This window comes from Fundulus heteroclitus, chromosome 3 (genome assembly GCF_011125445.2).
Source record: "Fundulus heteroclitus isolate FHET01 chromosome 3, MU-UCD_Fhet_4.1, whole genome shotgun sequence".
In the NCBI taxonomy this organism is placed as follows: domain Eukaryota; kingdom Metazoa; phylum Chordata; class Actinopteri; order Cyprinodontiformes; family Fundulidae; genus Fundulus; species Fundulus heteroclitus.
This window is the reverse complement of record NC_046363.1, coordinates 30,745,163-30,814,318: the sequence shown is the minus strand read 5'-3', so window position 1 is coordinate 30,814,318 and position 69,156 is coordinate 30,745,163. Positions and strand designations below refer to the sequence as shown.

Below are 69,156 nucleotides of genomic sequence, written 5' to 3'. Positions count from 1 at the left end.
AGTGTAGTTAAGCATCCAAATTAGGAGGCAGCAACTTCAATTCAAGAGAAGCTTAAAACATTATCTACATTTTAATTAAAAGTAGGAGAGCCTTTGGAGAATTAAAACCCATCAAACATATACAATATTCAGGAGGGCGGGTTCTCCAGATTACCACTGGCAACTGTCTGTTCCTGTTTGAGACCTGAAGAATGTGTATCAAAGCCTTTCAACCCGAGGAAGCTGACCCAGAGATAAGGAGCTACAGAGCGTGCCATTATTTACAGTCTGGCTGCTACTACTCAGAAAACGAATCGCTACTAAAACAAACATTGCACTATCCAGAATCCACTCCAAACTATTTCTTAATTTCATCTAAATATTAAATTAACCTTTCAGCTCTGCTTTATGGAATTTTGGCAGCGAATTAGAGACGAAGCAAGATATTTAATTTTATTTTAAAAATTTAAAAATAGAGAGGGGCAAAACAGTTCAACAGCGCCTCTTCAACATCAGCACGTCTCGTCACTTTGATGAAACCTGATGCGCAAGACATTTACTGTAAATGAAACTAAAAGTGTTTCAGTCTTTGCTATATGTGAAAAACAAAGAAATGAAAATGCAAACACACAGCAGTTCTCTCAGTGAGTATTGACAGATATCTTTTGCAAAGAATTATTCTCAGAATGTTTCGGTACTCTGTCTTCAAAACTAAAGTTAAAAGTACCAGAAGTGGTGAGACTGTTGCTGTTATGCAAGTTTTAGTCGTGTGTCTTTGTGTCTCCTGACCTCAAACCAGCAGCCTGCAGACTCCACCACTGGCAACATGTCAGCACAGATTCCTTTTGGTATTCATCGCCTGTCTGCACATAGTGTAGCAAAACACACATGGAAGGGGGAGAATGCATTAGAAATTATTTCCTTTTTATGCAATAAAAAAATTACTATGTTTTAAATTTCTCTGATTGTGAAACATCAGGGTTTTTTTTCCTCCACAGGGTCACATGCTGGTTTTGATATGTTATTGTTTTGCATGTGTTTGTATTATAATCCTTGATCGTCCTTTATTTGTACCGACCCGGTCTCCTTGCTGTTTTGCTGTCGCTCTCACCCTCTGCTTTTACTTAACACCTTCTGGTTCTAATTTGCTAACTTGAAGGCCTGCATTACATTTGATTCTTAGGTATTTCAGTTTAATATACAGCCAAGGTTCCTTTCGTCACTGCCAAGTTGCTGAGTTACCCCATCTTACCATATCAGTTTGTTTTCTTCCTGTAGCTATATATTGATTTACTTTCTCATGTTGTGTTCTTGCTCTGTTCCTTAATGCTATTTTGACTCTATCTACCTGACTCCGACTTACCAGCTCTGCATTTATTTTCTGCTGTTGCAAACGTCATTCGCGGCAGTTTGCACATTGATTTGTTTCTAAAACGTGGTGCGCTGTTACTAAAATATACTCTGCTCAGCAAAGCAGTAATAGCTGCAGCTGAAGTGACTGCAAATATAAAGTCATGCACCGCCTAAAGGACTGCAATTAACTCACAGAAACTGTAAGAATTTTGAAGAGTTGCTTTGCATTTCTGACATTTTAAGGAGAAGCTTTTGAATGAAAACCACCTGCTGCAGTTCTGTGGAAATCATATACGTCATTTTAACAGGAAGCTCAGAAAAGTGAGAAAACACAAACACATTCTAAACCGCGTGTACAGAAGGAACAAACAGGTATGCAATAGATGAAAGATGAGCAGAGAAGCATGTTAAGTTGAAATGTCATACACTGACTTTTCAAATCAATTAATATGAACCCAAAGATCTCATTAATATTGTGTCTCCACTGCACCTACTTGACTTATGTGAAGCACCAATGTTTACTTTCAGTAGGCTGGAGAAACAAAGCATCTGCTTACTGTAAATATGTTGCTCCTGAACAAGCCGGCAACAGAGAATAGCCTCTTCCTCCCTGGAGACGTCTGTGCTCAGTCAAGCCAGTTTTGCAATACAATGGAAACCAACCTTATTTACCTTACAAACTATTTTTTCCAGCCGAACATATGACCTTTTGAGGCAAGCAGATGTCAATGCACATTCCCTAATTAGGCCTTTAGCTTCACAGTTTAAAAGACAGTAAAACAGCATAGCAAGATGGAATGTACCTATCATCCGTAGGATAAATTTTAGGATTACCTTAAAACAGATGACAATAGGACCATCACAAAATAATCATGGTCTGGCTGGTAAATCATGATTACAAGAATTACAAGAGAGCAGAAACTTCAGCCTTAGTCGAAAAATGTACCAGTCTGGAAAGAGTTTCATGTTTGTTCAAGTCATTGTGTATGTATAAAGAAAGCTTTAGCACTGGGAGACAATGCAAACACGGTGGTGAAGAATGTCCATAAACCACTTAAGAGTAACATGTGCCTCTATTACCCACCCCCGCCACATTAATGTTACTTCCAGTTGCTAAATTTGCTAAATATGCTATATTTAAAGGTAGAGTCTGCGTTTTTTCCTGAAGTTTCCCCAAGTCCTTTTTTTAATTAACTGCGCATGCGCATGACCGTCATACCTGCTCTTCTGCTCCTCAGGGGGATCATGTGAATATAAATCTCCCAAATCCACTCTGGTCTAATTACTTTCTACTGAGACCTTCCTCTTCTTCTCATAAACTTGTACGCGATTTGCTTCTTGCGACTCTCAGCCATGTTCAAAGTATACGGTGAGAGCAGCAAAGCTACAATGAACAGCTAACACTGAAGCTAACCGCTAAGCTAACCGGATACATAAACACCAGAAGTGTGCATGCACAGCCAGCAGACGGAAACCAACAAGGAACGAGCACGCACACTGGCATTACGTGAGCACATCAGAATGATTAGCATGTCAAATCCAACAATACATGGTTATCCTCTTCTTGCCCCTTAGTGGGACAAGAAGAGGATCAATCAAGGAAGCTGCCAAGAGGCCCGTACAAGATTCTGTCAACATGTCAACCTTTAGTTGTGTACTAAATCTAGCCTTTATGGAAAAGAGACCAAAAGAAAGCCACAGGAAGTCCCATTTGCAGTTTCCCATAAGCTCTTTAGTTGATGTAGTCAACATGTGAATGACACATATGAATAAAAATGCAAGCCATGCTTTTCAGATATTTGTAAAAACATGCATTTTGTCTTACTTCATAATTTTATGCTAACTTGAGTGCAGGTCCACACCATAAACCCACAATAAAACATATCAAGGTGTTTAGTTGCACCTGGACAAAATGTTGAAAAAGGTTAAGGTGCATGAATACTGTTTGAAAGGTGTAAACCTTTTACCGCTGAGGACATTAACTGGACTTTAAAAGGCTCCAGTGTTTCTCCGCCCTGAATGGTGCATTTGACTTTTCAGGTTTGAAGCTGCTATTTGAGGAATTTATGGATGTTTTCTTGTTGACAAGGTGAAGCCCTCACAAAATACCAATCTAGAGCTTATCAGATTTAAGAGGCTGACCACAAACAATCTTCAAACCTGATGTCACTATGCAACAGTGTTGTTTTCAACCTGCAGTCAGACAGGTGTAATGATTTAATCAGACATCTCAGCATCTCTATGTAAAGTGGGATAGTGTGACTTACTGCTCTTCCTCTTTACAGATTTATTACAGCCTTATAGCCCTGGCAAGAAGTAGCAACTCAGCCTGATGTGGTCCTAAAGAATAAAACAAATATGACTAAAATACGTGTGCCTGCTGTTTAAGCCAAGCAGCCTTTAAAAAAAACAAGATAAAATCATGGGACATTAAATAAATGGTAAATGGCTTGTACTTGTATAGAGCTTTTACTAGTCTTGACGACCTCCAACGCGCGTCACACTACAGTCGTAGTCATTCACCCGTTCACACACACATTCACACCCTGACAGAGGTGAGCTATATGTTACTAGCTACAGCTGCCCTGGGGCGGGAGGTGAGCTATATGTTACTAGCTACAGCTGCCCTGGGGCGGACTGACAGAGGCGAGACTGCCATACAACGGCGCCACCGGGCCCTCTGACCACCGCCATTAACTGTAAACAGAGTAAGACGCCAAAAACAGGAAGCAGAACAGATATCAAGGCATGTTTCCCTCCCTGTGTGAAGTGATTTTACAGTAAAATTTCCAGAAGTAATTAACATCTACTTCAGTTTATTTTTAAAGTCGATGTGAACTGGACTGGAAAACAGGAGATTTGACTTGCAGGCCATAACACGCAAATTGGTCTGGGGATTTATAAAGAACTTTGTTTTTCACGAAAGTTCCTTTGATTCCCTTCAGACACATTTTTTTTTCTTCTCCAGTCTCTGTGTTTTCCTCCCACTTCACTCTGGCCTCATACACAAAGCACACCACAGTCCTCTCCAACATACAAAAAGATCCACTATAATGAAGCTGCAGCAGCAACACCGCAATCCAAACCCCTGGCCTCTCGGCTGGGGTTTCTGTCACCTGACAAGTGACATCAGTGTCATCTTTTCTCAGATGAGTAGAACAACTAATCCAAGATGAGAAAAAAGCAGGGAGACGTGCTAATCCGACATAAAATTCCCCCTACAGCACTGCGGTCATTAACACAGAGGATTGCGAAACCCTGGAAATTATCTGTTGCTGGATAAGAAAAGAGAAAGCAGAACATAAAAGGAAAGTGAAACAGTTTATTGGGTGTAACCATTTGGCTTTATAGAGACAAAAAGCTAAAGCTTTTCAAACCCACAGTGACTAAGTATAACAAAGCGAGACTTGGTGTGGAAGTAACACAGATAATAAAAATAGCTTATAGATTCTGGTGCTAGTTTTCACATAGGGTAGTAATCAGAAATATTCAACCACCTAAGTCTTTTTTCAATGAAAGTTTTCTGCAAAGAGCAAAATGATACATAAAATCACGACAAAAACCTCAATAACTTGTGTATTAGTGAGTAAACTCTGCCAGAAGTATTACACCCCCACACAATGCTGTTGTTTTTTAAGCTTGCTGAGCACTTTTATGGCCTAAGATGGAGATAAAACACAGTTATGTCTATGAGAACTCTTTAATGATCCTTTATTTACTGCAACTGTGATGCACATTCAAGGTGAGTTGCAAACACGGCAAAGACAAAGCGGAGCAAAGCAAAAGCTGACAAGAATATTTTAATCACACTTGAAGGGGGCTTGGGTGTAAGATCTCTTGACAATCACCATTAGGAGCATTATAAGGATTTTTAAAAAAAGCTGAGGATCTGCCTGTCTGTGGTTGCCAGGCCAGAATTTCATCAAGGGCTATCAACAGCAAAGAAGACACCTCCAGGATTACCTGGTGAAGACTGGTACAAGGGTTTTAGTGGCAACTAGACTTATAATGGATGAGAACAGATGCCATTGCCCAGTCCTAAGATCCACTCGTCTCTTAACTACAAGGAAGATCAAAAGTTGACTAGCACATGCAAGAAGGTATCTGGGTAAGACTACAGAGTTCAGGAAGAGAGCTCAATCTACCGATAAAACTAAGCCAGAACTGTTTGGACACATGGACCAGCTATAAGCCTGGCGTGCAGAAGGCTGGACTTATGACTAGAAGAAAGGTAAAGACTTGAGGCAGGTGACTGATGATGTGTGGCTGTTTTTCAGCACAGCAGGAATCATAATTGTGATGTGTGCCCAGCATCATGGAAACAACCTGGTCATTTTAAAGAGGAACTTGTTGCTCTCTGTTGAAAAAAATCAAGCCTTTGTCATCATTTGGTTTTCCAGCAAGACATTGACCAGAAGCACATCTTCAATTCAACCAAAGCGTGGCTCAGAAGAATATATGAGAAAATACTTGAGTGATCTTACGCACAAGATTTATATCTGACTGATAATGTTTGAGATTTAAAGAGGAATGCTCACCAGATGCAATCAAACTTCCTTGAGCTAGAAGGTTTTTCAAAGTGAAAAACTAGCAAAGACTGCAGTCAAGAAGTGTTGCAACATAGGTTAGCATGATGTAATAAAAGCTTAAGGAGGCTTGACAAAATACTGACGTTGAAGGTTGACCAACAAAGCACGTGTCAATAGTTACATTTCATTTGCCCTTTGCAGTTAAATCAAAATAACTCATATGTATCATAAAATATTTTGCCATTTATTGTCAGTTTCCTTCATCCACATCACTGCAATATCTTTCAAAAGGGAGGATGAATACTCTTAATTGCAACTATAATTGGTTAACATGTAAATGACACTTCTGCATACTTGGTACATATTAAAAATATATATTCTATTAATTAATAAACAACAACAAAATATGATATAAAAAGACTGATATACTTGTTCATTCAAAACAAGAAGCTTATGTGCAACAATAACGTCAAACGTTTAATGTAACACTGTTACACAATGTGGTATTTTCCCTTTTTTATTTTTATTCTTGAGAATATAAATATTGATTTTCCACGTTCTCAAAACAGTCTTATGCATTAACAAATTCCCCTCTCTGTGCAGGGTATCCGTCAGGTGATGTCTGAGTCATATTTGGGTATTTTTGTCCATCATGATCAAACAGGCTAAACTTGTTGTGAGCACGTCATTTGTTTCATCTCCTCCTCTGACTGACACTGGTCATGTGGGGCCTCCTCGACCACACCCAGCTCCCACAGTGAGCTCCCGCATTCAACTCTAGCACATTTAAGAAGGCTGAATAATACTTTCCGGAAGTTTCTACAAAGGAAAAAATAGAGCAGGGGCCTGAGGGTGGCACTGATGCAGCCTACAGATGAGGTGATTTTCACAGCTGCTTTCAAAGAACTAATATGATCTGAAAAGAACTTGCTCAGAATGTCCTTAGATGTGTAGCAGATGGTGTCTATGAAGAGGGTGATGTTGTACGGCATCCAGCAGAGTAGAAAAACTGTTACCAGAGACATGATGAGCACAACGGGTCTTTTCTTCTGCTGGCTATTGGATCTGCATCGCACTATGATGTGAGAGCAGCACACAATTAGGACCAGAACAGGCAGCAAGAAGCCCACTCCAAGGTGGAGTGCACGTGAAACCAGCTGCCAGTCCACTCCAGATTCGGGGGGGTTGTGAGCGGAGAGGGCTTTCCCTGGCATTGAATCAGCCGCAGTCTTGAGAGAATTCCAGTCGATTACAGTAAGCACAATAGAGACGGCCCAGATGAGCAGCCAGGCCATGAAGGCCAAGCTGTCTCTGTGGCAGAAGCACTTGAAAGTATCCGTGGAGGACAGGTAGTGGTCCAGACAGACCCAAACCAGCAGAAAGATCCCAACGTATATATTAATCTGGAAAAAGAAAAATACAGTCAAAAAGAAATCTCCCAATAAATGCTCTAATTTTAGAAGCAGCACAAATAAAAGTCACTAATGATATCTGCATAGCCTCATGGACTTTTATCTATACTATATCTGCATTTGATACAATCCATCAGCATTTTCTCTTACAGAGGCTCGAACATGCTGAAGAGATCAATAGAGACAGCTAGTTTAGAAAACATTTGTCTGACAGATTTCAGTTTGGTCACATTAGGGATAAGGATAAATCTTAAAGCAAGAGATCTTTGACCAAGACATTTAGGACATGTTTTCATCACTTTTGCAACACTGCCAAAATTAGTCCATGCATTTGTTACTATGAGGCTTGACTATTGTAAGGCATTATCAGTAAACTCTAAAATAAAATATATGGACAGTCTGTATCTTAGCAAAAATTCTGCAAGAATTCAAGCGAAGACACAATTCTCCAACTTTAGCCCCTCCTCATTGATTCTCTAAAGAATCCAGAACATAATCTGAAATTCTTCCTCTAAAAAAAGTCCTTGATAATCAATCTCCATCTCACTGTTTATAGGAGATCTGACTGGTCCCCATGATCTAAAAAAAGAAAGCTTTGCTCTCAGACTGCAGGTTTACTGGCTGTTCCCAAGGTTTATCTAAAAGGGAGGCAGATCCTTCAGGTATCAGGCTCACCGTCTTAGAATCAGCTCCCAGTTTTTGTCCAGGTTTACCTTGAGAGTAACTTTAAGCTTTACTTTTTGATAAAGCTTAGATTTAGAGAGGCTTATCTTATCCTGAGCTACCTCTGCAGTTTTACTGCTACAGGCTAAGGCTGCTACTACCACATCTATTACACGTATATAATGTTTGTGATCAATAGCTTAACATTAACTTATGATGTAATTACATTTATGTAAGTGATGTGTCTATTGGGATATAAATCAGACCTTTCTAATAGGCTTGAGACAATCTTTGTTGAGAGTTGGAGCTAGATCAACAAACTGACTAAAATAATTAATTTCTTTTACTTGCATCTCCCAAACAAAACCTGGAACGTTTAGACGTATTAAGGGGAGCTCATGTCTCCAGAGCAGCGAGCCTAGCTGATAACAGTTTTCCTTTCCTAAACAGGACAAAACCAGATGCTGCAGCCAAGTAATTTTCACAAGACACATTCCTTTCACTTTCAGTCTGATATTTTCCCCCGAACCTTACCTTGAAAATAGCTCCACACATCCTGAGGAAAGGCGGTGAGCACAGTCCACAGTTCTCATTGGCATGAGCAGCGTAGAAGGGTAAGGTGAACAGCAGCAGGATGTCCACCACACCTAGTTGGAGAAAGAAGCTGTCCGATACGCTCCAGGATCGAGCCTTCTGAACAAGGACTGCCAGGACAAGGCCATTCCCCAGCAGGCCAACAATCACCATTACAGAGTACAGAAGTGGAATCCACACTGCCTCACTGCCAAAAGATTCCTCTTCTCCTTGGTAGTCTTCATATTCATAGGGGTCACTCTGATTAAGAAATCCATCCAGAGTTACCTTCATTGTAGCCTTCAGAGGAGACACAGAAACAATAGAGAATTCAGAAGTGATATGGCTTTTATACTTTCCAGTCTCTCTCTCTCTCTCTTTCTCTTTGCACCAACAGCGGCTAAGCAGAGCTGAACATTTTTAAAAATATACCTTTGGGAAACCCAACTGACAGTTTATCAACATGCTGAGACTCACACAAAGCTCACGTGGTGAACCGTCACTATGATGCAAGAGTGAAGTTGGGAAAGTGAAAAAACCCAGTTCCATTTAGTCACAGATAAAGTTTTATGACCCACTGAATTATTCAAGGCCAAATATTTCTGAAAGAAGAATCAAAGTGACTTTAAATAAGGTTTATCAACTATATAGCAACATGTCAAAGTTTGGTGTTCATTTTGTTTTGTGATTTTTGTAAAATAGTATTTATTTAGGATAAAATCTATCCCCCCAAACCAAGGGTCTATGAGCACATAAGTCCTATGACCTTATATAAGATATAAGGATTTTGCGCCTCTCCATTTATATTTCTTACTGTTTTCCCCTTGTTTATTCACGTGTTAAATCATATTTCTGTTTATATATTTTTCAACATTAATTATAATGCTATTTTTTTTATGGAGGAGCAAAGCAAGCCTGGGATGAAACTCAAATTCATCAGAAAAAAAAAAACTTCAAAAACTTCAAAAGTCAGATGACCGCTATAGTGTTTACTGAAGCAAGCTGATCAGCTCAAATCGTCTTGCCTCGTGTGACGTCATCAACACAAACGCAAAAAGCTTTTTTCCTCGTCTGTATTTTTTAACGACATGTCTTGTGAAATCCTGCAGTGGAAATCCATCCACGAATAATTACAATCCACCAAGTCAGTTAGTTTACTCCATAACCCAACTTGTTTGATTAAAGTTAGCAGTGTGCAGGTTGGTAAAAAAAAGGGAAAAAAAAAGTGCTGCTAAGCTTACAACCAGTTGCATGTTTGCAGCTTCGACTATTTGCATGAGATATGCGGAGACTTGAATGCAAAGTGGTTAGAGCGCCTTTTAAAAATAGTCTAGAGAGTTTTCTTTCAAATATAAATGCGATCACTTACCAACATCCACTCAGAGGGTTTCCGCTGCAGTCTGTTGAGGCTTCACCTCCGTGCCTAAGCGATTGCACCAAAAATGCAACAATGTGCAGCCAGGGAGACACGGATAGATGGTGAAAATAAAACGCCGCTCAGTCTGACTCCACGCAGCAGCTGTCAAACGCCTGTCAAGTCTGGCTGAAAGAAAAAAAAAATACGCACGGACCTTCAATGTCTCCTCGACTCGATTAAACGTCAGCGATCAGTAGTATTTCTCTCCAAACGAAACCTTCCGTTAATTGGGTCTGGGGTGGATCTGCAGAAACAAAAAAAAAAAAAAAAAAAAAGAAGAAAACACCGTAGAAAGACTGACGTAGAAAAACGCGCACCTGCTGGACTTTGTGCGTCTTTGAGGCAGATCTCGAAGTGACCAATTAAGGCGAACAAGCACAGGCTTTAATTGTTTTTCTCACTTTGCCGCTTTGGATCATTGATGACTAACAAAACAATTTGCTGTTTTGTTCCCCGGTCTGCCAAGTGACACGAAATAACGTGTTGAGTTGTTTTTTCAAAATAAATTCTGTAATTAATTATGTTTACCAAAAAGCATACATGAAAGCTATAAAACCCAAAACAGAAAACGTTTCTTATAAAATATATTTCTTATAAAATATATTTCTTATAAAATATATTTCTTAATAAAATGGCAACAATAACAATATATCAGGAAGTCTCTTAAGGAATTCATGTATTATTTTGAAGTAACCATCCCTCACTTTCCGCCAACTTCCGCGTTGACATCACTTGACGTTAACATGCTATACTGTGGGTGCAGCGGGTAGCGCGACCCATATAAGGAGGCTTTAGTCCTCGACGCGGTCGACCCGGGTTCGAATCCGACCTGCGGTCCTTTGCCGCATGTCTCTTCCCCTCTTCCACCGCCTTCCTGCCAGCCTACTGTAATAAAACGAGCAACTAGATCCGCGAAAATAACAACAATGCGATACTGCACCAACACTTATTTCCCCCCAGGGGGAGCTATTGTATTTGATGAAAACCAAATATTTGTCCCTTCGAAAGTCGACACTGCGTAGCGGGGCAGTTCCAATATTTTAAGCGAAATGTACTTAAATATAAAACAGGACTACTTAAGTGATTGCAGGGGGATTTGAAGTGAGGGATAATCTGAGTAAGGCAATAAATGTTTACCCAGCTGCTGCTATTGCCTGTTATGGACACTAATTGCGCTGCATATTTAAATGCATTCAATATCAGGGTAAAAAAAATCTTCTTTGCATGGATAAAAGGTTGCCTTTACAAATGTGTGATTTTTTTTCTAGGTTCCAAAAAGACTTCAAAAATGTATTCTTCTCTAAACAATTAGTAAATACATGTTGTGGTCTCATTATAGACTGTGCAGTATATAGCAGTATATAGCAAGGTCCTTCCACAATGGCTTGTAATAACGGACTAAAAATGATGAAGAACCAACAAATGTTTTTGCATATATTTCTAATCACAAATGCACATTTTAGAATTTTCTTTCATGGAATATTTGCATTGAATTACCACACTAAAAACACACGTTTTTTTTTTTGTAATCTATTTTTCTTGTCATTACTTTCGAAACTATGTGCTTCTTTTCTTTTTACAGATTTCACCGCTAATATCAACATACCATTGAACAAATTGTACCCATAGTATTTTTTTTACAGTTATATAATTTTTTTTTTTTCAAAAACAGAAATAGAAAAATAATATTTGTTAATATTTATCAAAAATCATCTTCTTTCCGCTTTTCCCTTTCAGGGTTCACCACAGGAAGTGATCTGTTTTCATCTAACTACCTTCATGGCAAGGCAAGTTTATTTGTATAGCACATATCAGTAACAAGACAATTCATAGGGCTGTGTATGAATAGAACATAAGAATGAAAAACATTACAGAGAAAAGCCCATTCGCAGTGGAATAGTAGCTGCTGGTGAAGATATAAGACAATTGGGTCACAGACTTCAGCATTAAAAGCTTTTCCATGTTTGGTTCTGGTTCCAGAAATGCAGAGGAGACTTGAGCCAATAGAACTGATTGGTCTGGAGGGTTGATACACTGTAATTTATTTAGGTGCAAAGCCAATCAGTGATTTACAGACTAAACAGTGTGACTAAAGATAAAATAAATGGATTCGTTTTTCGAGAATTTTTTATGTGCTCTTTCACTCCGTCCATGAATTTGTTATGGCAAGGCAAGGCAAATGTATTTGTATAGCACATTTCAGTACAAAGACAATGCAAAGTGCTTCACATGATTAAAATATAGGAAAATAAAAATAGAATAAAGACAATTTGGAATAAAATGTAGAGACAGAATAAAACATGGGAAAATGGAAACCAAAAGCAAATATTAAAAACAGTTGGACTTCAAAATTGAACTAAAGATGTTTCAGAAACAGTTTAACTAGTTGAAGGCAATCCTAAACAAATGTGTTTTTCTAATCTTGATTTAAAAGAACTTAGGCTTTCCGCACTTTTACAGTTTTCTGGAAATGTGCTCCAGATAAGTGGAGCATAGAAACTAAATGCTGCTTCTCCATGTTTGGTTCTGGTTCTAGGTATGCAGAGTAGGTTGGAGCCAGAAGACCTGAGTGGTCTGAAGGGTTGATACACTGATAACAAGTCTGTGATGTATTTAGGTGCTTATGTTTTCCTCTGGGCCTCCTGTCTGGCAGTTCCAGCCTCAACCTTTGCTGTACTTCTTCTGCCCATTTCCAAACCATCTCACTCTGGCCTCTCTGGCTTTACCTCCAAAACATCCAACATGAGCTGTCCCTCTACTCACTCCGAACCTAATCCATCCTCATCACTCCTACAGAGACCCCGATTAACTTCATTCTGCTACCTTCAGCACTACCTCCAGTCACTTCCTTAGTGTTACCATCTCTAAACCATACAGACAAAGTTCTTCACCTCTTTTTGACACAACGTTGCTCTGGGCTGTTGGCCTTAAGTACATAAAATCCTCCACCTCCTTGATCTCTGCTTGGGTTGCTCTCATTTTATCATATTCTCATTTTATGCTGCAGCTTTTTTCAATAAGATATGTTTTCAGTGTCACTGCAGAGCTCATATTTTGTGTATGTTTTGCATGTGTTGTATTTTATAGTATTACTGAGCATTATTGCCTTTATATTATATTTGTGTCAGGCTGGTGGAATAAAGTGAATTTGAATTGAATTGTACCACATGTTTATCAATACTGTTTTTATGTTTTGGTATTTGTATCTAACATGGAGCTGTATTTATCCATGTGTGCTATAGAAAAATGCTACATGATATATAGTATCCTGAGGTTTCTCTAAAATGCTTAGGGTGTGCGGGAGACGGTGTGTGTGTGTGGAGGGGGGCTCATATCATATTTTCACCTAGGCGGCCAAAATGGCTAGGGCCGGCTCTGTCCTTTACCATTTCTTTTGCCATCCAGACCACGGTAGAATAGCTTGAACCCTGCTCCTAAGCTTCTAGCCTTGTTAACTTTGGTCTCCTGATCATACAGGATGTCCATCTTCCTCCTTGCATCACGTCAGCCAAATCTCTAGCTTTTCATACTTCTAACTTTCAAAGTTCCTACTTTTGGTCGCAAACCCTTGCCTTTTCTCTTCTCTCTCCGCCTATGGACACCTTTCCCTCCTACTTTGCTGACCAAAAATTATAAGTTCTCATTTTTAATGTAACATCTGTGGATCTAAATGAATTTTACTCAGCTGGACTGAGGATAAAAATGGGTCTTTGAATTTTAAAGGCTGCAGACTCGGGGTATATGGTGATAGCTATGCAATCTTCATGCTTTTTGACAGTCTATGCCTTTGCCATACCAAATTTCTGGAGAGACCATGTTGAAATAACTAACAGAAATGTTCTTAGCCTTTTTATTTATTTTTATTTTTTAGATGGGCTGCACTGAAATGTAATTTAAAGCAGATACATTAAATTCTCTAAAAGTAGCATCAGAATAACAGACATTTGAACACAGCTGCCCTACAAATATTGAAGCTTTTTGGTTTGTTGTATTTTCTCACTAAGAACGTCCTTTTCCATATTTTCACCACCATTGTTGCCGCCTCATGGCTGCCTATTTCAGTTTGCACAATGATCCCGTTCTGAAGTACTTCCAATTTGTTGGGAAGACCATAAGGTACTTGTACACACCTTAATGCAGCGACAGTTCATCTTATGAAAGGGTGGTATTTAAAGGAGCTATAAGTAAGATATTAACTGTAAAATTCATCTAAATCATTCTCACTTGTCACCCCGGATGGAAGTAACATTCCCTATAAACAATCAGTCCTCCTCATCAACAAGCCTTAGTCAAGTTTTTCTCCTTTCAAACCCAGAGGTACGGTGCAGAACTACTTCAGTTCAGAGTGCAGCCTGTGTTTACTTCCTGGTTCCTGAGCCAATAAAATGAGAGTTCCCAGGGTTCCCAAAACAAAGCACAGCATTTGGTATTTTATTTAGGTAGAAGAGCAGCAACCTGTAAACATGGAAGTCAGTAAGAGCAGTGGACCATAAATAGAACAGAATACATCACATACATGTCCTGTGGAAGGATCGCTGGGTAAATGGCTGGTCTTCTTGAAAGGCATTGTGTATGTGTTGTTCTGATTTTATCCACTAGGTGTCATTATCACTTATTTTTTATCTATAAAAAAAGATGACAGATTATTTTTTTCCCAAGCAACACCTTAAGAAGCCTGAGTCGTCTATGCCACTTATAACACATTTGTTATGTATATATAGCAAACTACAACAAAAAACAACAACATTCTGTCTGTCTGAAAATCATCGATGGAAAATATTTAATCAAAAACTTAAAGGGACAGTTGTCAGTTTTTTTTGTTTCAAATAGCTTGCCAAAAAAGGGCAACCTTATATGGCTGTGAAGTATTTTATCTTATTGGATTTTTGTGTTGATGACCAATACATGGCTTTTTGAATATGATTATGTTGTCTGTTTAGGAGAAACGTACAAGGACTGAGCTCCAAAACGGGCTCTAGCCCAGGGGTCCAGACGCTCCTAAATCCGGCCTTGTATCACCATGGGATGATGCACTGAGTCTGACAAGTCTTCCTGTTTTAGAAATATCACTTTGTCATGTTTGAACAATTTACTAAGTACATCCTTTACATTTACACTTATGCATGACTTTCAATTTTGCACATTTTAAAACACAGCACTGTAAAAATCAAAACGCACTGTCCACAACAGCTGCCATTATACCTTTCATAGATTTTCTTTTCTTTTTTTTTTTTTTTTAGAAAAATGTTTCTTAAAAATGTAGCATGCACCATGATCAAATGTCTAATATAAAATCATTACATGTATTATATTCCTAACATAAACATTGAAGATGCATTTCAGAAAAAATTGCCATACATGAATTGCAACAGAAACATTTTGCTGACAATGCGTTTATATTTCTGCAAAAATATTATGCCTACAAGGTGTTTTTTTTTGTTGTTGTTGTTTTTTGCTGATATATCATTAGTTTTTGGCTTTAGGTTTAAGTGCTGACAAGTCATAGTATTCAGCTGATGGGTAATCTTAGGCTAACCTTTAACAAAAATAAGATTGTGTGCTGACTAAATGATTTGTAAAACTTTCATCCACATGTGTCTTAATGTCTTGTCATAACATCAATTGCATTAACTGAGGGGAGTGCCTTTGCACATCATCTCGATATATTCAGTCAAAGCTGATCAAAGTCAGACCACACAGATGAAAAAGACACTTTCTTTTAATCAAAACATTTATTTAAAAAAAACTGACCAAAAAAATTTAACATGTACAAAATCCTGGTTAATTTCCTCCTTACAACACAAAGTTTCATTTTCATCACACTCTACTGACATTAAAATGAAAAACATTTCTTGAAAAATTGTTTGACAAATGTATTTTAACTCATAAATGTAACAGGATTCTGAGTAATGAAGTTGCGGTCAGCCATCAAATTGCTGAACAAGGTTTTGCTACGAAGGGTGAAGAAATCCTCATATTTCTCAATATGGGGCGCATAATCCGACACGTCCTCAAGAGACACTTTATAACAACATCAGCCTGTGTCATTATAGTATTATGTACAATTCATGCTGTTCTACAGTATTGACAGTAAAAGAAAAAAAGAAAAAACAAGATGAAGTGGACAACATTGACATTTAAGCACCATTCTTACATATACAAACATACATCTTTTTCCTGTGAGAACATCCTTTTTGCAAAGATTCTGTGTTTCAAAACCCTTTCACACCCCACATCTACACTTATCTTCTCATCTTTGACAGATATCACACCATGACAGAGTAGGAAGTATTTTCACTTCCTGCAGAGGTTAGAGATCCTGAGCTCTTTCTAGATTTTCTCTCCCTTAACCTGTCAATTTCCGACCACCCTCTCCGTCCGAGCATCTCCTTGCACATTTTCATCAGCTCCCTCCTGAACTTCACCCCAACAAAGCCGTACAGCAGAGGGTTCAGGGCACAGTGTGAAAGCCCCACGCTTTCGGTAATCAGAGTCCCAATGTCCACCACGTTTAAAAACTGGCAGCCCACAGTCACTGCACCCAGCCTTTGCAGGCTGTCCGCCAGCTGGAAGCAGTTGTAAGGAGCCCAGCAGATGACAAACACAGATACCAAGGAGATGATGAGACGGAGAGACTTGCGCTTTTGACGACGAGAGGCATTGCACAGAGACCTGAAGATCTGGATGTAGCAGTAGAGCATGATGAGCAGTGGAAGACCAAAACCCAGACTCACGCTGACAAAATGCAAGCTCACTGGCCACCGCTCCCCAGGAAACCAAGACATGCACAATTTTTGATTCTCATTGTTTTTAACAGCGACCTCAACCACCTGTTTGAATGCGATGTCGACTCCACTCAAGCCGAGGCACATCACCCAGATGGCTGCACATGCAAATTGGGCGTGGCACGTGTTGCGTTTCCAGCCGGACCTGACGGCGTGAACTATAGCCAGGTACCGGTCAAAGCTGATGCACGCCAAGAACAGGATGCCGCTGTAGCGGTTCAAGGAGAAAAGAGCACCCGAGATCTTGCAAACCGCTGCGCCGAACATCCACTCGTGGGCCCACTGCACTGCAAACAGGGGCAGGGTGAAGGCCAGCAGGAGGTCAGAAATGGCCAGGTGAAGGAGGAAGGTGTCTGTCAGAGAGAAGGCACAGGCTCCGCCGCTCTGGGAGTTTCTGTAGCGTCTGATCACGCACAGCACCATGACATTGCCAATGACAGCCAGGACAAACACTATGCTGTACACAATAGGGGAATATTTCTTGGCGAAACCATAGACGGGGTCCTGGTGGCACGGTGTGACCATCCTCTCAGAATAATCTGTAGGATAATCATCCTAAAGAGAACACCACACCTCAGTTAGTTTGCTGAAGGACATTGCTTGCCAATATTACAATTTGTGTTCTATGCAAAGAAATTACTTATGTTTAAATGGAGTGATCTCATTGATTAAAGCAAAACTAAACCAAAGCTAAAACAATTGCAGAAGGATTTTTAAACTGACTACTTACAGTATAGTAATCGTCGGTTGTCGTGATTGAGTCCATGTTTGCAGAAAACAGGCAGGCAGCAGAACCACTGAAATCATCCAAGAGCACACGCAGCTCATAAAAACATCAGTTAAACTTTGGAGTGCACACTTATCCAAACCACAAGGGACTAGAAAGAAGAAGTCAAAAAATTCAGGAACTGAATCTTCTTACACTTTGGACAGATGTGCATAAAGCTATAGTGGGAATGGATGAGTGTGTCAAGGAAATTGTGACATATATTTTTAAGACGTCTGCAGACGGCTACAAAAACTTCTGCTGAATGTCATTTAAATAAACAAAGTAATTTTTTTTTTTTTTAGGAAGCTGCTCGACATGTGTGCAGAATTCCTAAATATTTTTTGCAACAGTGAAACTGCAAAAAAATTATAATACCAAAAGTGAGAATTTGGAATTGACAAAAAAGCAGAAATAGCTTTTACTAAATATATAAAAAAAAAACATCCCTGGGAGAAATGAAAGCGCTTGGTGGACAGAAACATCAGTCTCAACTCTACTTGTTTTTCTATGCTCAGCTTTGACTCGTAACGTTTCTCACCATCTGGAGTAGTTATCTCATACACATTTGTATTACATTTTTTTCCTGAATCTTGAATGGTTTAAAAAAACGTTTGAATTGTGCTTACAACTTATTCTCAATGTTATACCTTAGAGATTCTGGAGATCACTGGAATAAAAAATAAATGGTTTTATTAAAAAAAAGACTTACCCACTCTTTTGGATTTCGCAAAGCAGAAAGAGTATACCAAGTGCTGTGCAGATGCAGGATAAGGTAAAACTGTGTTGATTTGCAAGATTCAAACCAAGCAGGATATGAAGTAATTTGCTCCTCTATGTGGTAAAAAAAAACAAACCACTAAAGGGGCACATAAGAGCATTAGGTTTTTTTTTTACATTCAATGTGGCAGCTATCCGGTATGTCACACATCTGTTAAGGGGAAATATGTAAAAAAAATAAAAAATAAAAAAAATGCTGCAATAACTAGGTTGCATAAGTGCGCACATCCTGAAACCAATACTTTGTTGCACCACTTTTCATTCAGTGCTAGCATTCGGACTTCTTAGATCTGACATGTTCATATGTGGTATTACCATGAGTTTCTGATGGTCCTGATCCTGATAATCCTATGCATGAGCCTGTAATGACAATTGTTGCCTGGCTTTAAAATCTGTCCTGAGTGATCAGATCACAGGCACCTGCATATGAACACAGCCACGTTCCAGAGTCAGCTGTCAGCTGAGCAGCAGGACATCAACAGCTCTGCTTATGTAACAATAGAATTTTTCTTAGCTGCCTATTTTTACTGATGGGCTTAAAACAATTTTAAGCCCACCTGTTAGCTTAACTCATGCGATATGAAAGGTTTGGTGTCCACTGATGAAGATTTTAACTTATACAATACGACCGCAGTAAACTAGCTAACAGCTCCCTAGTCTTTGCCTTTAGTGGTTTATGCAACTTGTTTTGCATAATGGTAACTGTAAATTTCATATAGTGCAAGATTTCTTTGCTCTGCATGACTGATTCTATAGTGTAGTGACTGCTGACGGTTCAATCAGTGCTAAAAACAATTAAACTAAACTAAACAGAGTGAAAAAGGTCTCTAACCCATGCAGTTTACAAAATCCAATCTTGCAAAAGAACCAAGACCCCCTGTGAGTACAACGTTTGAATGAAAAAAATCTAAATGTTTAGAGCATTCTTGATAGTTGTTGAACTGTTTTAGATTGGACAACACAGCTTGACAGGCAGCCCTTGAATGTGTCCAAAGACAGATTGAGATTAAAATGCAAAATAGATGTGGCAGAAAACTGCAAACATCCTGGGTGTTACACAACACATTCTCTGATGGATGACCCTCAGATTAGGTGCATTACTTGAAACTGGCATTACCACAAGAGAGTTCTGTTTCTCACAGAGTCAGTGCATGTGTTGGTTAAAAAATAAAATCCCCTGGCAAAAATTTGTTTGTGTCTGTCCAGTTGTAGTCTGTGGTTCACTGTGTGACTCACCTCTGCTCTTAAATCTACACGTGTTTGTCTAAACTCAGCTGCCCTAAATTTACTTTCTGGAGTTAAATATATGTTTTGGCTTTTTTTCAAAATCTAAATCTCCTTAAACTGCAAAATAAATAAAAAAAACTAATCACGTGAAGAGGATAGTGGCAGCTACACTAAAATAGCTGCCACTATCCACATTTCCCCGTGGGATTATTAAAGTATGTCTGATTCTGATTCTGATTCTAATACAGCCGCTTTCAAAAGTGTACACACCTGTTAAAATTCCAACTTTTAAAGACCCAAAAATCTAACAACATGACAATTGCCAAAATTGGGTCTCAAAAGTCTGCAAAGTTTCAAGATGTAAAGTCTCCTGTATTTGCCATATGACTATGAAATAGGATTGAAAATTAAAGGCCATATGTTCCAAATAAAACATTAAGGCTTGGCAAAAATAAAGGATCAGATCTGATGGACCCAAAGTGGAACTTCAGACAGAACCCCAAAGTCTAACACAAATAGCAACACATAACCAAAGTAACCACCAAACAATGATATAGCGATTCTTTTTAAATTTGTTATCTTCTAATCTGTCAAGACTCGATGCAATCTATTGGGTTTCCTTTGATAAGAAACCTCTTGAACAATCTGTATGATTTGAACACATTTGACTGTGTAAAGTGCCTTGAGATGACACGTGTTGTGAATTGGCGCTATATAAATAAAACAGAATTTTTTAGATGAAGCCAAACCAGATATTCAACTCCAAAAAGTACATTTAAGGATGTTAAGCTTAGACAAACACGTGTGGATTCACAGAGATGAGTCACACAGTGAACCACAGGCTCCAACTGAACAGACAGAACAATAAAAAAATCCAACCTATTTTTTTTCAGAGTTGACTTTCTGAGGAAATGAGGACTCTTGTGGTCATGTCTGTTTCAAGTAAAGCATCTTATCTGAGGGTCTTCTGGTAAAGCACATGTGAAACATCCAGGATGTTTTGCTTTCTTAAGAGGTCGATGTGTATATTCAAACTCAGTAGATATTTTTACATACCCTTCGGTCTTTTATGGGGACCGCTTTTGCATTTCCTCCAAAATGTTTCCGTATGTTTCAAATAATATGTTTTTTTTTTTTATATTTATCTTGGTTCACTCAATTGTAACATTGATAAGCCCTACAGGCAGAAACGAAAAGAGAAACAAGCTGTTCCGAAATTAGCTCTTCACTGCTCTCTGGTGGTCAGACTCTGTAATTGAGAATTGTAGTGGCTGAAACATTAAAACCCTGAAAGACATTCATTATATCAATTAAGAAACTGCATGTTTAAGATATTTTCAATAATATTTAGATGTAATAATTTTTACAACTCCCCCACTACACACCATGCGCTGTGTGGTGAGGGAGAACGGCGGGGGATAGTTGGAGCGGCCTTGGGGGGCTCATGCTTGGGTCTGTGGTGAGTGGGAGATTCATGGGGTGTGGGCTGGGATCCATTTGGGGGGCTGGGGCTATTTCATCCTGGGGCGGCACTGGTTGGCTGGCTTGTTGAATTGTGTTGGCACTGTACCTGGATGGATGAAACTGGGGGTCATTGGGGCGGGTGGTTGGGGGCCTCCAACTACAGTAAAATTCACTCTGCCCAGGTGGCACTATTTATCTAATTAGTTTTTGTTTTTCTTTTTTCATAATCCAGGACGAAAACGAGCTGAAATAAAATATAAGTAATGAGACTACTTTTGAAATATAAAGAGTGCAAAGTACAGATAATTGCATGAAAATCCAAGGAGCACAAGTGAAAAGTAGGCAAAAAAAAAATGATTAAAGTATAAAAATTAGTAAAGTGTAAATAAGCAAAATTTCTACTTAAGTATGGTAACAAAGTATTTGCATTTGATGTTCTTGACTATGTATCTACAATGCTGAAAGTCATAAATATAAAGAAAAGCCTTTGAATGACAAAGGTGAGTCCGAACTTTTGACTTGTAGTGTATAGTCATACATGTTTAACCCCATAACAGTCGGCCTCGGCTAAAATCTACTGGCTAATCTATTGGCTAATTTTACTAGTTAGAGGTAATGCTCAGATTTCTTAATCAATCTGTGTCAGTACAATGAGAATATCAACTTTTATGTTTGGCTTAGTTGTAACAAAAGGGCGGTATAATAGGTGGCTTGTTAAGTTAAATGCAGGTGATTGCATAATGCTTTGTTCTTTAACAGGATGATTTTATGTGCAGGTGGGTCTGTGATGTCTGAGTGAGGTGTGGAAAGAAAAAGGGCATTTAAGGGGTTGAAATACTGAGCATGTGTCATGCAGCTCATAATGTAAAATACAGCATGACGTTAGAGTCAGTATTACATCCATTTCAGAGTGCACCAATAACTAACATTTCACACTTATGGCAACTCTTGGTAGGGATGTGCATAAAGCCTTTAAATAAATTCATCTTTTCTCAAGGTAGCATTGTCTCTAACTTAAAATAAAAAAGGGAAATCTAGCAACTAATTTAACCTTAGACATTAGAAAAGACTAATGAGAGATAACAGTTGAGGTTTTTAATTTTTTTGTTTAACAAACTCATCAGTTGCACTTATCACCAGTTAGTTGTAACGCTAACCCTTTGTAGAAGCCCTTCTTGACTATGTCTGCAATCTTTCTTTGTCTCTGTGACGCATCACTGTCCTTCCACCATCTTTAATCACAAGTTTGAGGTGCTTTTCCATATATGAATCCTTTGTTTTATGGCAAAAGGTCTCTCTTAGTCTTAAAGCACACAGCTTTAGTACAATTCTCATTAGCTTTTTGGAAAGTCCACATGTTTATGTACTGTATGTGAGGATAGGGCAGAAAAGGTTTTATTCCAGAAAACCTCTCAAAAACAATGCTGAGCAGTGGGGGTAGTGTGTTCAGGTGAAATACAATGTTAGTTTTCCATCACATATAGTTAATTTTTAAATGCAAGAACATTTGATTTTGGTCTCTTTGTATGTTGGGTTAAATAAACCATGTCTGCATCTATTACAAACCATCCAGAATCTAGCAGCTCACCTTTTAACAGGTACTAAAAAACCTGAACACATATCTCAGGTACTGAGTTCTCTCTGTTGGCTTTCTATTTGTTTCAATATTGATTTTTAGATTTTATTGCTTTCTTTTAAAGTTTTAAAAGGCTTGGCCCCACCATGCCTTTGAGCTGTCCTTAACATTAATTGTCTAGTTAGAGCACGTCAGTCAACCAACCATTTTCTCTTAGCTGTTCCTGGATTTAAACTAAAATTCTTTGTAATTTGTGCCCCAAAACATCAGAACAGTTTACCCTTTCATATACCTCTGAGACTGTTGAGACTTTAAAATCTTTGCTCAAGACCCCTCTTTATTCCAATCTTTATTTAAAACTGATAAAAGATTTGTTTGACCTTATTTTTGTTTTTATATACAGTTTGATGTTTTCTTGCTCTTGTTGTTTATTCTGTTCACTTAAGTACCGTAAATAGTAAAGGACTTTGGTCAACATTTGTTGTTTTATGTGCGATACAATTAAAATGGCATTGGTCTTGTCCACATTCTTACTAAGTTGTATTGTAACTCCTCCAAGGAGACCATGCACTATTTGTGTACTTCTATATTACTGCTCTCCTTCCACGCCCCATCAGTTTAGCTGGGATGCCATGACTTGGCAGGTTTGCAATGTTGACATCTGTATTTCAGAATGAGATTCTGAGTTAAACAATGCTCTGTGAGACATTCAAAGTCTGGGTTTTGTTTTACAACCAACCTGTCTAGTCGGGTCTAAACAGAACAATTGTACAGTAGCTATATTGAAATTAAATAACACAGAAATTAAAGTTATTAACCAATTAGATGATTTCGGTAGGGGCATCAGAGTTAGGGAGCTAAATATAAATGTATGGAAGGAATATTTTCCAGATTTTTGTTTGCAAAACATTTTTGAAACCAAGGATCCTTTATGTCCCCTTCTCTTGTATGTGCTACTTTTGTTGGTCTAACACTGTAAGATGCTTTAAATTCTGTGGTCATAGCATGACAAAATGTCTAAAGGTTCAAGGAGAATCTTATAAACCATGTCTGCATCTATTACAAACCATCCAGAATCTAGCAGCTCACCTTTTAACGGGTACTAAAAAACCTGAACACCGCCCTGTGGTACACCAGTGTACCACAGTGGTACACCAATGCTGAGTGTGCCCTTTCATGCAGTTTCGCAATCTACAATATACATTCAGGAGAAGTTGAGCTGTGAAGATCTATTTTATTATTTATTAGAGAATCGCCATCTATAATATACATTCAGGAGAAGTTGAGCTGTGAAGATGTATTTTATTAATTATTATTATTATTATTATTATTATTATTATTGTTATTATTATTATTAATTTCAATCGTCTGTTCTGTAGCAGACAGGCCCCAACATAAAACTTTTCAGATATTCTAGGACCATTGTGTGCCAAACAACCCACGCTTATGCCTCAGTGCTGATGAACATGTTTGTTTTATGAGCACACAAACCTTTTTTTCACGTCTGTCGTTGGGCGTCACAGTTCATTTTTTACACTCCGTTTTGAATTAATTCAGCTGGACCCTCAGTATGTACACACGGCACACCCCACCAAAGTGGCTAAAATACAAATATGCACTTCAAGCCTCCTTTGTTCCTTAATTACTTTCTACTGATAAAGTAGGTGCACCCCTTCAAAGGGCGTGATACGCCCTCAAAACTAAATAGTTCTTTTTCTTTACATAATGTTTACATTGCTCAGATAGTCAAAGTGTTTGATATGCGATATCAGCATGGAAACATTGCTTCGAGCTCTGTCTGTTTTCTCATCAGATATAAGAGCAGTTGCCATGCTTTTTTTTCTGCAGTGATCAGTTTCCAACTGTGACTATCTTGAACATCAGTGTATACTTCACACTACTATCAAAAGGTAACGTCACACATTTATTTAGTATCTATTTTATTTTCCATCATGACTGATGTGCTCCAGAAGTCTAGCTTTTTGCTTAATAGGCTGAATAATTATAATCCTTTCTTCTCCCTTTAGCCATGGCATTCCAGTCTAATATTGTCAACTCTCAACCTACCGTTGTCACACAATACACGGTAAACACGGGACGGTCCTCAGACTGGAGTACAAGCGTGTGTGACTGCTGCGATGACTGTGGCATCTGTGCGTGTTTTGATGGGCTTGTAGAAGCAAGCTGGTTACGGTCTCTTCTCAGTACTTAAATCTGCATTTTGTTTTTAACACGGCTTTCACCCTAAAGGTCTATGTGGAGCATTCATCCCGTGCATCCTTGGTTGTAAAGTGGCTCAGGACAATGGGGACAGCTGTTGTCTGCCTTTCCTCCCAGGTGCCATGATCGCTTTGAGAACAAGCATCCGCAGCAAATACAACATTGAAGTGAGTGTGGAAAAGCCACTGATTAGATTAGAAAAAGATATGTTAAAAATGTAGATAGTACCAATTTAAAAAATAAATAAATAAATAAATGATGGGGCTATTTTTGTGGGTTTATGAATTATATTTCAATTATGTTAAATTTAAACTTGTTTTTTAACTATTTTAATCATATTTTTGACTTCTAGGGATCCGTGTGTGGTGACTGGCTGGTTATGTCCTGCCTGCCTTTATGTGGACTGTGCCAAATGGCGCGAGAGCAGCAGATGAGGGGATAAACACATCGCTGTAGTTTTCACATAACCATGTAAGAGGAATGTGTAAAGGTTTGCTGTATGGGTCTGGTCTGGAAACAATTTCATGAATTTTATTTTGGAATACATATATTTGTTATTTAAATTAACAGTTCTTACCATTGTGGAATATTACATCTGCTTTCTAGGCTGAAAACTGTAAATTATCTAAGGTGGAGGAAGAAACACAGTTAAAACTAAGATAAATGATAAATGTTATAGAGTGATTGTGGTGAATTAATCAAACAAGAAAGAATATAGAACAATAGTGACTATTGAAGCAGCACTGATTCTTGCTTTTGAGGCAATTGTTTTGAACATTTAAACAGATTCATTATTATTAAATAATATGAATTATGTTTCAGTAAGATGTCACATTTTCTTTAAAAGAATAGTTTTGTATATATGTACTTCTACTAACACAATCACAAGCATCTCAATAAAAGAAGAAGGAAATGGCGTGTTGTTGGTTCAGTCTTATTTGTCATGCACTCTAGCTCAATCTGGAAAGACGATAGTGGGCTGCAGCCTTCTTCCTCTTTCTAATGAAGGCAGTGTTTTTATAGTCATGTAGCAGCAGATGTCTCTGAAGAGAAAACGTGAAAAGATCAAGGTACATTCGAGCAGGTAAGAAAGTGGATTTCTAAGTGTGATTTCAGAAGGGTCGGAAACATTCAACAAAACATTCTGTAGTTTATTTTGTTCAGAGATAAAGGACTAAGTGAATATGAAGCTACTGCGCCTTTAATTTAAAAATGATGTTACATTGTCACATGACAGGTCTTAGGTTCTTTAAAGCAATGCTGTGTTTCAATAGTTTGCTTGTTTTCTCGCGTCTTAATTTAGCAATTTATGACACATCCTGTAACATTTTTTCTGACTTAACAAGAAATATTTGACATGCAGGTTTAGTGCAGATTCGGCTAACTATCTTGCAAATCATCCGGCCCATGCTAAGAAGAAAATCTTCTAAATATTAAATGAGGAACTTTAAGGTAATTGAGTTGATAATTTAAACACATAATTTATTACCTTACCACCTGCTGTGAGTAGGCATTAATTGGTATGACATTTTGTTAGTATGCCAATGTTCAGTAAAAACACTTTACTTTCACGGTGTCTTAATATTAACACATGTTGAACATGATGTAATCACTTTAAAAAGAGAAAAAATGTAAATTTTCATGCTTAAATATAATGGTTATTAAAGTTATGCCAATGCACTGCAAGCAGAGAACGCAAACATCTTATTGCTGTTTTGGTCAGAAAAAAACAAAAATGAATTGATATCAGCTAAATTTGATAAACGTTTTAGTACTTCTTGTGCATGATGATCATAGCTTTTTCTGTTCTGCTCTTTATGGAGTAACACTGGGAGTCCAACAAGCTGATATTAGCTTAATAATTAGTCTGGTTCTCTTATCTGTTACTGCTGTTAGCTGATAAAAGACATAGACTAACTGTAGATTTGATACGGTAATAAAAAAAACTGGGTGTTCCTCTTTTAGAATCCATACCATGTTTTTCATGGCTGTCAGTATTTTCAGATTGCCAAGAATGTCTTTCTGATATAAAAGGGAAAATTAAATGCCACCAGAGTGCAGATAAAATGTTTGGAAGGGGCAATGCCGTGCTACTTCATACTAACAAAACATAACAGAACATTTCTTTAAATTTAATAATTTAAAACCTTGATGTACCCGATATCAGTAACCAACCATGTCTAGCTCGGGCAGTAAACCCTCAGTTACCACAATTGCCATTTGGCGAACAATTTCAAACTTTTCAACGAATGTGAAAAAAAAAAAAAGCATTTTGTAGATTCTTGCTCTATATTTCAATTTTACAAAGGAGAAGAAAAAGAGGGAAGGGGGAGTGGGGATGTGAAAGTATCAGAAGAAACAAGGTATTTTTTTGTATTGCAAGGTTCCAGTTTCCTGGCAAATAAAACCTCATCTCGATGACTGGACTCTATGTGGAACTACAAGGAAACAGGGGGTAAAACCGGATTTTTGTCTTTGCAGGGACATCTATTGTGTTTTGTTAATCATTGGAGTATTTCGTGCATTCTGATTTGAAAATCTTCTGTTCACAGGTTTCTATTCCACATTGAACTGATTTCCAACCCTAAGATCCCCATCTGACCAACAATGAATCGTCTCGAAACGTTTTAACATCTGCTTTTATGGGTGCTGAACAGACAACATGGCCCCTCTGATTTATCAGCTAAGGCTGCTCGGGGTTATTCTCGGTGCTGTTCAACTCATCAGTGGCTACAGCTTCAAAAACTGCATTGCAGAGCCATATTCAAACCTGAAAGGTTTCCGCTGCAACAATCGAGCGGACAAGAACATATCTGCTATAGTAAAGGACCTCCCTGGATCTGCTGTCAACCTCACAGCTTCCTTCAACCGTGTGCAGCATGTTCCCAGCAACTGCTTTGCTCATTTACCGAACTTGAATTACCTCAGCTTAGACCAGAACCAGCTGAATTATATTGATCCTTTGGCTTTTCAGAAACTTCATCAACTTAAGTATCTAAATTTGTCTTGTAACAGTTTATCGGAGCTCAGCCCTTCAACGTTTGAGGACCTGCACAGCCTCACCTCCCTCTCGCTGACACGGAACATTTTAAAGGCGTTACCTGAAACAATTTTCTCCAATGTTGCCGGTCTAAAAACTCTGAACATGAGGAACAACCGGCTCACAAATTTTTCTGCAGTTGTGAAGTCTGTATCACATCTAACAAATTTAACGTTCATAGACCTTTGCTTCAACAATTTGACTTCACTCACTCATTCCAATATATCTCTACCACAATCCCTCAAAAAGTTATACTTAGGCGGAAATAATCTGCAGACTTTGGGATGCAACCCGTCACTTTTCAGGTTCATCGAGCTCCTCGACCTGTCGTACAATCCTAAACTTCCTTCGGTGGCGTTCAAAGGAGTAGATCTGAGGAATGTAAAGAGGCTAACTTTGCAGTTTACGAGTGTCAAGGCAGATGAGCTTTTAAACATCAGCAACATCTATGCAAGTCATGTTGTTTTCTCAGGGATGGGTCTGAAGAATGACAGTCTTCTCATTGGTTTATGCGCAACGCTAGGAAGAAAGCTGAAATGGATTAGAAATATAGATTTAAGGCACAACGGCATTAGGAACATACATGGTGCCCTATCCTCCTGCCCTGAAATCACCGGAGCTTTGGATTTATCCAACAATGAACTGAAAAAAGTAAGCTGCCTCAACTTTTTAAACAAACACATGAACCTCAGTAAGTTTACCGCTGAGCACAACCATCTCACCTCACTCCCAAACTGTACCGTGAAAAACATGCCTCATTTCAAAAGTTTGAAAGAACTGAGCTACCGTTACAATCGCATCCTCTCAGTCAGCAAGTATGCTTTCAGTCGCATGCCAAACATTGAGACGCTGAAGCTCAACATAAATAATGTAGCTTTTCTCCACCGTGAAGGCCTGAAAGGACTAAAAAGACTTAAGACCCTCCGACTGGACAATAACCTCCTTACTGATTTGTTTAATGACACATTTAAAGATAATTGCGACCTGGAAATCCTCAACTTGCGCAATAATCGCATTGCTGTCATATTTAATGGGACCTTTATGAACCTGAGAAATTTAACTACTTTGGATCTTGGAGGTAATAAGATCAGCCATATACAGCCATCTGGCCTTGATGGGTTAAAAAGCCTTTCGAAATTCTACCTGGATGGAAACTCCCTGAAACAGATCGAATCGACTTTCAACAGCGCTTTCCAAGACACTCTTACGGTGCTGGATTTGCAAAGTAATTTTATTCATTTTTTCTCAGAGAATACCAGTTCACCGTTTCTAAAACTCAGAAAACTGAGCGATCTGAAACTGGACAGCCAAAGAAATCATGGCCTCGTACTTTTACCTCAAAACCTTTTCAAAGGACTCTACTCGCTGAGATCTTTGTACCTCACCAACAACAACATTGCTAGTCTTGCTCCCCAAGCCTTTGATGATTTGACAAGCCTAAATTTCCTTACACTGGATAACTGTTGCGTCGGAGTGGCCAAGTTACAACCAGGCGTCTTCAAGAATCTCAGAAATTTGACCAGGTTGATTGCAGAAAACATGGGAATTCAGAACTTCTCCAAGGAGGTTTTTGGGAATCTTACAAAGTTACGCATCCTTCAGCTAAATCGTAACGTGATGCAGAGCATATCTGTAGATGTGCTTGAGAGTTTACCTAAACTCGAGTATCTTGACATCCGTAACGTCCCACTTAGCTGTACCTGCAAAAACAGTCTCCTGCAAAATTATACAGTGAATAATCCAGATGTTCAGGTAGTTTATCTCGACACAATGCCCTGCCCAGAGGCTAAAAACAAGAAATTTCACAACTTTGATTCGAAGGTTTGCTACATTGATCTGGGAAAGTATCTGTTTTTCACCACTGCAGCAGCAGTCTTTCTGTTTACAGTCTCTCCTTTACTTTGTGTCAAACTGTACTGGAAAATCAAGTACAGCTATTACGTGTTCCGCTCCTGGTTTAGTGATTATTGGAGCCGGCTCAGAGATGAGGAGGAAAAGTGCAAATATGACGCTTTTATCTCCTATAATTTCTCTGACGAGGAGTGGGTCCTCAATCAGTTGCTGCCCAACTTGGAGGGAAATGGATCATCTTTTAAGCTCTGCCTGCATCACAGGGACTTTGAGTTGGGTCGCAACATTGTGGACAACATTGTCACCGCAGTGTACAGCAGCAGGAAAACCATCTGCGTGGTGAGCAAGAACTTCCTGCAGAGTGAGTGGTGCTCACTGGAAATCCAGCTCGCGAGTTACAGGCTCTTCGATGAGCACCGAGACGTTCTCCTGCTCGTCTTCCTGGAGCCGATCCCTGAGAGGCAGCTGTCATCCTATCACCGCATGAGAAAGGTGATGCTAAAAAAGACCTATCTTCAGTGGCCTGGCTCTGATTGCATTGATCCCTCTCAGGCCCAAGAGCTGTTCTGGAATCAGCTACGCAGGGCAATCAAATCAGGCAGCAGACTGGAAAAAGACCCAGAAGAAGACTTTGATCCAGCCAGCAAAGAAACTGGAAATGTTGAGAATCTCTTATCAGATAAGGATTATTTGCTACCTTAAAAGGATTACCCGTGTTGATTGACACAAAAACACAAGCATTGTGATATGAACTGTCAATGTTTTTATTCAGACAAACCAAAACCAAACCATTGAACATCTTGTGATTAATTCATTTTTATGTTCTTTAAAGTTTATTACATATCCCAAGATGTTTGGTTGTACAGTTTCCACAAGGGCACTCCTGTATTTAGCAGACACACCAAATGAGATATGCTTTTCAAAAGAGCATTTTTTTTTAAACTCAGAAAAACTCCCTGCTGCACAGAGTATTGTATACTTTGCACATATATTGCAATGTAGTGTTCAGCATAATAAAATATGTTGTAAAAACACAAACAATGCATAATTGTTTTTTCCTTTATATGAACATAAATGGAAGCAAAAAAAGCTTTTATGATGACAACTATTGTTCCCCCCCCCCTTCATTTAATACTGCTTCAAGTGAGCACACCTTAACATTTTGTCTTAGAAACTCAGAAAGAAATGTTAGCGGACAGTTATCCATGTAGAGCTCAACTACACATTAATACAGTCTCATAGGAGGAAAAGACCAGCGCTCAGGGCTCGGTAAGGATGAAGACGGAGGTGTCAGGCTTCTTTCAAGCATGTAGGAGGGGGGGTAGTGCATCATGTCAGTGGGATTGGACCTGAAGTCAGGGTGAACAGGTGAAGGCTGACCAAAAGCCTTCAAGTGATTGCCTTGAGAGTGACAGTGACTTTTGGACGGGAAGATGGGGGCAACATAAAACCTATCCGTTTCACGCGGGTTCAGTTCCTGGGGAAAATGATGTGGATCTGCTAAATGTCCGTCTTGGTAGGGAAAGAAAGGCTGAACGTTGCTATGATGTGGCCGCTGCTCACTGATCCGCTCTCTCATGTCACTGCTGTGGTTCATAAGGTTGCGTTGAAACGAATCAAGCAAAACTGTCTCTCGAGTATGAAGTCTGTAGTCTTTCCAGAGATCAGGCCTCGAGACATTTTTTCCTTGGGATAATATGGGAGAGTGAGCAAACAAGTCACTCACCGAGGTCCCAGACGGTTCAAAGTCCATGAAGTGGTGAGGAGAGAAATTAGATCTAAAGGGGTCATCCAAAAGCTTGACAAAGGTGTCCTCAGGGTTTGCCAACTCCCCAGTAATCTTCATGTAAAAAAAAATAAATAATAAAAAATGAATTCAATACAAGATCATCTTTAACTGTAAAAAACTCTTAAGACTAAAATTTTATGAACTTTAAACTGTTGATGTAAATATGAGAAATTTTGCACATTTAAGACATGAAGGCAATTTATGAAAAAACAACATTAGTTACACATTAAGAAAAACAATACAATGAGCGAATTGTTGGAATTATATCTAAAAAAAACAACTGAACTAAAACTGAGTGGATATTAAAAAAGTTAAAATCCAGCTTAATGGAACAAGTCCAATTTGAATTTAATAGACAAAAAGGAGACTTTGTCTTGTTCTCTCCATCCTAATTTGCTCCAGGATTTTTTTTAATGTAGTCTGGCAATGTACCCTACTGATCAAAATTTTAAGACCAGTTAAACATTTTTTAAATATTTACATTTCGCATTGTTGGTTCTTAAGAAGGTTCCAAGTGGAGCTTCAAAATGCAAAAAGAAGAAATGGGAACAAGAGACAAATGTTGTGAACAGACAATTTATTGAAAGCAATAATTCAATTCAAGTAGGCTATTCATCAGCTGATCAAAAGTTTAAGACCATAGCCAAAAAACAACAACAACAACTAAAACAGAAATGAAAGTGTCAAAAACTGACTCAGTAACGATCAGCTCCACCATTATTGTTGATCGCTTCAAAAATGTGTTTTTTGAAGCCCAGTGGGAATGTTGCTCCTAGTGGTGAAGGTGGCTTCACGATGGACGTCCACTTACTGAAACTGACGTGCATTTTTGTAAACCTTCCTTGCCATCCAACTAAGAACACTTGGATTAAGATCAGGGGAACACACAGGATGGTCCAAAGAAGTGATGTCATTTTCCTGGAAAAAAGTCTTGGTCAGATGGGCATTGTGAGTTGTGGCGTCCTGCTGAATAACACAGTCATTACCACACAGACGAGGACCCTCAGTCATGAGGGATCCCTGCTCCAACGTCTCCACATAGCCAGCTGCTGTTTGACGCCCCTCCACAACCTGGAGCTCCATTGAAGGAAAAAAAATCACTTCAGATCATGATGGCACCCCCTCCACTGTACCCTGTTGAAAACATCTCAGGTGGCTTCTCCTTATAATGCCAGTAACGTTGGAAGCCATCGGGACCATCAAGGTTACATTTTTTCTCATCAGAGGATAAAACTTCCTTCCACCTGTGAACGCCCCATGTTTGGTGCTCCATGCAAAGTCCAAATGGGCAATTTTGTGGCGTTGAAAGAGACGTGGCCCTTGAAAACGTTTCTTGTTTTTGAAGCTCTTCCTTCACAGATGCTGTCTGATGGTTATTGGGCTGCAGTCAGCACCAGAAAGGCCTTAATTTGGGACGAGGATCGTCCCGTGTCTTGGCAGACAGGCATTCGGATAAGAAATGCGAAATAACTTGTACTGAGTCCAACGTCAGCAGGGATGGATGAGGTTGGACGCCAGCATTGTGAGAAGCCTTGTTTATGCAGCTCAACAATCCTACCACCTTCAAAGATGGTGAGTCAGTGTGATAACTTGACATGAAATGACAAGGAATCCAAATTTTTTGCAGATTTTGACTTTTGAAGGCTGTGGCCTTTACCTTTTTAACAGCTGATGAACAGCCTACTTGAGCTAAATTGTTTTCAATAAATTGCCTGCTCACAGCTTTTGAGCTGTTGTTGCCATTTCTTATTTTTCATTTTGGAGCTCTACTTAGAACCTTCTCAAGATCCAACAGTGCAAAAGGCATATTCATACTATTTTTTAACTAGTAGTAAGATTTTGATCAGGAGTGTATATGACGCTGAAATAATGATAAATATTGAGCTGTATCTCTGTGTTTTCACTCTTAAGCACGGCAGCTTTAACATTTTACCTGTTGCAGATTGTGGTTTGGCTGAGGACTGGATTTCCAACGAAAATGTTCACTTCCTGTGGCTTTCACAGATGTATCTGAAAAAGGGAAACAAAACTGAACAACTGTTGTAAATCCAAGCAGCGGTTACTAAGTGTTTTTTAGGACAAACAAAGGCTGTATGTACTGATCCCTAATCTATGTTGCCAAGATACAACTCATGACCTTTTCAATCCAGTTTGAAACATCAATATGAAAACTTTTTGTCAACTGTCTGAAACTGTCATAAACATACACAAAAGAAAATAGATAAATGTTTTCTTTAAAAAGGACATATGCCAAAAAAAAAATATTTTAAAATGTTTAAAAATTGTGAACTAGCTTATTATATTATTTACAGTTAAATGTAGAAGCGGGACTTAGAATTAAAAGGTGCAACACCAACTATTGACTGATTGAATGATTAATGTGCCCACAAATATCCATAAGTATTTTAAAATATTACTCACTACACAAAATACCATTACGCAGCAATGTTGCTCGAGTCCAACGAATGCAGCAGTATCAAACCATTACTGTTTTAAAAAGGCCATCCTAACTGATTCTATTACCAAAATTAAAATGTTAAACTGAACTACAATGTCTCTTAGAATGATAAATGGTAGACATAAAAATGTCTTTAACAACGAGCCATTACCTGTGGACAGAAGCTCATCTTCTGCCATCACGTGTTCTTCCTCCATTATGGCCTGTTCAGGCTCTACGGGGAATCTAAGAGAACGCTGTACATCCTGGAGGTTTGCTTGTAGGCAGGGCCCATGTTTCTTCTGCAGGGATTTCAGCAACACCTCCCTGGTTTCTGACAGCAGGTTTCTCCCGTTTGAATCAGGGAGATGCAGGCGCTCACACAGACGTGCTGCCACTGCATGTATGGTCTTTGGTACGTGGTCAGGTTCTTGATCAGAATCAGGGAAGGAAGTGAACTGTTGAAATGGACGTGATATTGGCTCATCTGCTAGAGCCGGACTCTCCTGGTTCTTATAAGGTTCCTGTTGATCAGAAATCATGTCTCTGTTTAGAGTCTTCATTTTCCCTCGATCAGCAAAAGGTTTCGGCTGTGGAGCTTCGTCCGTTCCAGACATACGATTTTCTATGCTTTCGGTCTCGGTTGCTTGGAAGCTGTTTTTAGATTTGTTGATGCTTTTAAGACTTTCACAAGAAGAGTGAAGTTGTTGCTGAAGGTCAGGTGTGATATTGTCCCTCTGATTGCTGGCCTGAAGGTTCGTCATTTCCATCTCCTGGGAGTCATCGTGGGTCTTTGTAGTAGCATTCACTTTCTTTTTAACTGGCACACCTTCACCTTCAGCATCAAGCAAACCATCACCGGAGAGCAGGACAGAAGTGCATGGTGTTGAAGATAAATGTGAACTGTTATCGTTCTCCTCACTTGTTTTCTGTTCACTTTGTCCAGGTTTGCTCTGCTCACCAAGCAAGCGTTCAATATTGACGGACTTCACCTCATGGTTGAACAGGCCGTGGTGTCCTATCAGGCGGCTGTCTGTGATCATACTGGGTCCCTGCGTAACTGGAACAACACTTGAAATTGGTGTATTCTTTCTTGTGGGCAAATGACAACTATTCCAACAGTTTGGGAAATAGGTTAAGTCTTTCCTGCTTTGGCAAAAATGGTGACGGTGGTGCTGCTTGTTTTTTAAGGCGTCCGTCCTGCCGGCCCTCATCTGACATCTCTGCTTTCGGGTCTTTAGACGTCTTATTTTGTGCTGCTCGTCTTTGTTATGGTTAAAATATTCTGAGTCCCTATTCAGTTTGGTGGCACAGCAACTCCTTTTATCTGCTGCTTTTGACTGCTTGTTGGATAAATTTTTTTTTTCTGTAGAAGACCTGCCACACACGTGGCTCATGCTGCAGGGGGTCCTGTGAAAAATGACATACACAGATATAGGGATATATTCAAGAGGACAAACATTTTACATATACGGCGGCATGCAAAAATATTCAGACCCCTTGGACTTTTTCACATTTTGGTCCCATTGCCACCACAAAGTTATGTACTTTTGGAATTTATGTCATAGATCAAGACAAAGTAGACCCAAATTGTGAAGCTGAAGGAAAAATTAAACATGATTTTAAAAAGGTGTCATTTTTAAGGAATGATGCAGAACTTTAAAACATCTAGAAAATGTTTTTGCCTATTCCTCTTTGCAAAATAACACAGGCCTTACTACATGTTCTTGGTTAGATTAAAATCTGGACTTTGCCTGGGTCAATCCAACACTGGAATATGCTTTGATCCGATTGAGGCTCTAGCTGTATGTTCAGGGTTGATATCCTGCTAGAAGGCAAACCTAAACCCATAGTCTCAAGTTCTTTGCAACCTCTAAGACATTTTCTTCCACAATTGCATTGTATTTCCCTCCATCCATCTCCCAGTTACCTTTGAACAGCTGCCATATTCCTGCCCAAGAATGCATCCCAAACATCAAACTGCCATGATCACATTTCAAAGTGGAGTCAGTGATCAGAGGGATGTGCAGCATTAGTTTTCTTTTTGGCTTATATGCATAGCAGTTTGCATGTAAGCCAAAAAGTAGCACTTTTGTCTCATCTGACAAGAACACCGTCTTCCACATGATTGCTATGTCCCCGAGATGTCAAGAGGCAAACTGCAATCAGGATTTCATATAGCCTTCACTCAACAATTCTCACTTTAAGACACATAGCTTTAAATACTTGAAGAGCAGCAAAAAAATAAGGCCTTCTCGCCAAGAAATACATCAAGGACCAATTGAATTTTTACAGTACATCATAGGACTTGGCTGCTGATGAATAAGGTAACACTATTCTTAATGAAACAGGCATCCAGCTCCTGATACTTTTGAGTACTTGACACATAAACGTGATCTACTCATCAATAAATGCCTTTGAAATATATGAAATGGCTAATAATGAAATATACCATAAAAAGCATCTGACAAAAAGTTCTAACAAATGTGAAGCAGTAAGGTTTTAAAACCTTTGGAGGATGGCTGTCCTCCAAATGTCCCTGCAAAGCTGTTCTTATCACTGTAAATCACTCAGACGCTGATTGAGAATGCAGCTGCAGCTAATGATGTGAACAGCGTTCAGACAATGGGTCTCTCTGGTCTTGCATGTTTTTGTACGTAGAAGAGGTTGTTACCTGATTCACACTGCTTCAGGTTACTTTGGAAAAAGTCCAAAACAGTCAAGTCCATTCCTGTACAAAACAAAAACACAACTATAAATGTGTCATTTGATCCATTACATAGCAGCCAAAACTGATTTCGAGGTGAATAAAAGCAGTTATCTTCATACGAGTCGGGATTTTTTTTTTTTTTTTTGGACTTGATCAATGCACTCTTTTAAGCTCTGCACGACATTGTAAAGTTTAATAAGGGCCACCTAACAGTTGCAGCAGCAACAACCACTTCTAAAAAAAAAAAAAAAAAAAGTCACCAAGTGTGATTTGCACTAGACTAGATGATATAAAATTACACCAGCAAGGCTTCTAAGCCTCTGCTTTAAAACCGTCATGCATGCGACATCAGTTCCCACACTAATTATAGCATGGCCCTATCGCATCGGTTACAGCGGTTAGCAAACGGGTAACGCAAAGCAACAACAGGTGTAATTTAACAGAAATCACACCTGTATTAAAAATTACGGTTGTACTCTCCAAATAAATACGCGAAAACTTTCAATTTATCATAAAAGTATGTTTTATATTAGGGGAGAAGACCACAGAACGCAAAGCTAGTATTTTACTGCAACGTAAAAAAAATATTTTTTCAACAACACTTACCGAACCTGTCCGGTTATGTTTTTCCTCGCCCTCGAATCTGTCGTTGCTTGGCAACACACACCCAGAATCTGCGTTTCTTTGCGCAGCTTCTCCACGCAGCAGTGACGCCAGTGAACAGCGACGAGGAGGACGAAACCATTTTTAGAAACAACGGGGTGGATCTGTCTCAAAAACAAACACGTTTTTCTATTAAACCGTGTATTGTTCGCTTATTGCTTACACAATTCCTGCCAATAGTGACTCTAAAAGTCATGTTGGCAGTGTTATTATCTGAAAATATTGCGAGTGCTTGAAAATAACGTTATTGTCGGTCTTTGAGGAAAGTGGCCGAGGCACACGTTCAGTAAAAATTGACTTCCTGTAACGGAACTGGAAGATATCGATATTTTTTTTTTGATTTAATGTTAGGCTTTTTACATGCATGTTTCTTAATTTAACTGCTACATAAAGCACCCGTGCTCTCCGTTTTGCACAAAACAGCCTTTTGAATAATTCTGCGCGTGGCCTTTTATCTTTTAAGCTGCATCTGTTCGTGCACCAGCAAGTAGGCTAGCTACCGTGGCTAACTCTGTCAGCCTCCATAGATTTCTTTAGCAAAGAGAGCGGTGGGGGCTGTTAGCTAATTGGCTTGCGTTCTGTTGTCAAAACACCGACAAAAGGCTACGTGACCGCTTTCTAAAGACGGGTGAAGCCAAGAATATGAGCGCAGAAGCCTCGAACCCTGCCGCCACACCCACTCCCTGTGAAGACGCTCAGGGAGATGGACGGTGGATGTCTCAGGTATGTGACACAACGTGACCATTGTGAAGATGTGGTTGTTTATTGTATTCTTTTATATGCATGCAAGACGATTTCAATAAAACTAAAAGCCACGACCTCACTAATAATCAAATTTAATCACGTTTATTAGTTGATTGTTAGATTTTTTTCATCCATCACCACAACAAGCACTTACTTCTCAGACTCCCAATAATAACCATACAACATTCACTTTGTTGATGAAAATTAAACAAATATTATTATTTATAGTTTTCACCATTTTTGAAGGTTGTATGAGAATGATCAAAGTGTAAATGTCTTTTCTCCTTCCAGCACGTCCGCTTTGTTTCCGAGTGCAAAGAGAGAGAACCTGATGTGGTGTTTGTGGGAGACTCCCTTGTTCAGCTCATGCATCAGTTTGGGGTAACGGCTTCGGCGGACACATCCATGCACTGTTTGGTCCTAAATTAGGATGAAAGAAATCATTTGAATTTAAGAAATAAGTAAAACCATTTTTTCATTCAGGCTTTGTAATTTAATTGAACGCTTAACTAACAGGCTGTGTGGTCAAACTTGCTAAAGTGAAATCAAAACAGATTCATCAACTAGAGAAATAGAATTAGGAGGGGCTAATGAACACATCGAAAGGAAATAAGGGAAGCAAAAGTGGCACACGATTACCAGATCTATGTCTGAAAGCTTGGACATGTATAGCTTGCTGTGGTTGTAGGTAACTAGTGTTTATTGGTAATATGATAGAAGACAAATGGAGAAAGCCTATCCTGTCAGATTTAGACCAATTCACTAAGTCTGTGCAAAGATTAAAGTACAGATGAAAAATAAGTCAAAACTGTGTGCAGAAGGAAACAGAAGTCATATAATAGGATTTCTTTCATGTGAAGACGCAGTATAGTCTGCAGGGTTTGAAGCAGTCACCTGATTTCTCTGGAGTCTAGACAAAGCAGTGTTTATGCTATGGAAGACAAACCAAGAGCTGAAAAAAAAAACCACCAAAGATAGAAACCGATGAAAGCTGCTGTAAAAACCTTATATAAAAAACTGTATTTTAACTCACTGAATTTCTTTGATATATCTGAATCCCTAAAAAAAAAATACCCTTCACAGAGTTGCTATTTATAAACTCTCTCTCTCTTCAGTTAGGATTTAATACCCTAAAACGAAAGCTTTTAAACATGTGTTTCTGATGACTGCAAACTATGCATAAAGTTAAAAAAAATACATATATCTATCTTTTATAAATTTACCTTTTCATACGCACATGTCATCTATTGGATCATGTCAATTTTTGCTTTACACTGGAACATTTCTGTATTTCTGCAGATATGGCGCCAGTTGTTCTCCCCTCTCCATTGCCTTAACTTCGGAATCGGTGGAGATGCAACGCAGCACGTGCTGTGGAGACTGAGCAATGGTGAACTGGATAACATCAGCCCAAAGGTTGAAAACACTGCCAGATATAGAGAACATGAGCTTGCTTGTTTTTGAACAAAAAAGACTGATTGTGCTCAACTTTGTGCCAATTTTCAACCTCCGGGTTCAGTGACGCCAGACTCTTAATGACATGTTCTCAGGCTTTTGTTTCCTGTCTCTCTTTTTTTATTGCTGCAGGTCGTAGTGCTGTGGGTTGGCACGAACAATCACGGTCACACAGCTGAACAGATTGCCGGTGGTATCATGGCAATTGTCCAACTCATCCACAACAAGCTCCCCCATGCCCACACACTTGTGCTTGTAAGTTTGTCTGGATAAATCAACTTACCTGAACATGTCTGTGCAAAATGACAAAGGAAGTTCAGATAACCATCAAATTATATAGTTATGTCAACCCTTTTAGTCGCATCTCTGCTTTCTCAAGTAAAATATCTCAAGTAAAATATCTCAAGTAAAATATCAGTTTTCTGCACACAGTACCGTTGCTTGGCACTGGAGTTGTTTTGCCGAGGGCTGTGAGTTTAAGTATGTCAAGATAATGCATGCTTGATGGCCGTTGATGTTACATGTGGTTCAGGACAGTGGCTTGCAAAAGTATTCATACACCTTGGACTTTTCCACATTTTATCTCATTACAACCACAGACGTTAGTATATGCTGTTGGAATTTTATGTGAAAGACCAACACAAAGTAGAAGAAAAATGATGAAATGGAAGAAAATCAAATTTTGGTTTACAAGCTATTTTAAAACAAAATCTGAAAAGAATGGCGAGCATTTGTGTCAAGCTTCCCTGAGTCAATGTTATGCTGAATCACCTTTAACTGAAATTACCCGTGCAGGCTTTTGGGATATATATTTCTACTATCCCTGCCCATCTATAGTGTGTAGTTATTTAACATTATTTGCAGAATAGACCACCCACCCTCAGATTAGATTAGTGTGTGTGTGTGTTAACTTTTTAGGTTTTTTTTCTAAGCCACAGATTCCCAATTATATTTCGGTCTGGACATTGATTGGGTCAGTGTAGGACATGTAAAAACTCTCTGGCTAAAATCTGTCTGTCTTAACCAGCTATCTGTCTATATGTCTACACACCTATCTAACTAAGATGAGAAAGAAATCTAACATATTAACTTAAAGGGAACGTATCATGCAAAAGTTTCTTTGCCCTTAAATACATTATGTTGTCAGAATTTGCTGCTGAGTAGCTAAACAAGCTCATGGACTTCTAGCTTTATTTCTTGGAGCGAATTTGTAGTCCAAGTTGAAGGATATCAAAGCTACGAGTGGATAAGTCATCGGTTTTTCATTACATCGTGACCCAAGCATGCTCCAAAAATGGCCAAACTGGGTGGAGGTGGAACGCTTTGCGGCCTGGCCTGTGGTAGGATGTGAAGTGCTTCCCTTAGCTTTAAAGAGACGGTACCAAAACGAGTTGCTCAGACGGACCACAGAACAGGTTAAAAAGGGGGAACTTGGAGATAAATTAATGATGGATTCAGACCAAAAGCTTTGCAGTTCCACTTTATATGGACCACAACTGAATTTCACCATCGTGGAACAATAAAGCAGTTCTTATCTTAATTGAATGATTTTAATGTGAAAGGAAGAACTGAAAAGGTTGATTATGTTGGTGAAGATTCTCAGTCATCCAGGTCATGATCAATCCAAAGAAAAGGTTAAAAAATAATTTAGTCAAGGGTGTGAATACTTTTCTAAGACATTGTAAATATTTGATGCAAAAAAATTATGGTTAATAAAAATAAAGGTGCTCAGGACATTGCAACTTCTCTTTTGCAGGGTGTACTGCCCAGAGGTAGAATGCCAAACCCTCTACGAGAGCGAAACGCCCAGGTGAACAAGCTGGTGCAGGATGCCTTATCGTCTCTCTCCCACGCCTCCTTCTTTAACGTGGATCCAGGTTTTGTCCTCTCGGATGGGAGCATCTCCCATCAGGATATGTACGACTACCTTCACCTGACCGCTCACGGATATCAGGCTGTGTGTGAACCCCTGCATGCTCAAATCAAGTCCCTGTTAGAAAAACCAGCCGAGAACTGAGTATCCAGCTTAGAAACGTACACTACCACAGTGGTCTTCGTCCCTGTTTCCAGAGAGTGTTGCCCTCAGCTGTGTAAGGCTTTGGATGTTGGATAGAATCAGCTAATAAAAGGGCTAAGAGCAGCATTTAATCTGCATAAGCCTTCTCTATAACCAGGGTTGGTGACCACTGTCATTGATAAGCGGACCATAAGGTTTTTTTTGTGTTTACGATGCAAAGATGAGACGTGTTGTGCTATAGAGAGACTGTGTCTTTCTTGAACCCCTTTAGATACATATTCCATCATTCTTAGGTTTTTGGCATGAAATTTATGATTTTCACCGTTGCAAGACACATGGACGAACACGATGATGGCATCTCCAGGGTTCAGATGACACCACGCGTAAAATAGATCAACTCACATCCTCAGTTACTCTAATAAAAGATTTTAGAAGTACGCGTCAACTTTCCAGGTTAATGAACTTATTCTCCAGGTCAAAACTATGATGTAATTGGAAAAGATACTTTGTCTACAACTAAGTGTTGCACATCTCATCCCTTTTGCTCCTTGAACCATTGAAGAATAATGTAATTTTCTGACAGACTTATGAAATCAATATTTCACTACTACACTGCCTTTCTGACAGAACTGGAGTATTATCCGGTTTGAAATCCAACCGATTTTTTGCCAGAATTTGCATGCATGCTAGAAACAACTACCCTTCTCATTCGACCTATTGTTTCTTTGTATCATTCATTTTTATTGGTTGCTTTTATTTTTCTTGGATTTTGTTTTGGCTCTTCATGTTAGGAAAAGCTGAGGTGGTATCAGACGCATTAAAGATGACTTTGCTTCATGATAAACTGGGAATCTTTCAATGAAATGTTCACAGAAAGAAACTGGAAAACGACCATCATTCATGACGCTAATTCAAGATAATGCGTCTCCTGATTTAAAGGCGCCTATCTTTGCTGTGATTTTCTTTTGTATATGTTAAGTCCAATGAACAAAAAGTTGTCTTTTGTCTTCGTGGCAAATAGTTTACTGGTCAGTTTATTTTGCATCATGCCATGTTACCTCTTTGCCTTTATACCTTTATCCTCCTCACCTATTGTAATGGCAGTAGAGCTCCATGTTAGTGGCTGTGTTTTTCTTGTGATCATAAATGTATTAGATTCCTCTAGTTGCTTGTGCTTCAGATTTGAACTTTTCTGCGACATAATGGCTCACGCGCCCATTTAAAATGCTTTACCTCACACTATGATGCTTGGGAGCTGCTTGGACGAAGAAGGTGCCATGGAAACCTGCAATGGTCCAGAATGAGTAATTGTGCAAGTGGTGAAAGAAATGCATTAAATGTCATAACAAAACGGTTTCAGTGTCAACTGACTGATTTTATCTGTTGTTTATTCAAACGGACATGCAGACTGCCACTGAAGCAAAGCTGAAATGTATTTATATGTCTGCAAGATTGATTGCCAACCATCAGGTTCAGCAAGAGTATGCACACAACCAAGGTCCGCAGAATTAACACATGGCTGCGCTGGTTTGTTCTCGTCTCGGGACGCGGTTTTGAAGAGGCCTACACATTTCTGAAACCTTAGGAGGGAGAACAAGGCTTGTTTTGTCTTATTGGCTCGAATACCTCAAAGGTTGACAGCATAAATGTGATGTACATATGATGATCTCAGAATGGTGCACGTTTATGGAAGGAACCAGTTTGGCCCACATACAATTCTGTGCAATTATTTTTCCAAAGGGACCTATATAGTAGTAAGCATCCTGCTGTTTGTAATTTAAGTCATAAACCCAGCTGTTCTGTAAAGGTCTTAGATTTGTCTGAGGCATTAGTGAACAAACACCATGGGGACCAATGAACACACCAGGCAGGGATAAAGTAGGAAGTTTAAAGCAGAGTTGGTTCATAATATCCCCAGCTTTAAAAAAAAAAAAAATCACAGACTACTGTTCAACAAATCATCTGAAAATGGAACAGGTATGACAACTGTAAACTCACCAAGGCATCTTTACCTAAAACGATCCAGTCAGGCAACGAAAGGCCAAAGACAAATCTTGTGGCTATGCATGGCAGACAGCTAGGAACACACATCCTCAGAATGAGGTTTGGTGGCACCATCATGCGGGGATGCTTTACTTGAGCAGTGAACGGGACTCGGGTAAGAATAAATCTGCATGAAGGTAAATACAGAGCAGTCCTTGAAAAACCTGTAAAAGGTTCACCTTCCAGCTGCACAGGGACCCTAAACATGCACCCAGAGAGCATCTTCGAACAGTACAGTGGCCCAAACAAAACCTGTAGCCTAAATCCAATTCAGCATCTCTCTTAAAACTTTAAAACAAATGTTTGCAGATGCTTTCCAATCTGAGATTTACTTTTCAAAGAAAGATGAAGGAATTGTTTAGCCTCTAGGTATACAAAGCTATTTGAAACATACCTTCAAAGAGTTTCAGCTGATACTGCAGAGAAAGGTGGTTCTACAAAGTATTCACTCTTGAGACTCAAGTTCACCCTACAGTTTTCAAATTTTTATATGTATAAGATTCAGAAACGGAAGGTCATCTTAGTTACCACACCCTAAAACATTACTGAAATTGAGTGTGATTAAAGCTAACAACCCAGAATTTGATACTTTCTGCTATCTTTCTTTCAGAGAGGTAGTGAGTCAACTGGCAGATCTGTAACCATGATCAAATGTACGACATATCCTGGAGCAGAAAGGTGTTTTTTTTTTGTTTTTGTTTTTCAAAAAAGCTTTAAAGCAAGACTTAAAATTCAACAAAAACCTATTAGAACATGCACAAATTGATTTGGATGTTTTAATAGTAATAATACCAGTAATTACTAGTGTTCTAATAATAATACCAGTAATTATTTAATAAAAAGATTCTGAAGTATCCTATATCAGGTCAGGCTGTTATGGTAAGCCATTGTTTTTTTTTTTCCCAGCTACAAGCTGTGACTTCAGATTAGATAAGATTTCTTGGCAAGGATTCATGTCTCTTCCAAAAAACTGATGGGTGGGACATGCTTCATCCTGCTGGCAAGGCATGAATGTGCTACGGATGCAATTTCAAACCCAAATGCCAGCTTTATAAAGACCCAGGTAGACTGACAAAGCTTTCATTTGCATTACTGGACGTGTAGTTGCTGCTCCTGCCGGATTTCTTTCACTGAACAAACTGACGATTTGGACTTCACAACAACATGGGGCCAAAGCTGATTTTGCTGCTTGGACTTGCACTTCTCATACTGATTGATTGTGGCCAAGGTAGCTATATACTATCTAAAATACTAATAAAGCGATAAAGTGTTAATTATTTTAAATCCTGACTGTGTTCTTGTGAGATGTTTTGATACTGCATTACTGCTATTGTTTCACTTTCACAGGTGTTCCTGGGATGAATGAAAAGTCCTTGATTGCTAGGCCAGACACTAATGGTACGCTGGCTTGATTAAACACCAACTAATTTCAATGTCTTTTTTTTATTAAGTTAACATTATCTTTTTACTCTTTTAACAACTTTTATCTGTGTTACAGACCTTGCTGTTGGACGCCATATGACAACACTACGGCCAAACAAAACCCGTAAACACAAGAGAAGATTCTGTTTCTGTACAGGTGATTAAAGTCTCACTGAAGACCGACACAACATTAAACAAAGAATGTTATCCTAATCCATTTTCTTTTCTTGTCACCCTTGGGTCATCTTGCAATAGGAAAGGGGTCAGCCAACATAGTTTGCCAGTGCCACCCGGAAAAATGTAAGTTGCTCATAGTGTGGTACTACCACAGAAGATGTTCCACTTCAGTGTTAAAAGATATCTAGAGCATCTAAAAAACCTCTTTTCTTCTTTTTTTATTTTGGAAAACCAAGGGATGTGCAGGATGGAAAACCACAAGAACACGAAAATATGCAAAGACCGACACAGAAACAAAATAAGCTCCCCAATTTGAGCAACAACCCTTCCTTACCTGCAGCATATATCGAAACATAACGAGGTTTTTCATTTCATATCATGTCTTTATTTGTAAGTTGTTGTTTTTTGTATACAAAGTTTCATTTTAAAGAATGTATTCATAACATGACGCTGACAAATATTTGTTAACTCAAAACTTATAATCTTGTCAATAAAATATATATAATCATTGTTTTTGTTTCTTTTTGATGATTAGATCCATTAACGAAAGCTATATGAATTTAGGTAATGTGTAAATAATACATTACTTAACTAGGAAAAGTGTCATAATATAGTAATTTCCACTGAAGAATTAGCAGGGTGTTTTAAAACATTGCACTTGTGATTCTTGTAAAACAGTGTAGACATGCCTTATACTATGGCTAAACTTCCTCAACCAGTAATAAAAGTAACACAGTGAAAGCACTAGAGAATCTGACATATTTTGCAAAGGATTACACAAATTTAACTTAAAAACTAAAGAGCATATTGAATTATTGCAGTAGTTAAGAGATTGATGTTGAAGACTTCAGCAGAAGCAAGTAGTCTGTCAGGGAGGACGGCAGGACTCACAGGGACAGCAGGGGGGCAAAGAAAGTATACAGACCCAGGAGCAGTAAAGCTCCCTTGTTTGGGATGTATATTGTAGAGGCATGATCTGATAAAGAAACAAAACAATAAGAATTAAAAAGAAATGTTACTAGCTTGCAGAACAGAAAAAAAATCTATTTTAAAATGCTGGCATTTCTTTGACACCCACTATCATAAGTTTTATAATTGCATTATAATCTATAGAGAGGTATCCCAAGCATTTCTGACCAAGACTGTGAGGAATCATTAACTGGTGAAACCAGTTAATGATTCCTCACACAAAGTTAACCAGTTAATGAAGACAAAAACAAAGCAAAGACGTCAGGGCAGTACTCACCCGCAATGGCAAAAGATTTGGTTTGCCTCATCGAGATGTTCGTCACTGGGTTTGTTGCGACACAGACGTAGTTCCCTATTTGTGCTCTAGTTGCAGAGAAATTAATGAAAGATCCATTCCTGAGGGATGTGGACTGATTGTTTAGGAACCAGTGGAAGTCACACTCAGGCTGAGAATCAGCAGAGCATGTCAGAGACACCGGGGTGCCATTTTTTGCAGACTCTGGGCCAGAGATAGACACATTCAATGGGCCATCTGCAAACAAAAGGGAGGCATGCATCAGGGTTATGCACAGCAAATCAACACTGTCAATTTGCTTTTTTTGGCATGAAAATAACTCTACTATGTATTTTTTTTATACAAAAACGGTATGGGTATATATACTAAATAGCCAATTTTTTAGGCACACCTGTTCATTTGATTGTTAACACAACCATGAATCAGGCAGCAGTTCAATGCATTTAAGCATATGGACATGGTTACATTTGAGAATTTGTTATTTGATGAAATAACATGGTTGTTGGTGCCAGACGGGCTAATCTGAGTACTTCAGAACATTTTTTAGATATCAGGATTTTCACACAAAACTGATTTATCTGGTTTACAGGGAAGGGTCTGAAAAAGAGAAAATTCTTTGTTGATCTTAGAGGAGAATGAGCAGGAAGTATGAGCTTTTTTGTTGTTCTGCAATGTTTATCTTGGTAGATTCCCAAAGACACCTGGCCAATGTATCAAGAAGCCAACTCCTTGTTTTGACACTGGAATGCAAATCTGTTTTGTTTGTGAGAATAAAGCACAGACACACCCCCCCCCCCCCCCGACAGGGCCCCGGCTATTAGATGTGCGCCCCTGGGCTGGTTCTTCAGACACACCCCTGCAGCCGATGCATTGGATGGGTCTTGATTTAAGTTTCACAATATAGGTCCTAGGGTAAGAATTTGATTTAACAAACATGAAACCCTGCATGTATGGTGCTGCTGGTGGTATAATGTTGAGGGAGGTATTATGTTGGCACACTTTACCTGGTACCATTTGAACATAATTAAAATTCGACAGCCTACTTAACTATTGTTGCTCACTATGTCCATCCCTTTATGATCACAGTTTACCAATTTGTGAGGGCTACTTTCAACAAGGCGATGCACCATCATTCAAGTCTCCCTTGACAATGATATTGTTAATCTCAATGGTGACTTTCCTGGTTAAATAAAGATTTTAATAAAAATAATAATAACAATAAAAAGATGTCTAACTGCTCATATCATCTCAAATTGGTTTTCAACCTGACATGGAGTTCACTGTACTATGAGGGTCTCCACTGCCACCACCCCTCCATCTGGTAGAGCGCCTTTGGGATGTGGTTTTACAGGAAATCTGCAGATGTACATCCCACGACTCTGCAGTAACTGCATAATACTACTATTTCAATTTAAACCAAAAGCTTTAAAGATGGTTTTTGACACCTTGTTGAATATGTGTCCTAAATAATAAGTCAGCTCTAAAGTTAATGGATCTTAACCCTGTACTAAAAACGTGTACCTAATAAAATATTTAGTGTACGAATACCAGAGGTGGGTACTAACTGGATATATTTACTATATTACTTTAAAACATGCTTATACGACTAGTTGTACTCCACCATGTTTACTTCTACTTGAGTAATATGATTTTAAAGTAACACTGCTTCTTACTTAAATACAATTTCTCACTACTCTACGTCAGTGAATAAAGAAAAAGAATGTTTTAACCAAAAATGCCCCAGAAAAAGTGTCTGATGAGACGCCTGGTTTATAAACCAAACTTCCTTGTTCTAGTATTGTTTTCTGTCTGCTGAGCCTGTTGTGTCATTTGGAGGTCAAATGAACAAAAGACGCTTTTCCACAATAGGCTTTTTTCCATTACTTGTGAAAAGCACCAGGCTTTTGAAAAGTTTCCGGCTTTCAAAAGCCCAGGGCACCTTCCAGTACAAACTTATTTTCACTTTCATCGGGCTTTATTTTCATGTGTAAAAGATCCTGGTCTGACGTAGGATTTCTCAGCTTTCCCTGGAATTGTTGAAGAGGTGGGGTTGTGTGCAGCAATTACCAAGAAGAGTACTGAGCAGTGAAGAGGTGAGTGTACAAATGTGTTGATTTCATAATTTTTCACAAAAGTTTTAAGATGTTTATATATATATATATATATATATATATATATATATATATATATATATATATATATATATATATATATATATATAACTGGAAAGCTTATTCTATATATTGCACAGTGTATCATGCCCTGTTCTTACACTTACCAATTACCTACTGTTATTGTTGGTTTTAAAAGTTCCATGCAGTGGAAAAAATAATTAGAAATGTGTGTTTCTTCTCCCCACGTTTGGTATTTTGCATGGATTGTGTTTTATGTATTTATTCATTTTTTACTTTGCTTTTAATTTTTTTATTTCGAGTACCAGCATCTGCATAATTTTGTATTTTCTCTGTAAGATTAAAACATTTTCACAAATTAAATCAGATTAAACACTAATAGTTAAGTACTTATGTATGTAAGCATGGTTTGTACTAAATACTATTTTATTCTCACGTGAGTCATTTTTTGGATGACAATGTTTTATTTCTCCTTGAGCGAAAATAGATTGATATAAAGCTTTTTTAATATTTTTTTTGGCAACTACTCCTCTCTGTTAAATACCAAGCTAAAGATGTTCATCATGGGGAAAGATGCAGATGTTCAAAAAAGCAATAAAAACACTCTTGTTTGGGTGGTACTTACAGATTACCAGAAGTGGGTACTTGGGACTCTTGTGATGAACAGCCTTATTGGTAGCAACACACTCATAGGTCCCATTACTTTGGATTGTCAGTGGGGTGAAATGCAGCATGTTCTCTTCCATATTATACGGGAATGGGTCTGTGTTGGAGGCATTCATGTTGAGCTGCATCCCATCTTTCATCCAGTAGATGGCGTCATAAGGTCCAACAATGGCACATGTGAGGGTAAAGTTTTCATTGTTTATTGGAGTTGAGTTGCTTTGGATCATCGCTGACTCTATCGCCTCTGTAAATACAAAAAGGAGTAAAAAAAGAAGTTAGGACACATATTGGGCCTTCAGCATCCTGGACGACATTATTTAAACAATTTCATATTTCTATGAATCACGTTAAAGCGTTTTCTCAATTTATTTCAAGCAAAAACTCAATGTAAGATGTAAAACCTATGACGGTGAGCATTGTGGCCTTGGTGCTGTTCGCTCCGGTCACATGATTGTGGGCCATGCATGTGTATTTGCCACTCATGTTGAAGGTTAGAGGCCCAGCTATGAAGCTGGAGGTATTGGCCACCAAAGTATCGTTGAACCACCAAGTGTAGGTGCTGGGAGGAATCGAGTTGGCAGAACAGTTAAAGACCACTTCATGCCCTTTTGCCCCGAAATGTGGGCCATAAACGACGGGTGTTTCTGGTCCAACTGCAAAACATCAACAATTCCGTCTTTTTCAGTGTCTATAAATACTACAGAATTACATTTAAAATGTTATATTTACACACACTGCATAAAACAGAAAGACCAGCTCTGTTTTTCTAACCAACTGACACCAAATAAGAATAAGCTTCTCATTTTGTTAGCTCAGGTGGGAAAGCAAAAATATTTTCTCTCTTATTATTCTGGCATGTGCCAAGTAGAAATATATTTTTGCAATATAATTTTAAAGTAACACCGCTTCTTACTTGAATATAATCTCTGGCCACTCTACCAATCTTGTGTTACTTCAGCGAATAAAGAAAAAACATGTTTTAACCAAACTCTGAACAATATCTTTAGCTATAGTGAAAGTGAAACTGTAAATTGTTTGATTGTAAAAGTTAATGAGGCATTTTTATATTTATGTGTATTAGGAGAAACATGGTACATTGCAATACTGACAAGCGGTTATGCTAATTTGAGAAAAACAATAGCATAAGAAATATCATTCATGAAGGAATGATTTAGTGACTTCAAATAAAATACTCACAGTTGACAATCAGGTTGTATTGGGCGCTGGTCATGTTTCCCACAGCATTAAGTGCCATACATTGATAGTTTCCAGCATCAGAATGGCTCAGTGCCAATAACATGACCGTGTTGTTGTCCATGGAGAAAACAATTCTGTTGTCCGCAAGCAGCAGCTCTCCATTTTTCATCCAGTATATGTGATCAGCAGGCCCAGCTACATTGCATGTTAAATTATATGAATCATTTTCCATGGCAGAATTCATTGGTGCTGCTATTTCCACCTTGTGTATTGGATCTGAAAACAGAGCACAACCCATAACAGCTGAGCTTATTGACGGCATTTCATCTCAACGAAAGGGAACGAAAAGCAATAAGTGAATTTAAAAATATTTCAATGCAAGTCTCACCAATAACCGTTAGCATTATGCTGGCACTGCTGTTCTTCCCAGAGATGCTGTTGAAGGCCTCGCAGACATACTTCCCACTCATCTCCTTTCTTAGAGGAGGTGCCATGTACACAGCCATGTTGGAGACTAGAGAACCATTGAAGAACCATTTATATGAACTCACTGGAACAGATTCTGCCTTGCAAGTGAGGGTAACGTTGTCTCCTGTCTTTACCACCCTTGGTCCCATGATGATTGGCATTTCTGGTCCATCTGAAAACATTTGAAGTAAATACTTTACTATAGTTTAAGACAAGTGGCGTCTTTGGAGCTTAAATTGTGTTTACTTACAGTTGACAAGCAGCTTGTAAGAATCACTGCTCATGTTTCCAACAGCATTTATTGCCAGGCACCGATAGTGTCGGGCATCAGAACGGTTCAGTGTCTGAAACGTCACTGTCACGTTATCCATGGAGAAAACTGTTCTGTTGTCCGAATGTAAGGGTTTATCATCCTTCATCCAGTAAATATGATCAGCAGGGCCAGTTATGTTACAAGTTAAAGCATGTAAATTACCCTCAACGGCAGGGTTACTCTGTTCTATCTTTACATTTTGTATTGGATCTGAAACAAAAAAAAGGATCCCCAACAGCTCAATTAATTCCTATTTTGGTAAAAAGTGTAATAATGTTATTGTACAAAGATTAAAAACACCTTTAAAATCTTACCAACGACTGTAAGCATTATGCTGGCAGTACTGTTTTTGCCAGTGATGTGGTTCAGGGCCATGCAGATATAATTCCCGCTCATTTCTTGGGTGAGAGAAGCTGTCATATACTCAGACATGTTAGAGAGCATTTCACCGTTGAAGTACCACTTGTAGAGACTCGGTGGAACGGATTCTGCATTGCAGCTGAGCGTAACATTGGTTCCTGACTTTACCACGTTTGGTCCCATGATGGTTGGCTTCTTTGGTCCATCTGAAGACGTTGAGAAAACTTAATAAGACACTAAAAACATGTCTTTGCAGCCTTCTAGATGTTTAGCCATCCCATTCCAAGCCACTATTTAATTACTAGCATTTACTAGAAAAAAATAAATAATTCTTTATTAATTTCTCATTGATAGTGCTGTGAAAACGTTTTTTTCTTTACTTCCCTTTACAGCTTTCTTCTGTTTTAGCTTTTTAGTCATATTTTAATGTTTCAGTTAAGAAAATGTATCTAATATCAGATAAATATAACCTAAGTAAATATAAAATGTAGATTTCTTCTATAAAGGTTAAACTCTTGCCAACCAGCCTTGTCGGATGTAAATAATACAATTCTCCACAAACTTAACAACCGCTTACGCTATCATTCAAGGCAATAACATCCATCAAGCACTTGCAATAATTGAGGACAAATGTTTTATATCACTGTTGAGAATAATTTTGTTTTGCCCTGCTCTTCTTTGCAGAAATATTTTAGTTCAGCCCCACTGTTATGGATTTTGAGGATGAGTGGTCTGTTCAAGCTCATGCCACAGCAACTCAGAAGTCTGGACTTTGACTAGGCCACTCTAAATCTAACTAAATAACTAAATCTCAGAGGTAGATTTGTTTTTTGAGATATTTGCATTTAAACAGTTTATTTTTTTTTCTGGTGATCAAACTTGTTTGATTGCTTGAATCGTTTCAGTCTGACAAAAAAAAAAGCTAAAACAGACAAAATGTGTAAAGGGGGAATAAAAACACCTTTTCACAGAAATGTATATCTTCCTCTTATATAATAAGGTCCAAATATCAGGTTCTTACAGTTGACTTGAACATCAAACGGGCCGCTGGACATATTGCTCACAAGATTAAAAGCGTGGCATTTATATTGTCCGGCATCAGAAAATTGGACTGCACTCAGAGTCAGAGTCTTGTTGTCCATGCCAAAGACAGTTGTCATGTTTGGAGCAACAGGATGACCATTTTTCTCCCAATGGATGCTACCAACTGGTCCAGTCACTTCACACTGCAGAGTAAACGTCTCGTCGAGTACTGCTGGGCCACTGGTGAAACTTATGACAACTACTGTAATAGGATCTGTAAGAGAAGATATCAAGAGGTGGTCTGAATACACTCACAAGTCAAATTATCATTTAAAAATACTTTTGGATACAATGTAGTGATAGTTCACTATTTGGGAGTGTGTCAAATGATTGTTTGCTCTTTCTGACAGATACAATAGTTTATCTGTTAATTAACATATTCTGATGCAACTTACTGTCTGTTTGTGTCATGTGACATACTCCTCACTGTGCTCAGATATTCTCACATATCCTGCAAAAACAGTGCTGAGAGTAGCTGAAGCACAAGTTACTAAGATTTATGACGTTCAAAGCAGAGCAAAGTACTAGATTGAAGCACTACATACGATGAAGCAGCAGAACAATGTTTTCTTTAAGTTCTGTCCACACATGGTTAACTGGAAGTGCATTCAGAATACAGTATATTTCTATCAAACAATCATCAAATCACAGAGCCAACATCCTTTTAGCTTTGCACTAAAGCAAACTATTTAGCCAGAAAACCCCATACTCAGTCTTATTGAAGACAATGACAGTTTGTGTCCAGTCAGATATTTATTTATATACAAACTATAAAGCTTTGTTTCAGGTTATCTACTGTTAGAACCTGACAGTACCTTTCTTACTTTAGTTAGCCTAACTTTAAAACAGCATCTAGAGGCAAACCTGCCGACTGGTGTTGGGATAAAATATCTCCTGGTGCAAAGAATCGTGAACAGGAGAGACCGCAGCACCTGGAGGATGACTGGTCAGTAAGTTAGGCGGTGAACAATAACAATATTATTTTCAACTATGTAAAAATCATTGAACATTGCCTGTTTTAATGTACAGGTATGACAGTGGTTTCAATAAAGTATTGAACTGGGACCATGTATTGTCAATGTCTTTTCTAAGAAATGAAACAAAGCCTTTCAGGGACATCCAAAGAGTGCGTGTCCTGACAACATCATTATGGTGTGTGTCACGAAGATGGGTTTGGTTCGAAGTGCACCAGGATCCTGGAGCACCTCACACCATACAACGCCAGCGGATGCAAACAGAAACTAGTTGACCCAAAGGATAAAACACCTAAACAAACAAAAGCTGATTGAGCGTGTGTGGAGGCAGTACAATGCAGGGCGTTGTGTTCAGGGAATGTAGAGAATAAACAAAGCTAATGCCCCATCACACAATAATAGGGTCTGGAGGTCATAGTCAACTGTCCACCTACATTTTAGGCACAAAGGACAGCCAGATTTAAAAAGTAACAATGACTCACAGGACTGTATATTCACTTGCTCGTGTGACTGGTGACTGTTTCAGCTTTATTTTGTCTGCTATGCCTGGTGAGCCTAAAACGTCCAAGTCATCACGGCCTACTTAACAAACCTCCAGCTTGTATGAGTAAAATGGAGATTATTTCTGTGACCAACTTCCGATTAGTTGATTGTTCCAGTTTATAATATAAAACATAAGCTGCTTCTAGGTCTAAGCGCCGTATGCTGATATGAACTAATCAGAATAAGAGAGAAAACTTACCCATCACTCGGATCTCTGTACTAGTACTGCTGAACCTCATTGTGACCGGGTTGTGAGCGACACATTTGTAAGTTCCTGAGTTGTTCTTGTTAACATTCTGCAGTTCAAGCTGTGAACCGGACTGGTTAAGGAGGACTTCATCAAACATCCAGTGGATCATGGCTGTGGGTTTGGAATCCGTCCAGCATGACAGTGAGATGTCAGATCCTGATCTGTACATGTACTTTACAGGCATCACAGTTATGCTTGTATTGCTTGGACCATCTGATGATACATCAAAAGAGGAAGATCTCACGTTAATGTTGCATTTATTTCAAGTGGTTCCCATTTGTATTATTATTTCGATTAGAACTTACAGTTGATGTTCAGAGAAACCGGGGGGCTGACTTCAAACCCAAGTCCATTAGACACATTGCACCTGTATGGCCCCTTATCAAGGCGGGTCAACTTGGTCATGGTAAGAATGGCCCCATCATTGCTGAGCTGCACATCTGCCCCGCTGGATATCGTTGAATTTCCAGCCAACCATTTATAAGACAAAGACGTGCCGGTGGACACCGAGCACATGAACACTGCTGTGTCATTGAACTCCACCAGATCTGCTCTTTGTGCTGACAGAGTCACATTTGAAATTAGCTCTGCAGAGAGGGAAACAAGTAACTTTTAAGGTTTTGCAGATTGAAATAAACATTTGCAATTGGTGTTTCTTTGTTGAAGGCTGCACAGCGGTGCAGTTGGTAGCACTGATGTAGTAAGACGGTCCTGGGTTCAAGTCTCTCTGCAAGGTTGGTTCCCGCTGGATCCTCCAATGTCAAAAAAACATGACTTAGGCTAATTCAAAAATTACCCATAAGTGTGTGTGTGAGATTCTCCTGACTGTCTTTAGGTGACCTGTCCTTTCCTAATGACCAATGAAGTTATGAGACGAAGCATGCATAAGTGGTTATGAACAAGGAACGGATGGATATTTCTTTGCTGTTAAAATCTTTTATGGTAATGTCTTTCTTTTAACATGATTGTTAGGAAATAATTAGACATTTCAGAAATCAGCTTAAAGACATACTTCAAGGTTCATCTGACATTTACAACATCTAATAAAAACTGCAAGTTATTGAATCATTTCAGCGATATCTTGATTTACAAACTGATCAGCTAGCTAGTTTTCTGCCTGAACTAGTTTGTCTTTGCTTGATTTACAACTTACACAAATTATTTTGTTATAGTTTTCATACGTTTTTATTACATTTTTATAAAGTATTTTTTAACTGGTTCCCAGCAGACAAAGGGATTTTTTTTTTCCAATCTGTCATAAAGTGTTTACTTAAATAAGAAAGTGTAGATTTTTGAGCTACATTTTTGGGTCTTGTCACAAGGCTCATAGTTTGGAAATAGTTTGGAAATTAGTCACTTAGAAATGCAATTGTTGTACTTACTTTATGCAAAAAGAGCAAAACAAAAGGAAAAGCTGCTTCATTTTACACTACCTGTACTCTCATAAGATGAGCAAAACTAGTTTCTTCACATGTTAAACATGCAGTGATGGATCAATACCATTTCGAGTAATTGGGTAAATACTTTTAAACAGCAACCAATATCCTAATATCTGTAGTTCCCATATTAACTATGCATACTTCCAAGAGATGAAAGTTTAGAATAATACTTTGAAAGCAGTCTCGGACATCCCAAGGCTGCTGAGTTTTCAACATAGTAAATTCAAAATGTCTATTGAACTCTTGCTTGAAGTTTTCTGTTTACATTTATGACTTTAAAACTCATAGTAAGAGCTGTCAAAAGTATTGTTCCTGATAGTTTATGTAAATAAAAAAAGAATGAACTGACGTTTGTTATTGTTTTTGTTTTGCTTGACATTTAGCGTATTCGGTCATTACAAGTCAGAGCGATATACGCACACGGCAGCTGGTAGATTCTCCGTCTGTGCTGTTGGTTTGCCTTGCAAATCACTTCTGTACAAGCTGCTTAATGTGGAAACACTATCCATGCTTTCTTTTAGGGTCAATTACACAACATTTTCCAAGGCAAACATCAGCTTTTCATGCTATGCAAAGGCCAAGCCTTTTGTAGCACACTCTGTGTAATGTATCACGTATCAATGGATAAATAAGAATTGTGTGTATTCCTACCTTGGACTGACAGTTGGAACTGAACAGAAAACTCATTCATTTGCTCTAACTTGTACAATCCAGAGTGCTGTAGTCTTGCAGATGTTATAGTCAAAGAGGAAGTGGTGGTATTAAATATCATCCCGTCTGTCTTATTTTCACTTAACACGGAAATTTCCAGGATAAATGAACACCAGGAGATCTCCGTTGAACGTCCATGCCCCCAGGGTAACGGGGATGCTGCTGCTGAGAGTCACGTTGTCGCCCACTGGCACTGGGTTCATAGAAGCCTGGATGGTTTGGCTTTGCACCGAATCTAGATACCAGCATCAATAGGTTAATACAAACAGAAGAAAAATCTTGAAGTAATATGATAGAAAGAATTAATAAAACCCCGAAAATCAACATTTTTGGACATTTTACAGCTTTTGGCATGAATTTATGATGCAATGATCTTTAAACCAATAAATTGTCCAAATGCCAGGCAGAAAATTAATACAAGTTTAAAGTAGTAAAGAGCTGAATGGAATTTTTGCATATTAATTCAAGTTAAAACAAATGTTAATTTTACCTGTAAAAGCCATCGTGGTCAGGATTAGGAAAAAGACACACGGAGACTCCATTCTGCTCTTGGAGATCTTCTTTGCCGACGAGAATCAACTAGACTCCTACACTAATTTAAATCTTCCAATATGATTCAATCCCAGCACTTCAACAGGCAAAGGTTTGCCCTGTGCTCCCTTGATGATCTCCCAGTCTTCTACCACTGTGGCACATCACAGTCTCTGCCACACCTTGTTTTGCCCTGATGCACATGCGTTTTTACAGCCACTCACCGAGGAGTGTCCATTTACTGTAAACACAGCTCCGTCATTTTTCAACTTTTCATCAACTAAAGCATCACATGGAGTTATTTGTGGGATCACCTGCAGCCTCGTGAAACGAAACAGATCCATAGTCCTCATCTGTGAACTTATTCTCTAAGGAACAAATTAATCATTAAATGAGTATGCTGAAACATGAAACTTAAAGTAGATTGGGATCAATTTTAAGGAACACTTTCACAGCAAAGATTATTTATTTGCATCTCAAACTATTTGCATTTCAAACTATTCATTCTATAAATAGTTTGAGAAATATTCTATGTATTCTTTGAGATATCCATTTCGAAACGATTTGCTAGAGGTCACCAGGATGTTCCTTAACCTCATTGAACATGTTCTTCTTCCTGCTGTGTTTACTATAACCACAAACCCACACAGTGCTATAATATTTGTCTATGAACAGACATTTCCATTGCTCTTAGAATAAAACGGTTGCCCAATAAATTGATTAAGAATAGTTTATTTTTAACAGGGTGTCATCTGGGCACGTTTGTACTTATCTTTCAATATAAGGGTAGTGCTCAGAAGGGTTTGAGCCAATAGTTAGAACAAAAAGACACAACCATTTGGCCATTACTTGAAAAAAAACTCTTTGGTGTTTGTAATAAAGAGGAAATGGGCATTACTGGTAATGTATTTAATCTGGATTTGGTATTTTGAGTTTGTGTTTGTGCTTATAAAGTCTTTTTTTTTAATCCAATTTAGCTACTCTTTATCTGGCAGATTGTATAGGTGGATAAATGGATATGCTGAAATGAGTTTCCTCTATCGAGTGGCTGAGCACGAGGGTTAAAAATAGAGGTCGAAGATCCGTCATCCAGACAAATTTTAGATTTGGGCCTCTGCTTATTTGCACTGAATGGAGTCTGAAGCTGATTTGGTCCCGAAATATGATCTGGATCCCTCCTGGGCTTTTCCCTTTGAGGGTTTTATGGTCACGTTTCAGCCAAAGAAGACCCTGAGGCAGACCCAGTGCTCATAGGAGGGACTAAGTATCTAATCTCTTGGATAGGAATGCTTTTGGGTCCCCTTGAATGAGCCCGACACTGTTGCAAGGAGAGAGCAAATTATCGTTTCCCCCTGATGTACCTGATTCCCCTTTGACCCAACTTTAAACAAGAGGAAGACAACTGACTGATTCATTTCCTTCCTGTCTAGCTTGTATTTTGTTTTTGCTCTATTTATCTGGATATTTTCTACTTTTAATAATTTCATTTACTTTAAATTTAATATTTTTTCATTTGTTTTAATATTTATGACATGCGCTTGGTTTGACTTTCTCATGATTTAGGTTTTTGTTTCTTTTGGACTTTTCTGGACTTTAAGTTTTAGCCTGTCACCTCTCAGCCACAGAAACCCTCCATTTAGCTCAGTTACCAGTTATCAGCCCAGACCAGTTCCACCTGCTGCCACTAATCAGTTCCCACTCTGCTCACCTGTTCTCCAGCCTTCATATACCTTCCTGTCTCACCCAGTCACTGCCAGATTGACTGTGGGGGTTTCAGTTATTGTGTGCTCCACCGGCATCTCAAGTCTGGTTCTGTCAGCAACTCTTGGTCTGTCTCTGTGTTGAACGTTTCCAATAAACCTTTCTAATGTAACTGTTCGGTTGAACTTCGGGTTCACCAGCAGCATTGGTTACAGACTTGACTGATGGATCAAGAACCCAAAAACGAAGAAGTCTCAATCTTTGCTGCACACATAGTCAAACACAAATAAATTCCTATTCTTCGAATTTTTGGGACAATGCTTCATTAGTAAAGTCTGCTTTTCAATCAATTTATAAGCAACTTTATAAAAATATTCAAGCAAAGGGGGACAGCTTAAAATGAGCTGGGATTGTGTGGCTTCTCATTTGACCTAGATGCACTGAAACACTGTTTCCAGGAGCAAAAAGAACAAAGCAGGAAAGTGAATAGAATTTGACATAATGGTGCTATAAAAAAGTATTGGGTAAGCAGTAAAAGTAAAGGTTGTACATAACTGTGAAGTAGAAAGAAGAAGATGCATTAATTTCAAACATTATCACGTTGATATTGTTTAACCTAACCCACCTTTCAGCTTCTCTGCAACTTTATATCTAATGTCCCTGCTGTGTTCCTTGCTTTTTCTTGACTAAAGTTCTCTTATAAACTTCTAAGCCCTTCAGAGAACACCTGCATTCACACTCAGATTAAATTACATATACGCTCACTACTTTACTTTTAAAGTTAGTTCCACATGTTTAAAAAAGGTGAGTGTTGATGCAATTAAAATATGTACTCCTGTCCTTCCCTTTCACAGTTAGGGCATTTGCCTTTGTGTTCATCTTTCACATAAAACTGCAATATATTATAAACACTTAAATGTGAAACCTCAAATATGAATATCTTTGTCACTATAAGTAGGAACGAGCAAATATTTTGTTGCCTGCTGCATACCTAGATTTATTCAACTATGACTTATTATTTTTCTTAAAAGCAGCAAATTAATACCGCACATTTTTTGTCACATTTTTGATGAGTTATCAGTTTAACGTGCTTTGTCAGATTTATTTTTGTTTACGGCAAAAAAAAAAAAAAAAAAAAAAAAAAAAAAAAACAGAACATAACACAAAATGTGTGGATTAAAAATGCTTTATTTATGTGGTTATAGTCAGAAAGATAGAAATTCATGTTGACTACACAGAATAAACTGCCAGTCTTGTTTTTGGCCACCATGTATAACATAAGATTGATATTGATTTATTGTACATTTTTCACTTTTACAGACTTAATTCAAAGAGTGCTGCACTGAACTGTAACCGTTCTGAGCTGCTTGGAATACCTGAATCAAAGAAAACAAATAAAAAAAAAACATATGAAAAAGAGTGTATGATGCTTCTGAGCTATTTGCATTGTGCAAACATTTAGTTTTCAAGATGGTTGTGAGGACTTGGAGACAACTGAAACCTAAGAGACTGAAAACACAGGAATATGTATGACAATTTACAACAATCTTTGCAGAATAAATGCATTAATAATCTGAACTATAAATCTATTTCAGTTTTGCTAACCAGACAGGTAGGTAACTTTGTTTTATTTATATTTTACCAAATGATTAAATTAGGATTTTCCCATTTAGTTGTAAAACTGTGTCACATAATTTCAAATCCTTAAAAACAAATCCTCTTCATGACAAATACAGGAACATGATTCAGGTCATCTAGGGACTGAACCAGCCACATTGATCTGTAAAACAGAAGAACCATTAGTTATATGGCAGTCAAAATAAAAACGAATGAATAGAGCATATGTCTCTATTCTAACAGAGTCGGTCTTCACTAAATTTAGTAACTAAATAATTTATTAGACAGCACATCTGAATATCTTTATTATGATTAAGATGAGAACTGTCCCTTTAATTGGTTGAAGGTGGAAACATTATTTTCCCTCTGAAAATGGTATAAGAAAAACAAGTTCACTAATAAATATAAAATATTAATTTGACAATTTTAACATTTAAAATGGTTTATGGTAAAAAGTAGTTGACAACTTGCCTGAAAGTGATAAAGAGAATCCAGCCAGTAATAGCAGAGGAAGAAGAAGGACATTCCCTTCTAGTTCTTCAGACTCTGTGCATAAAAAAGATTCAACCTTTAATTATTTAGGAGACCTAACCATATAAACATACTTTTACATTTTACAGGCTATATTTTTGACATTAACATCATTCAGGTGCAAGTTCATGTTAAGATTAAAAATTTGCATTCTTCAGAGTGTTGAAGGTTTATCATGGGGTCAAGAAACAGTTAGTGGAAAACACCATCAGGCATTTTCTGCAAACAGTTTGTTAGGAAATATAACAATCTGTAATGCACAGAATTCTAATAGCACAGTCGGGTCCAAGGAGAATACTTATGAAGCATCTCATCACAGAAAGATTACTCTGGTCAGAAAAAGTTTTCCCTGACTGACAAATTAAGACCAGAACAATCCTCATAATAAAAACCTAACCTGACCTTCAGCTTTTTTATGAAATGCTGAACATGAATTCTGAAACAAAGACTACTATCCAACAAAATACCCGGATATTTCTAGTATGATACTGCCTCAATAAGGAAGGGTAGAAATACCAATATTATCTGAGATAAGAACCACTTTAAGATTAACAGAAAACACTAGAGTCCATTAATTGCCTTTAACACAAATGATTCATGCTGATCCTTGCCAAGACATAATGGATCATGGACCTTGGTCTTGGACAGTTTTATCAGAAGGGTGGATGCCTCCGAATAGAACAGATTTGAAAAGCTGCTGCCAACCAGACACTGCTGGTGGAAGGTAAAGCGAGAAAAATAGAAACATGGATTTTACTGCGTGTTATATGCTGCCAATATGTAATTCCATTAAGTAAACTTTAGTGTCATCTCCATTAAAGTGCAGTTACCTTTGTCCATGTTCTTCCTAATGTCATTGAAAATAAAAAAGGCCTAATATTGAACCTTGCGGGAGTCCTTTAAAAATCAACGGAAAACTGTTTTCTTTTTCTATTTGCAAAATCACAACGCGTGATATCTGAAAGGTAACTTCTAGAGACACCCCTCAATGAATTTAAGAGTAAAATAAATTATACCATTGCCTCTGAAACAAGAAGCTTACTTGATATTATCATGTGTGTTGTTATATTGCTGTGCAGGTTGGTGCGGTTGTTAAAGGCCAAACAGGAATATGGACCACTTTGGTCCTCTCTGACGTGGATTAGCTCCAGCATTGCTCCTGTTACATTCATAATATTTCCCCTGAAGGCCCAACGAATTTGAGCGGGAGGGCTGGACTCTGTTAGACAGAACATGCTCAGATTGGACCCAACTGAGAAGGAAGTTGTGTTCAGTCCATTCACTGTGAGACGCATGTCATCTGGGCCGTCTGAGGAAGAAAGAGAGACAAGCAGGAAGAATGATACAGTCTATAACAGCACTTTTCAGTGAAAATTTATTATTTCTGTAGAAATAAAGCTATCAAAGGTAAATAGACTCACAGTTTACAGTGAAGTTTACCGAATCACTGGTCCCATTACTGATAGGATTAGATACATCACATCTGAATGGTCCCAAATCATAGCGGCTCACTCTGACAATGTTAAGAGTGGAGTTTCCATCAGTCAACTGAACTCTGTCACCGGCTGTAACCACAGAGCTACCGTTCATCCAGAGGAAGGTGAGAGAAGATCCAGTGGAGACGGAGCATTTGAGCCCAGATGTTTGAAGCTCCATCAGATCACTTTGATTTATGTTGAGGGTCACATTGGAAATGGGCTCTGTGGAAGTAAAAGATGGAAAATGTCCACAGTCTTGCTTATTTAGATTCTTAATCATGTTAAGCCTTGCTGGAGCAGGATATTAAGACACAAACTACCTGTCACTGTCAGGGAAAAAAGTAAGAGTAGGAGAGACTTCATCGTCCTAAATGTCATTTGTAAGTGACATTAGTGTAATAGTGATTCCATTCCACTATGCTGTAAAGCAACAGGATTTTCAAGCACATAAATGGCTTTCATTTCACTGATTTCAATTAAGTTTCAATCTATGACTTGGTGATGGCTGATGTACATTATGACTCAGATTAGTGTCTGGGACAAGAAATCCTGAGCTGGAAATCCCTGATTTATATATCAGTCAAATTGTTCCTCTGCTTTCTGGCTGATGTTTCGGTCACTTTTGAATGCTAGCGGTGCTTTCACTCTAGTGGTAGCGTGAGACGGAGTCTACAACCCACACAAGTGGCTCAAGTAGTGCAGCTCCTCCAGGATGGCACATCAATGCCAGCTGTGGTAAGAAGGTTTGCTGTGTCTGTCAACGTAGTGTCCAGAGCATGGAGGCGCTACCAGGAGACAGGCCAGTACATCAGGAGGCGTGGATGAGGCCGTAGGAGGGCAACAACCCTGCAGCAGGACCGCGCTACCTCCGCCTTTGTTCAAGGAGGGACAGGAGGAGCACAGCCAGAGCCCTGCAAAATGACCCCCAGTAGGCCACAGATGTGCATGTGTCTGCTCAAATGAATAGAAACAGACTCCATGAGGGTGGTATGAGGGCCCGACGTCCACAGGTGGGGGTTATGCTGGCAGCCCGACACCGTGCAGGACGTTTGCCATTTTATTCAGAGAACACCAGGATTGGTAAATTCACCACTGGCGCCCTGTGCTCTTCACAGATGAAAGCAGGTTCACACTGAGCACAAGTGACAGGCGTGACACCGTGGAGAACGTTCTGCTGCCTGCAACATCCTCCTGCATGACCGGTTTGGTAGTGGGTCAGTAACGGTGTGGGGTGGCATTTCTTTGTGGATCTGCACAGCCCTTCATGGGCTCGCCAGAGGTATTCTGACTGCCGTTAGGTACAGCGATGAGATCCTCAGACCCACTGTGAGACCATATGCTGGTGCAGTTAGCCCTGCATTCCTCCTAATGCAATACAATGCTAAACCTCATGTGGCTGGAGTGTGTCAGCAGTTCCTGTAATACGAATGCATTGATGCTAAATGCCTACATACAGGAACATGGAGGTCACACACGCTACTGAGCCTCATTTTGACTTGTTTTAAGGACATTACAGAGTCGGATCTGCCTGTAGTGCATTTTTCCACTTTAATTATGAGTGTGGCTCCAAATCCAGATCTCCATGGGTTCATAAATTTGATTTCCATGGATAATTTTTGTGTGATTTTGATGTCAGCACATTCAGCTATGTAAAGAACAAAGTATTTAATGAGAATATTTCATTCATTCAGATCTAGGATGTGCTATTTTAGTGTTCCCTTTATATGTGTGTTTGTGTGTGTGTGTGTGTGTGTGTGTATATATATATATATATATTTATATATAAATATATATACATATATATATTTATATATATATATATATATATATATATTATGTGTGTGTGTTTATGTTGCTAATGTAGGTTTAGATGTGTGGTCTCTTTTCCAGAAGGGTCTATTACTAGAATAAAGTAAAATCATAAATGACCAATGGGAATTAAATATCACAATAGACCTTTCTTTGCCAGGAAACTAAAACTCTATTCCTAATAAAATATTTTTGATAATGTCATTGATATATAAAATACCTCTTGTTAAAGGCCTCGTTAAAAGGATTGAATCATCAACATTAGGTTTGATTGATTGAACAGAAATACTTAGATGTTATAGCATCTTTAACATCAAAGTATTTTGAGCTGTAAAATATATTCTGTACTTTAAATATAATTCCGTGCTTCATATATGAATAGATTTTTTTTTCAGAAATTCAAATCTGGACATATTTTTCTTTTTTACAAGTTCCTTGACCATTTCTGGGAAATGTTCAAGTACGCAGCAACAACAAATAAAAAAGGTGAGTGTTGACAGAAATCAGCCAGAGGGCAAAGACTCATCGCTATGAAACTTGAGCACAAGCTGCTGTATGACAATATCTAAACATCACGAGGCAGAACCATGCATTCCTGTAACCCCCTCCCTCTCTGAGTTTGTTGGAATGATTTTTCATAACAACAGGAACCTGTTCCAGATAACCACATAATGTAAACATATCATCAGCACTTTTTCTCCTCTATGTTGTCTCATTAAAGTGGTTCAGTGCAAAGTTATGAACTACTTGTTGCTGTTATATCACCTCCTTTAGCTCAACCATTTAGACAGTAGACATGTACACGTGATTTTTCATTGAAATGGTTTAAAACAGGGCTCATTATAATCTCCAAATGCTTCCAGTTTATTCTCACCTACAACAGTGAGAGAAACGCTGGCCTTCAGCAGGGGCTCGCCGCTCTGCACCCTGTAGACCCCTGAGTCGGTCACGGTGAGGGAGCTCAGCGTGAGCGCTCCGGTCGTCACATTAACAGAAGCCCTGCCGCTGTAACCGGGAAAAACCGCCTGCTGCTCCCCGAGCCAAGTAAGGATGAAGGTGTCTCCCACTGCCCAGTTTCCACTTGTCAAGGTCACAGAGGGAGACAGCGACAGTGTCACTGTGCTCCCGACAACTGCTGGGTTCATGGTAGGTTGAACGTCCACAGCATCAGAGGACAGAAAGCCTACAAAGACAGAAAATCAACTAAATATCCGTCAGAAATCTCATTTCTAATACATGTAATATTTCCTTTCTGTACTAGTACCTTGTAAGGAAGTCAAAAGAACAATAAACGATGCTCCGCAGATCTTCCTCTCCATTTTGTATCAGTGGTCTGAAAAAGGGCTTCTTGTTTCAGCTTTGTTATACCTGTCCACTGTGTGTCCAGCCCCCAACCCATAAACCTGCCACCCCAGGTCTTATCTACAGGTGGTCGAGGCCATTTTGTGTTAAGTCTTGGTAAATTTACCAAAGGTGGAAACATTTCTGTCTGCCATTATGGGTGAATTTCTGCTAAATGACAAATGATGACAGAAGGCATGTGGGTGATAATGACATGCAGAGGGCTCAGGGTTACTGTTCGTTAAACGGTCTTACTTGTTTACGGGGATAATTCAGTCAAACATGATGAAATTACTTCTCTTTGCAGCAGAATGGTGTCACATTTGCCTGTATTCTTTTTTTTTTATTAACGTCTTCTGCAATCAGAAGTCTTTAATAATGTAAATGTTTTCTGTCACACTTTTATGTGATAGACCAAAGCAAAGTAGTGCCTCATTGTGAAGTGGAAGGCAAGTGATAAATAGTTTTACATTTTATGTTTAGAGTTTGTGTAGAGGTATTGTAATTAACTCCATCCATCTTTGCATTAATATCAGTAATATCAATATCAATAATATCCCCATACACCGAGCTGCGTCTCGGTGTATGGGGAGTGTTGGCCCAGTGGTAAGAGCAGTGTGCTTGCACTCAGAGAAGGATGCAAGTACCCGGTTCGATTCCCAGCGCCCGCACTCTGGGTCCCTGAGCAAGACCCTTAACCCCAGAACGCTTCCTGGGCGCCGCACATGGCAGCCCACTGCTCCCCAAAGGTGATGGGTTAAAAGCAGAGAACAAATTTTGTTGTAATGTATGTTTCAACGCATGTTTCAATGACAATAAAGATGATATTACTTATTACTTGCTATTACATTAACCTTGACCAGCATGTCTGTTTCTCCTGAGGAAATGCATCACCGCTGCATGATGCTACCACCATGTTTCATTATTAGGAAGGCGTGTTGAGGATGTTGTGCAGTGTTAGTCTTCCCTAACATCTAACATCGGCCAATCTTTCATGTTTGCTGTGTCCCCTGCAAGGCACGTGTCAAACTTTAAACAGGCTTTAATATGACCTTCTTTTAACATTAGGTTTCTTCTTGCTACTAATACACAAACCCCACATTTGTAAAGTGAAAGGCTAATAGTTGTGTTCTTGGCAGATTCTCTCCCCTGAGCTGAGGATCTATGCGGCTCCACCTGCGTTACCATGGGCATCTTCACTGCTTATTTGCTTATAGCCCTCAAGTGAAATGGGCATGCCTTGGTTTTCAGTTGTTCACTCATTTGAATATTATGATGTTAGAGATTTTGGTTTCAAACCTAAGCCTGCTTTAAACTTAAGAACAACTTTAAACATGATTTTTATGACACACTTTTTTTCCATTTATGTTCTCTAACAAACCTCTGAGGCCTTCATGGAACAGCCTCATTGATATTGAGAGAAAACTACACGTAGCCTCTATTTACGAATTAAGTGACCTCTTAATGGAAGTGGATGTGCTGGATTTTATTTAGGAGTCATAGAGAAGAAAGGTTGGGGTGGGGCTGGGGTGAATATAAACAGACACCACACTTACTTAAAAAAAAAAAAAAAAAACAATTACAAACAATGTATTTCCAACCAGTCCAGGGTATACCACGCTGCAACCCTGCTAAAATAATTTCACATAAACAATGTTTATTGTATGGATTAAAAATGATGTGCAACTTTATGTTGTTTCATGAAAAAAAATCTGAATAAAATAAATTTAAGTTTATGGTTGTAACACATAGAAATGTAAAAAACAAATGTAAAAGGTAGAACTTTTGCTGGACACTTAATGTTTTTGGGTTAGAGTCTGCTGGGGAAGATATTCACTCATCCAGGACATAGTAACCCCCAAAAAATGCTACAAAGCAAATAAACTGGACTTCAATGTTTGGAGTTGAAAACATTTCACCCTTCCTCCCAAAGGCTTTCTCAATTTAAAGCTTGTGAGGGAGAAATCCCCAAAAGCTTAAAGCTTGGATCTTCTCCTTCACCAGCTTTGTATTGAGAAAGCCTTTGGGATGAAGGGTGAAACGTTTGCAGCAACAATAACTGAAGCCCAGTTGTTTTGCTTTTCACTTGTTTTGTTGTTAGAGTCATTCTTCTGAAACACTGCTCACCTTACATATGACACTTTCATACATTTGCATTTTTGTCCAGCCGAGCCAGGTGATTCTCGTAAAAGAGATGAACAATCTCAGTGGATTTCTTTCCAGGAAAAATAAAATTTTAAGAAATAAATTTGTGTCAGCCAAGAAGAAATTCTATTATTAGACTGCGTTGTTTTAAGCAAGTTTTTAGACAGGCTGAATAAAACGCATACATACACCTGGTCGTGCATTATCTTACATTTTTTGATGTGGTCTTTTCTGTTTTTATTATTTGAATCTTAAAATAGCACCAAAAAGCTCAGTTTAAATGACAAATGTTTTGATCTAATTGATAAAAGTTTCAAATTTCTCTATTAAAGTGTCATTTTTACAGTTTGTCTTGTTCTGACATTCATATATATATATATATATATATATATATATATATATATATATATATATACTTTCTAACATTACATCTTAAATAGAAGAACAATTGCGTGTCTCGCAATACCACCCATTAAGCAGCTGCGGCTCTATTGTAACTGTGGTTGAGCAAAGGTCAGTATCTGATTGAGGCAATGTAAATGACCCATAGAAAGACTGAATGATGTCTAGACAATTTCTATAGCATACAGGTCTGTCTGTTTGCAAAGTTTTTGAAACTTCATATTCCATTCATCTATTCATTCATAACTTCACACGATTTTAAAGTCTATTTCACCTGAATCTGGATTGCACGACAGGCGCACCCTGGATTCATAACCAAAATGTCACATACCACAAACAGACTGAGACCAAAAATTATAAATTTAGCGATAAAAATTTGTGTCTTTGGTCTGTGGGAGGAAGTGTGAACACCTGCAGAAAAGCCAAGCAGGCACTGGGAGTGCATGCAAAGTTCTCACAGGAACCACTGTGTGGTGACTGTAAACCACAGCTGCACCAGGCCACTCCTTTTTAAATGCAGTTTTTCTTTTTCCATTTCCTGACGTCATGTCTAAGTATAATGAATTCACTCGCATGCTCACGCTTGTTAAGTCATCGCTTTACGAACAATGCCTGGACTTCTATTTACTGTGTGCAGCCCAACTCTTACCACACTAGAACCAGGGCCTTTTACTGAAATAAGGTATTTAAAACTTAAAGTTCACCCTCTAATAATTAAGTGATTGTCTGATTTATGCATCAGTAGGAACAGTGGCTTATCTTTTTAAATATAAGTATTGCAATCATGTCACACATTTTATTTTTTATACAGTGAGACAAAGGGTTTAGTGAGAATCTCGTTACGTCCCAAATAAACCATTACCAGGTCATACCCAAACCAAATCTTTTTGTAGCAACAACTTTTTAGCTCTAATTCTAATCATCATTACTAATGATGTTATAATTATTTACCTCGATTTTGAGCCCATAAAGTTCTAAGGATCCCAAATATAATAGAATAAACAAAAGGAGTTTAAAAACAGAAAAACACAGGTTCAGTGAACTGCTTACTAGAACCTTCTAATAATAATAATAAAAAAACTCTCTTTTATTCTGTTTTGAGTAAGTGC

At 38.5% G+C, this 69,156-nt stretch overlaps 8 protein-coding genes across 12 annotated transcripts; 3 read left to right on the top strand and 5 right to left on the bottom strand.

Moving 5' to 3' along the window:
• Positions 1-4,634: 4,634 nt before the first annotated feature.
• LOC105939682 (C-X-C chemokine receptor type 3) lies at positions 4,635-10,417 on the bottom strand. Of its 2 annotated transcripts, XM_021308318.2 has the most exons (5): positions 10,328-10,417; positions 10,081-10,170; positions 9,879-9,932; positions 8,471-8,809; positions 4,635-7,264 (listed from the first exon to the last, which is right to left on the bottom strand). In XM_021308318.2, the coding sequence occupies exons 3-5, from the start codon at positions 9,882-9,884 to the stop codon at positions 6,527-6,529; spliced, it is 1,083 nt and encodes a 360-aa protein (XP_021163993.2). In that variant the 5' UTR covers positions 9,885-9,932; positions 10,081-10,170; positions 10,328-10,417; the 3' UTR covers positions 4,635-6,526. The 2 variants fall into 2 exon arrangements, with proteins under 2 accessions (XP_021163993.2, XP_012737405.2); XM_012881951.3 differs by having other exon boundaries at positions 9,879-10,170; positions 10,244-10,416.
• Positions 10,418-15,643: 5,226 nt separating this feature from the next.
• Positions 15,644-18,270, bottom strand: cxcr3.2 (chemokine (C-X-C motif) receptor 3, tandem duplicate 2). 2 transcript variants are annotated; one of them, XM_021308333.2, is made up of 3 exons: positions 18,190-18,270; positions 17,442-17,508; positions 15,644-17,266 (listed from the first exon to the last, which is right to left on the bottom strand). In XM_021308333.2, exons 2-3 carry the CDS (start codon positions 17,475-17,477, stop codon positions 16,193-16,195), a joined length of 1,110 nt encoding a protein of 369 aa, XP_021164008.1. In that variant the 5' UTR covers positions 17,478-17,508; positions 18,190-18,270; the 3' UTR covers positions 15,644-16,192. The 2 variants fall into 2 exon arrangements, with proteins under 2 accessions (XP_021164008.1, XP_012737411.1); XM_012881957.3 differs by lacking the exon at positions 18,190-18,270 and having other exon boundaries at positions 17,442-17,675.
• Positions 18,271-24,340: 6,070 nt separating this feature from the next.
• cnfn (cornifelin) lies at positions 24,341-25,640 on the top strand. The gene is made up of 4 exons (XM_012881918.3): positions 24,341-24,434; positions 24,552-24,677; positions 24,775-24,911; positions 25,097-25,640. The coding sequence occupies exons 2-4, from the start codon at positions 24,554-24,556 to the stop codon at positions 25,184-25,186; spliced, it is 351 nt and encodes a 116-aa protein (XP_012737372.1). The 5' UTR covers positions 24,341-24,434; positions 24,552-24,553; the 3' UTR covers positions 25,187-25,640.
• Positions 25,641-25,738: 98 nt separating this feature from the next.
• tlr21 (toll-like receptor 21) lies at positions 25,739-30,582 on the top strand. 2 transcript variants are annotated; one of them, XM_021308307.2, is made up of 3 exons: positions 25,739-25,828; positions 27,128-27,199; positions 27,297-30,582. In XM_021308307.2, the coding sequence occupies exon 3, from the start codon at positions 27,407-27,409 to the stop codon at positions 30,335-30,337; it is 2,931 nt and encodes a 976-aa protein (XP_021163982.2). In that variant the 5' UTR covers positions 25,739-25,828; positions 27,128-27,199; positions 27,297-27,406; the 3' UTR covers positions 30,338-30,582. The 2 variants fall into 2 exon arrangements, with proteins under 2 accessions (XP_021163982.2, XP_035991083.1); XM_036135190.1 differs by lacking the exon at positions 25,739-25,828 and adding an exon at positions 26,064-26,196.
• A 166-nt stretch (positions 30,583-30,748) lies between these two features.
• si:dkey-250k15.4 lies at positions 30,749-37,288 on the bottom strand. Of its 2 annotated transcripts, none has more exons than XM_012881934.3 (5): positions 37,178-37,288; positions 36,536-36,592; positions 34,034-35,271; positions 33,358-33,434; positions 30,749-31,475 (listed from the first exon to the last, which is right to left on the bottom strand). In XM_012881934.3, exons 3-5 carry the CDS (start codon positions 35,256-35,258, stop codon positions 30,861-30,863), a joined length of 1,917 nt encoding a protein of 638 aa, XP_012737388.2. In that variant the 5' UTR covers positions 35,259-35,271; positions 36,536-36,592; positions 37,178-37,288; the 3' UTR covers positions 30,749-30,860. The 2 variants fall into 2 exon arrangements, with proteins under 2 accessions (XP_012737388.2, XP_021163981.2); XM_021308306.2 differs by lacking the exon at positions 37,178-37,288 and adding an exon at positions 36,832-36,886.
• Positions 37,289-37,335: 47 nt separating this feature from the next.
• pafah1b3 lies at positions 37,336-42,804 on the top strand. Its single transcript, XM_012881935.3, has 5 exons — positions 37,336-37,957; positions 38,270-38,359; positions 39,278-39,394; positions 39,566-39,688; positions 41,190-42,804. The coding sequence occupies exons 1-5, from the start codon at positions 37,877-37,879 to the stop codon at positions 41,448-41,450; spliced, it is 672 nt and encodes a 223-aa protein (XP_012737389.1). The 5' UTR covers positions 37,336-37,876; the 3' UTR covers positions 41,451-42,804.
• A 2,650-nt stretch (positions 42,805-45,454) lies between these two features.
• On the bottom strand, positions 45,455-57,209 carry ceacam1 (CEA cell adhesion molecule 1). The gene is made up of 13 exons (XM_036135192.1): positions 56,983-57,209; positions 56,433-56,727; positions 54,648-54,929; positions 54,292-54,555; positions 52,514-52,789; positions 51,447-51,698; positions 51,070-51,342; positions 50,740-50,991; positions 50,352-50,627; positions 49,556-49,807; positions 49,114-49,398; positions 46,339-46,593; positions 45,455-46,068 (listed from the first exon to the last, which is right to left on the bottom strand). Exons 2-13 carry the CDS (start codon positions 56,551-56,553, stop codon positions 45,980-45,982), a joined length of 2,877 nt encoding a protein of 958 aa, XP_035991085.1. The 5' UTR covers positions 56,554-56,727; positions 56,983-57,209; the 3' UTR covers positions 45,455-45,979.
• Positions 57,210-59,894: 2,685 nt separating this feature from the next.
• On the bottom strand, positions 59,895-65,573 carry LOC118562644 (carcinoembryonic antigen-related cell adhesion molecule 1-like). The gene is made up of 6 exons (XM_036135212.1): positions 65,424-65,573; positions 65,034-65,342; positions 62,294-62,572; positions 61,915-62,181; positions 60,813-60,887; positions 59,895-60,504 (listed from the first exon to the last, which is right to left on the bottom strand). The coding sequence occupies exons 1-6, from the start codon at positions 65,476-65,478 to the stop codon at positions 60,479-60,481; spliced, it is 1,011 nt and encodes a 336-aa protein (XP_035991105.1). The 5' UTR covers positions 65,479-65,573; the 3' UTR covers positions 59,895-60,478.
• Positions 65,574-69,156: the final 3,583 nt, after the last annotated feature.

What these genes read in the sequence shown, in the direction of transcription:
- ceacam1 (XM_036135192.1), bottom strand. Translation starts at nt 56,553, where the DNA reads ATGATATTTAATACCACCACTTCCTCTTTGACTATAACATCTGCAAGA. An exon ending in CATAATGCTTACAGTCGTTG is followed by an intron (nt 51,343 to 51,446) that starts GTAAGATTTTAA and finishes TTTTTGTTTCAG; the next exon opens with ATCCAATACAAAATGTAAAG. An exon ending in TTACAAGCTGCTTGTCAACT is followed by an intron (nt 50,992 to 51,069) that starts GTAAGTAAACAC and finishes AAATGTTTTCAG; the next exon opens with ATGGACCAGAAATGCCAATC.
- pafah1b3 (XM_012881935.3), top strand. Translation starts at nt 37,877, where the DNA reads ATGAGCGCAGAAGCCTCGAACCCTGCCGCCACACCCACTCCCTGTGAA. An exon ending in TGGATAACATCAGCCCAAAG is followed by an intron (nt 39,395 to 39,565) that starts GTTGAAAACACT and finishes TTATTGCTGCAG; the next exon opens with GTCGTAGTGCTGTGGGTTGG. An exon ending in ATGCCCACACACTTGTGCTT is followed by an intron (nt 39,689 to 41,189) that starts GTAAGTTTGTCT and finishes TCTCTTTTGCAG; the next exon opens with GGTGTACTGCCCAGAGGTAG.
- LOC105939682 (XM_021308318.2), bottom strand. An exon ending in TGTGTGGAGCTATTTTCAAG is followed by an intron (nt 7,265 to 8,470) that starts GTAAGGTTCGGG and finishes TTCTTTTTCCAG; the next exon opens with ATTAATATATACGTTGGGAT.
- cxcr3.2 (XM_021308333.2), bottom strand. Translation starts at nt 17,477, where the DNA reads ATGGACTCAATCACGACAACCGACGATTACTATACT. An exon ending in CAACCGACGATTACTATACT is followed by an intron (nt 17,267 to 17,441) that starts GTAAGTAGTCAG and finishes TGTTCTCTTTAG; the next exon opens with GATGATTATCCTACAGATTA.
- si:dkey-250k15.4 (XM_012881934.3), bottom strand. Translation starts at nt 35,258, where the DNA reads ATGAGCCACGTGTGTGGCAGGTCTTCTACAGAAAAAAAAAATTTATCC. An exon ending in AGATGAGCTTCTGTCCACAG is followed by an intron (nt 33,435 to 34,033) that starts GTAATGGCTCGT and finishes TCCCTTTTTCAG; the next exon opens with ATACATCTGTGAAAGCCACA. An exon ending in CAAACCACAATCTGCAACAG is followed by an intron (nt 31,476 to 33,357) that starts GTAAAATGTTAA and finishes TTTTACATGAAG; the next exon opens with ATTACTGGGGAGTTGGCAAA.
- tlr21 (XM_021308307.2), top strand. Translation starts at nt 27,407, where the DNA reads ATGGCCCCTCTGATTTATCAGCTAAGGCTGCTCGGGGTTATTCTCGGT.
- cnfn (XM_012881918.3), top strand. Translation starts at nt 24,554, where the DNA reads ATGGCATTCCAGTCTAATATTGTCAACTCTCAACCTACCGTTGTCACA. An exon ending in CTGCGATGACTGTGGCATCT is followed by an intron (nt 24,678 to 24,774) that starts GTGCGTGTTTTG and finishes TTCACCCTAAAG; the next exon opens with GTCTATGTGGAGCATTCATC. An exon ending in GCAGCAAATACAACATTGAA is followed by an intron (nt 24,912 to 25,096) that starts GTGAGTGTGGAA and finishes TTTGACTTCTAG; the next exon opens with GGATCCGTGTGTGGTGACTG.
- LOC118562644 (XM_036135212.1), bottom strand. Translation starts at nt 65,478, where the DNA reads ATGGAGAGGAAGATCTGCGGAGCATCGTTTATTGTTCTTTTGACTTCC. An exon ending in AACACACATGATAATATCAA is followed by an intron (nt 60,888 to 61,914) that starts GTAAGCTTCTTG and finishes TTTTATGCACAG; the next exon opens with AGTCTGAAGAACTAGAAGGG. An exon ending in ATTCTCTTTATCACTTTCAG is followed by an intron (nt 60,505 to 60,812) that starts GCAAGTTGTCAA and finishes TCTGTTTTACAG; the next exon opens with ATCAATGTGGCTGGTTCAGT.